This window comes from Amblyomma mixtum, chromosome 9 (assembly GCF_055824585.1).
Source record: "Amblyomma mixtum isolate Tamu chromosome 9, ASM5582458v1, whole genome shotgun sequence".
NCBI classification, from domain to species: domain Eukaryota; kingdom Metazoa; phylum Arthropoda; class Arachnida; order Ixodida; family Ixodidae; genus Amblyomma; species Amblyomma mixtum.
Genome location: NC_143020.1, coordinates 74,323,839 through 74,395,927, shown reverse-complemented (window position 1 = coordinate 74,395,927; position 72,089 = coordinate 74,323,839). Strand labels below are relative to the sequence as shown.

Here is a 72,089-nt window from a genome sequence, read left to right as displayed (position 1 = left end):
AAAATCACTTTTTTTTCTCTTCAAAATCTGCTTTTGAATTGCATGTATGCAGACCATGTATGCTTGTGGACGACGCTTTGTCTGCACGGCATAGCGCAACTCAAGTAGACGTGGACACTGTGGCGGCATCTAGCGACAAGACTTCAAAGCACCGCCACCCAGGATTTAAAAAAAAATTATTCCGAATTATTGCTTCATTTCCAGGCTTTATTTTTCGGTGTTGTTGTTGCAGGGTGAAAAGCTGTACAACAAGAAGAACATGTAAAGTTGAAGTACTCCATCGTTGGGTGTCTTTAGTTTTGCTACGTTAAGTTCCTGGATTCTTAGACATTAATTTTGAATATTGCATTGCGGTAGGGTAATTTTAGGGCAATATTGAACGTAAAAGTCCAATGATTCGATGCGGATAAAAATATTCCTTTTGAAATTTCTCCATCGCTCGCATTGAGTAGTGAAGGCTGGCATGAACGTATTGGGAAAGCACTTAAGCTGCTGCGCCCTAAAGGGAAACTGCATAGGTTTTAGAAATCAATGAGCTCTGGAGGGTCGAATGTGTGAAAGGCGTGACAGCGAACATAAAGCATAATAACATCCGATAATTCGACGCACACGCGAGGTCCCTACAATTATACAATCGAACAAATTTTGCCGTGGGTGTTTATTCGACTTCGCTCCGCAGCCTGCCAAGCTGGTGCGCCGAGAGCAAAAAGAATAAAAGCACGCTACGAGCGGCGCTACTGTACGGCTGATAGGCCATCCGTATGGTCATCGTCATCAGCAGCCTGAGAGAGGGCGAAGGAAGGGAGGTTGTTCTGTCGCTGTGGTCGTGTTGATGTCGTCCGCTTAACCCTATCGACAGCAAGTCTCATTTTGGAGTGTGTCGTAGTTTCCGCGCGTTCTTGCTGCTACGATCGCAGATATTTAACCGTAATACGGCGTTTCTTGGGGCAGTTGCGCGCTTTGTCCGCGTGTTTACTGCGCTACTTTCGTGTTTACTGCGCGCCTCGCCTTTGTGTCCTGACAGCTGACCGAGGATGAAATAATTGAAGAAGTGAGAGGCGCTGACCACGACGATTCGTCAGAAGGTGACGATTGTGAGCAGTTGCCCCAAATGCTGAAGTACACGGTGAAAGAAGCCGCAGAAGCCTTGAACGTACGGGAGGACTTCTGTGAACAAGTTCCTGACGATGGGTGTACTACGGAGCACCTGGCAGCTGTTAAACCTATCGTACTCGTTCAAATTCGCTTGAAAAAGCAGACCATGATAACAGATTTCTTTGCCAAATAAATGTACGTCCTGTTGCGGCAAACATTGTTTTGTGTTGTTCATTCCATATTTCGACATTCGGATAATTCGACAATTTTTCGCGGTCTCGTCAGTGTCGAATTTACGAGCTTTTATTGTACCGAACAGAAACAATGAAGAAAGGGAATGAAACCAAGAAGGACCTATCACAGGAAACTACAATAAAAAACAAATCTAAACCCAAACCAATATGAAATCTCTAAAATACTAGCTAGAATACAATCATTTACAATAAAGAAATATAATAAGTGAACGCCTTACACATAATCAGACGTGAGTCACGGTTTTAAAGTAAAAATATTAATGAAAACAAGTACAGTTGGCGAATACATTACGGCCAGCTCAAACTGGAAAGTTAAGGACATCAAATAAAAACGAAGAGAGTTTTTATAATGATTATTATATTGTTGGAGGTTGCTGCGGTCACCACCGTTCCCCCTCATCGTGGAACTTCGCAGTCGCACCATCCCGATGTCCAAGGCCGGTCAGCAGCCCCCCAGTCAACAGCCAGCCCCTCCGCCGGAGCCAGTCATCTGCTCCGGTGCCGTCCGGCAGCGGGACCCCGCTGTTTTCAGCGGCCACAGCGATCAAGATGTGGAAGATTGGCTCCAGTCGTATGAACGGGTGAGCCGCCATAACAACTGGGACGACCGCGTCAAACTCACAAATGTGATATTCTACCTGAGCGACGTTGCAAACCTGTGGTTCCGAAACCACGAGGCCGACATTCCCACCTGGGCCGTTCTAAAGACCACAATCGCGGAGGTTTTCGGTCTTCCCGCCGAAAGGAAATTAATACAGCAAAACAGGCCCGTCTAAGCCAAGGGTTGCTTTTGAGACTTAGCCCGGCATCGTCAGCTAAGCGATATGGTTACAATACACATCTGCACTTTAGATACCAACAATGAAGAAGAAACAGCAACAGCTTAAGTAATAAACAGTAACAGTAATGCATGCAAAAAAGGTTATAAAAAACATCGAAACGATCAAGTAGTAGAACAAGTAACTATAAAATTATAATCCAAGTCTGACAAATGAGAGTAAAAGCCGCTTTTTGTTTTACTTGTATCCGACTATGGAGCGTAGAAGCAGCGATCCGCTTATAGAAGGTACAGCAATTATTTCTTAGGTAATGAATGTCACGGAAAGTGCTGGCACTCAAGCTCCCCAGCAGAGGTGCACGAAATAGAAAGACGGAAGCGCCGGACACGCAGGAAGGCAACTATGCGATGATTGTACTTTATTTCTCCCGCGGCACACGACTCCAGAGCTGCGGACAAAGCTTGCTCGCGTCTTTACACGCAACCAACCTTTGAGCAACGCTCATAGTTTTCCTTTGGATGCCGCGATGTCAGTGAGGAAAGTGATACGTAGGAAATAACCTTGCTATTCTGTGCGAAAGCCCAAATTTCATTTTTTAGGTGTGCGCCTATGTCGACAGCCAGCCCCAAAGCAGGAATCCTTAAGGGAGCTCTAGGTAACCTGCTATGAACTTTACCGAGTCGATCGTCGCGCCGTAACATGCAGTCTAGCGAGAGGAGCCGGCATTTTTAGTTTATTCCGTAGTGCTTTTCACACACCCCCTGCCTGCACTTAAGGCATGAGCGTCCACGCTCTGTCAAAGCCACGCGCGGCGTGTGTCAGCTTTCTGTCTCGCCGAGCGAACCTGAGCAAGTAGTGTCATCACTCAAAGTTCAAAATTTCTTCTCGCCTCTTTTGTAGCCATGCGGCTGACTGCAGCAGTTTTGAGGCGCGCATTGGAACAATTGCAGCGCCGCGTGGAAACTGTAGATTGCCTATGGCGTTATGGTCAAACGACGAAGGATGGGGACACTGATGCTAAATACCTATGAGCATGCTTGCACGCGAAGGAAGCTATCTGTGCGCCGGATTCGGGCAGAAGCATCTCTGACTCCTTCTGGGCGTCATCAGTGGCATGACAAACGGTTCGAAGTGACTGACAAGTGTCCCCATTGTGGTGCTGCGCCCGACCAGTGTGACGAAAAACACTTGCTGTGGATTTGCCCGGCTACAACTTCCGTGAGACGACGCTTCCTAAAAAAGGTAGGCCTGCGATGGGACGTTACAGGCGACTATCGCAAGTGGACTCACGATAATCGCTTTATCGTGAACTTTTGCCACTTTTTAAGCGAGGCTTATTTACACTCCTTTTTATAACTTTCTTTTCCTTTTTCATTATGCCTAATGACAAACAGCTCGAATAAAAAAAAGATTGAAAAAAAAGGCTCGCCACCGTACTTGGGCGGATTCTGCCTCTTCTGTTAAAGTTCTCTGCTTTTTTTTATTTGAGTACCACAAAAAGCAAAACACGATGCCTTCCGATTCTTACGAAGCGTTTTTGAAGCGCATATTGCCTCAAGAGATAACATCAATTTGTCCTGCAAGTTGTGACAAGCAGAAGCTTTTTTTTTTTTTGCTTGATACAAACCGCGCCAATCTATGTTATCTCTATGAGCGCAGCAAGGAGAGGCACGGCACTTTAGCGTACTGCTACCGGCTTGCCTTGACATGTTAATTTCGGCGAAAAATGGCACACGTGCCGAAGACCACAGGAATATTAGCCTTGATAACGATGGATGTTAAGAAACATACGGCATACATTCTTCCGCAGCTCCGTAGCTGTTCGAGCAGCCCTTGGTGAGGCAACGGAACGCGGTCAACGATGCCTCCAAGTGGAAGGCGGTATACACTTGACGGGTTCTCGCCAATGCTCGACTGGAAGCCCCTGGACTTTGTCGAGCTTCTTCCAGAATACAGGGTATGCAGCGCTTGCGGCCTGGTACGCAAGAGGACAGCTTTGCTGCCCTGCAAGCACGCGCTGTGCGACGCTTGCTACGAGCGGAGTGCTAAGGACGGCGTACACACCTGCCCACGTGACGGACGCCACTTTGAAGAAGAGGACGTAGGCTGGGAGGACTTCCAACCATACGAACTGCTGAGAAGAATGGTGAGCAATGCCTGGAGGAAAGCAGATGGCTCCTGCGTTTAACTTAAGGGAAAAAATGCAGCGAGTAAAAGACGGCCTCATACACACAACGCTAACTAACAACAATGATTTGTTGCGTAAAGGAAGGGTGGTATCTGTACCACTGTATCACAGTTCTACCATCAGTACACTGCGCTAGAAAAGTATGTCACCCGCATACGCAAGCTCCTTTGGCAACACCGTCACGGAAGGGCTACTTACATTGTGATTTTTTAAAAGTGTACTCCATTTAGCCTCAATTACTGCACGTGTAAACTGATTTTTGTACAATTTTGAAACCGCGAATTTTTTGGGAAGGGGTATGCAATGACAGACGCGGCAGTGGGCTGACAGAAGTTAGAGCTGTGTGTCTTTCTGAGTGTTTGCCTTTTTTGCGGTTCCTTTTTTTCCCTGAATCATGAACCAACCTGTACAATCATCCACCCGTCTGGTTTGACTTGAGTTTTCGCTTTTCCCACAGAAAGGTAACAAACCTTGCTTGTGCTGTCTTACCACTTTTTGCTTCATTTCTTAATTGCTCGTCACTAAGGATGAATTCTGTGAGATCGGATGGAGGATTTTGCTCCTGACGTGACTTCTGATGCTCTCGCTGCAAAACTGAAGGAATAGCGACTATGGAGCGACGAAGTGGGCGCTGACCATTGATTTGATGCAGGAACCAAGGTTTAATTTCTTGCTGAATCTACACCTGAAAACACTGTTGCCGACGATAATGCGCTTTCAGGCGTGTTCTACGCGTTCCCTATAGCTAACTCGCTAACAGCTATTTAACTATATTACATCGAATGATCGAGCGATAGCTATTATTGCTGATCTATCACGTGAAGGTTTTTAAACGACATGCTCTAGATTCCGTTGAAATGTCAGGTCCTCTCAATGGCCAAACCAACGGAACGATTATGGTCAGATTAGGCTGGACATAGTTTGATCGAAATTGACGGAGGTCAGATTTCGGGGGCTGGCTGGACCAAATTTTGGGAATGACCTTGGTCAAATTTGGAGATTACCATCGTAATGTCCACAGTGAAATTGTATGGGCATCGATTTTGGTCCGAATCGAAGAAGGTTTAAATTTTGGGGTGGGCCAAACTTGGAATAGCATCGTATCTAGCGCATTCAAATTACCCTGGACATCGATTTTGGACCAAATTGATAAAGGTCAAATATTGTAACGTGGAGGCCAGCCGAAGAATGAGGCATGATGAACTATGAACAAGAGATGATTTAATGGCCGCTGGCCTAGCGCGAGCGCTCCGTCCCGCGCCACTGCCAGCTTCGTCGTCTTCGTCACACTACCCGGGGCCACCGAGCGATCGTCCCGATCGCTGACGAATAGACGCGCGAAATGGTGACGGGCTCCGGAGCATGTTGGGACAGGAAGGAGAAAGTGGTGAGGTGCTGGCCGCCACTGTGGATGAGATGATCGAAGGATGACTCCCGGTCCACGAAGCATCCGGGCCGGAGGGTGCCAGGAGCTGACGGCCGAGGTCCATGGACGCACCGGACGGCAGGGGCAGGGGGGCGGTGTCTTCACGTGTGGGTCTTGGGTCGGTCGGGTCTCGGGTCGGTCGGTTCTTGGGTCATCGTGTCTTGTGGTCCGGGCGGGGGTCGGGGCTGGGGTGAGCGGCAAGGTCGGTTCAGGTCGGGCGGGCTGGGGCATGGCCGGGCGGCGCGTACCAGGCACTCACGGCCGACGTCCACGGCAGGCACAGGACACCGAAGCTCCAGGACCAGGATGGCGATGAAGGGACCCCAGCACCTCACACCAAATGTAACGCGGCGGCCAGCCGAAGAATGAGGCGTGATGAACTATGAACCAGAGATGATTTAATGGCCGCTGGCCTAGCGCGAGCGCTCCGTCCCGCGCCACTGCCAGCTTTGTCGTCTTCGTCACAATATCAGGGATGGGGTCAGCTAAATTTGGGTTTAAGGACGGGCAATATTTTGGAAACGACCGGGGTTTAATTTGTAGTCAACATCGCACTAGGCATAGCCAAAGTTTGCTTTGGCATATAAAAGAAGGCTGTTGCTGTGAGACCACTAAGCCCAAAGGTCACTTCAGTGTTAAACATACGCACACCGGACTGAAACTCTAGTTTTGAACTGAGTATAGCCATAGCTGTAATGTTTGCCGACTTCCGCCACTCTGCCATTCGGCAGAACTTATGCTTCGGCCTAGAAGGTCAGGTAGTCCATCGCCACGATGTTGCAGTTGTGTCCGGAGGTCGATTGCGGGAAAAAGCCAGGAAGATCCCCCCCTATCAGCTAGAACAACCTTGACGCCGGATCAGTGTTGTTCAGTAGTCCTACTGGCCCGATCGGTGGCGTCCTTTGTTGCGCACGGCCTCGACAAGCTTCATGATAACTAGCTACTTACGTTGATAAACAGGACGGATAATATTTCCCGTGAATTTCGTTTTTTTCTTTTGAAGAACCAGTTCAATGGGTTGCGAATACTTGGTAGCAGCGATCGTTTTCGGTGTTTTTCATGCGCTACGCACGGCACGGCACTGAGTAATCGTGCAGATTGCTTCCCGTCATATCTACTCCGACTATGCGCATGTGCACATGGGTCATATAAGAAGGCGGATTACCATGTCTGCAAAATCTCCCAATAGTTTAGTTACTTTATTTTATGGGCTTTAACGTCCCAAAGACCGCAGCGGTGGTCTATTCGTTTGAGCATCCGCCTCGCATGCGGGAGGTGCGGGGTTCGATCCCCAGTGCCGCCGGGTACCCACAGTTTATACAAAGGGTACAAGCTTCCCTGTCGCCTGGTGCTTGTCTTATTTAGGGTGAAATACTTGGGCAATGGGTCTTTGGCCGCACCTCGAATAGAAGCAAATACCTTGTTCCATGCGCTTTTTGGCCACGAGTGCCCTTGGGCCAATCCATCATCATCATTAACGTCCCAGAGTAACTCAGGTTGTGAGGGACTCTGCAGTGGAGGGCTTCTGAAAATTTTGACCACATGGGATCTTTTACGTGCACTAAACCGTACAGCTCCCAGTAGGAGATCTTTCGTTTCAGTCAAGATTTCCTTTCTGTAACCTGTACTGTGTAGAGAGAGGCATTCTTGAGCATGTTGACGTCTTGCTAAAGACTGTACTCGAAAAAGCTCACCAGCGTCCAAAGCTCGTATCCCTGATTTCAGCCGCGATTAAGAGATGAAATTATGTCGCTTTCATGAACTATAAGTTTGCGTATGTTCTTTCAGGTGAAGTGCTGGAATGAAGAAAACGGTTGCCCTGAGGTGATGATGGCTGCACATATATACACGCACATGCAGCGTGAATGCAAACACCACTCAACTTGCTGCCCCGTGTGCTCAGCCAGGGTACTTTGCGAGGACCTCTGCGCGCACCTGAAGTGCTGCTGTGGCGCCACGGCAATGCCTCCTGCATCGAAATTGGATGCCCAGTCGCGCTGCATGGACGATGCAGTTACTTTGACGTCGTTGCAAGGGGTGTTGGAGAGCGTGGCGGAAGAAATGAAGACGTTTGTTGGACGTTTAAGTAGCGATGCAAAGGTTCATTGTGAACGACTCGGCGAACTCTCTCGTAGCATATATGTCTTAACAGAATCAGTAGAAGAAAAACTTAGCCATAGAGAAGGCGTTTTGGGCGAAGCGCTTCAAGCAGCATCCAATACTATAAATCAGGAAAACGTTACTGATAGTCCTTCACAGGAAATCCCGGGGATGATGAAGGAAGCCAAAAAGCAGTTGGCAGAGCCGTTTGAAGAAAGCCGTGATAGCTTGACGAAAGGCATGCGGGAGATTGCAGTGGCTACTGAAAAAGCTAGAGAATGTTTATTTTCGAACCTTGATCAACTATCTAAGCTCTCGGAGAGTGCAAGCAGGTCATTTGAAGATATTGCATCTCGGTGGAGAAACATCGCTAGTCAGCTCAGCAACATTCTCGCACAATTGTTTCCGTGTAATGAAGAATCCAAAAACGAAAGTGCTCAGAAAATGATGAAAGGATCACACCAAACTCGGAGACTGCCTAATTTAGATGTGTCCTTTCACGAGTTTAGTGTAAAAGGTATCAGATCCCTTGCAGAGAACGCGCGCAAGGCTGGCTTTGTATCCTACGGCAATCAGCCAATCTACCTACGCGGCTACTGCGTCACCCCTCGTTTCTGTATCATTCAAACCGATGACGTTGCAGCACTGCACATTGGGATTCAGTTACACAAGGGTGAAAAGGACGACTATGTTCAGTGGCCTTTTCGGCAAACGATTAAGATGACTGCCTTACATCCAAACGGATACAATGAAGTTGCAATAGTGGTGAAAGAATTCAGCAATTCATCGGTTATGCAGAAGCCTTCAGAGTCAAACGTTCCGTGCTACTACCTCAGCCTTTCCTTCAACCTAAAAAATTTGTTCAGTGATGGATATGTAAAGGGTAACCAGCTTCGGCTAAGGTTTGAACTGCTTCCATGATTTGATCTCGGCGGCGATAGTCGTCCTCCCAGGTTATGCATGCGTACTCAGCGACAGTGTTTAACGCATTTATCATGTCCCGCAATATTTTTTTATATCCTGCTTGCTTTTTATTAACTTTTTTATGAACAGTACATTTTCTTTTCTTTTGCTGCACTGAGGAAAATGTATTTCGAGTACTTTCAGTATACGCGTAGGCGCTGCAATTTTAAACGCTGCTTTAGTGACTGACAAATGAGAAAATGTTTGTACAATAAAGATCATTTTGTTCTCCAGCAAAAGCTTTGAGAGGAATTTCTGCAGCACCATCCGCCTTGCAGTTGATGTCGATTCTGACGAATAAAATGAGGCACTCTCGTCGCCAGTGGTAGAAAAGGTAAACTGCTATGGTAGAATTGCTTCGAAGCACATACGTTCAAAACATGGCAGTTTGTGGAGCAGAGCCAGCGTAATCTTCGTCTTGAGTTGACAACCAAACAATGTCGTCATAACTAAAAGAAAAAGCATGCCACCGAAATGTAAGCGAAATAAAATGATGGAACGCATCGACATTCAGCGGGACACACGGCACAAATACGAAGAAGGAAGACGGTTGTGCTGACTACCAAAGCAATTTTTAGATAGCGATGAATTTCAATGTGCTTACAAATAAAGAGGCGCACCCATTTCCTCCTAATTACTGACAGTTACAGCCTCATGAGACTAACTCTTGTTTGAGGGCTTGTTTCGAACACCCGGGAAGAATGAACACGACAAAATACGAAGAAGCAATACTGCAGTTGGCAGGAGATAATTTAATAACTAAAAACCACCACACACAATTGACTCTGAATAGCGCAACAAAGGTTTGCTGAACTAGCCTTCAAGACAAGTTTTATGACGTAGACGTGTGCTTTGTGAAACGCTGGTTTCTTGCTGTAAATAAATGGTACAAATGAGCTGTTAAAAATTTGTCCTACCTTTTAGAGCATGAGGAGGACATATATTTTCAATAATGTGATCAAATGCCAGGCAAACCACATGGAACATTATCAAGCGTTCATATAATGAGGAATCAAGATAAGTTAAGCAAGGTAAGATAAGCAAAATAAGCAAGTAAGATCTTTTCGAATATTTTATTTTTTGCCACTGCATTACTAACTGTATATGGGTGCTGAGGCCTTCGTCAGGCAAGTCAGCCTTTTTGTCTCAGCTCCTCTTTCCATAGAAAGGAATAAATTGAATTGAATTGATATAAAATTGCGAAATGCCGATAGCATGAATGACACCAGAAAATGCGTACTTTCAAACAAACGCTTGCTTCAAGAAAACACCCAGGAACAACTGATCGAAGCGCCTGATGTCATCAATTACTGCTCTGTGTCTAACGCACAAGAATCGCGCCTCATCGTCGAAATTCTGCAATGGGAGTAGACCATGACACGTGACGTACAACACACTTTTCTCTGATCTAGGCTAATAAACCAGTGAAAATGGCAGTATGACGTCTAAAATATAGGTAGGAAATTGGGCTTGTACAAATATTTTGGCAGTCAAGTTTCCCGAGCTAAGTAGCATGAACGCTGATTTGGTTTGGTTTATTGGGGTTTAACGTCCCAAAGCGACTGAGGCTATGAGAGACGCCGTAGTGAAGGGCTCCGGAAATTTCGACCACCTGGGGTTCTTTAACGTGCACTGACATCGCACAGCACACGGGCCTCCAGAATTTCGCCTTCAAGGAATTCAGACGCCGCGGCCGGGATCGAACCCGCGTCTTTCGGGTCAGCAGCCGAGCGCCGTAAACACTGAGCCACTGTGGCGGGGCATGAACGCTGCTGACAGCGTTTACATCGCAGTTTCTGGACACATATAGGGTAATGGACTTCTCCAAAGCGTTTCCCAACATTTGTAGCGAGATGAAGCATGCCTACGTTTCAATCCAACTAAATGCCGCGACATGCAAGAAGTTCGCATCATATTTAAGACATTAGAGCACATAGCAGACATTAGAGCAGACATTAGAGCCGCTTCGTCACGAGTAGGAATAATTCTCGTGCTTTGCGTCACCCGGACAAGTCAAGACAATGCATAATCATTCGATACTGTTCAAGTGCAGTAAAGGAAGAGAATTCACAATGGAACGCACTTTGTCCGGCAAACTACGAAGCGATCATTCGATGGTAACATCTGACACTTACCATACAGAAAACCGTACAGCAAAGGTAGGAGAAGAAACTGGCAATGTACATTAAAAATCTACTTACAGCAGATAAACATGACATTGACCAACAATATCTCATTTCAAGTTCAGCCTATGATTTCCGATGCCACAGTTACCAAGCCTGTTAGCCTCGTGCGAGTTACGGTTTTCAGAAGCTAAGCGATAAGATACCAAACTTATTGAACATACACCGCAGAATTCTAGATTTAGCCCTCGAAAACCATACACTAAACAACTTTAAAAAGGTAGTTCATGCAGTACTGGCTTCTTGTATAGGTGAACTGCACAGGTGTGTGATTTTTTTACATCTACTTTTTCCTACCGTGCTCTATATCTTGTTTGCTTCATAAGAGCGTATGTTTGTATTGAGTTGCCTTCAAGGCTGTGTGCTTGTTCACTGCACAGGACTTCTGCGCAGAATTCAGGAATGAATGCCGTTTGTAGCTTTTGTTGAATGCCTTTGTCCAGGACGACAGGCCCTCGTCAGGGGTTTGTAACATCTTTAGCCCGTACGCCCTCGGTTACTGTATTTTGATAAACCAAAATAAATTTTATATTATTATTAATATTTTTATTAGTAGTAGTAGTATTAAAAAGTTTAAAATTAACAGTGATAAACGCACCAGCTTTTCTACATAGCCGCAATTGTTATCCCTGTCGATCCACACTGGTCGCCTACACGAACTCGGTGAAATACCTGGGAGTATTCTTCGATAATGATATGTCTTGGCACAATCACATATTTGCAATAAGCTTGGGAGCGCCGCTTTGTTATGTTTCCACATTAAATCTATCGTTCCGTTTCAAATAAAAAAAAAACTATTTCGCATGCTCTAGTCTACAGCACCCTCAGATATGGGATCAATGTTCTTGCTAAACACCCCCCCCCCCCCCCCCCCCCATAGCGGTGCGCTAGTGGGCGAACTCTGTACGCTCACTTTGGGATTATTTTCGCAAAAATTGCAGGGCGCCGTTTATTGTTTTCTAGTTAGGTTTTATTCGGATCTCTTGTGTAGATGCAATGAAAATGTGACCTGCAAGCCCTGGAATTCAGTATTGCATTATGAATTATTTGCCAACTGAAGCTACAAATCTTACTCGAAGCCAATATATATATAGCCCTCGTGTTCCTGCATTCTCTTGCATTCAGCATTCGATTTGCACTGAATAAAATTCAGTGCAATACAATGCAGTACGTTCCACAGGTAATTTTAGTGCTTAAGCCGTTGGCTACAGGTAAACTCCGCCAGGACAGCGGACAAAGCCTTTCGGCGTCTTTCTTTTCAAAAGCATTTACAGCGAGGATGTACAATCTCAGGGGCAGGGACGGCTGTGACTCGCTTTGTCCGTCATCGGTGGCGTGATAAAGATCTGTCAGGAAATCACAGGTGCCCTCACTGCGGCGCTGCCGCGGACATTTGTAATGTGCGGCACCTGTTGTGGACTTGCCCAGCGACGACCCCTATTAGAAAACGGCTCCTCAGGGAGGTGGGCTTGCGGTGGAACCACGAAGGAGACTATGTGAAGTGGACTGTGGACTATCAGTTCACCAGCAGCCTATGCAACTACCTCGCCGAAACGGGTCTCCGCCCCTTCTTTTACCTTCTATATCCTGCATTCCACTCTCCCTTTCTACACTTATGCCTCATGGCAGACTTGTCGAAAAAACAAAGTACAATCGAGAAGGTATTCTTTTGAACGAGGACTCGATCTAGTGCGCGCCGGCAGCAAGCGATCAGGCCATATTGCTGTCCCGATCAAACTGCACCGATAAGGCGAAAAGGCGAGTAGCTCCTAACACGATCAAACACGAGCGGCCACAACGAGGATAGTGAACAGCCTGCAACACAGCGCGTCGATGACCAACCTTTGTGAGTCTTGTGGCGAAATAGAATCCCTAGATTACTTTTTCACCCCTTGCCGGGGGTTCGCTGCTCGCCGTAGAATTTACTTGGGGATCCACCTCGTTCGCCTAGAGCTTCTTCTATCTATTCCAATTCTTCTCTCCTTCGTGGCAAGGGCCAAGGGGTATGCGCTGAAACCAGTGTGCTATTAAATTCATTATATAATTAAATTAGGTAGATTCCTCTGCTGGAATGAGAATTCACTGCTTTTTATTTTGCGTTTCTTTTTCATTTTTTTGTAGAACTTCTAGTCTAAGACAAAATTATCCAAAAAGTTACAAGATTGCACTTAAGTCTGCTTAAGGGTGGAAATGCGAAAGCCTTTCCCTGTCCTCTCTTTCTCCCTCCAATTTTTTCTCCTTTTTGCTCATTTCTGTTTTTACTTTATTGTTTTTTTTTGAAATTGTTTGCTTAATATTTATTACTTTTCCTTTTTTTCCCCTCTTTCTTAAATTTTTTGTTTCTATTCGAGTTTTTCTTTTTGCCAAGAAAGGAGTGGTCAGCCAGTGTAGCCATTGTACGGATTGTTATGTGGCTTGTGCTGGATTCGCTATGGATTTTTCTCGTCGGACGAACGCGTCTGCTGAGCCAATATATATATATATATATATATATATATATATATATATATATATATATATATATATATATATATATATATATATATATATATATATATATATATATTCGCGCTGCCGTTGGCAACATTGCATACTCCGTTGGTTTTAAAGTAAAAGCGCAGAACTGGCTTCCTTGGTAAGTGGACACCTCAATCATGCATTGAGGATTGCGGCGGTGTCCACTTTAAAGAAAGCGTGGTTTCCACCACTGTTTTACGACTAAAAATGCAAAACCACCAACCAATATTTTTTCAACATTTCATTCTGCTGAGCCAATCTCTCGAAAGGCACAGACCTCCTCTCTCCCGCGGCTCCCTCATTTTGCATGTGCCACTCGTCCTTATGTCCGCAATAAGTAACGGGGCATCAGCCACCATGACCGCTCGTTTTCACCTTACGGTAACGTGTTACGGGACAGAAGCTATGCTAAACGTCTATGGGCGTTTTTCAGCGCTAAACAGAAAGTCCAGTAACACGGCAAACGTAACGTAAGCTCGGACACGGTATGCTGGAACTCTGTAATAGCGATCCATTACATTAAAAAGGTGAATTTTATTCAATGGAGTTTGACATGTACTCCATTGAAGTTAAAAAACAACAACTAATAGGGCACTTTGGCAGCGTAAGGTACGCTAGGCTAAAGCCTTGGCTTGACGCTGCTCACGCATTCCGTCAGCCTCCCTCTCCCTGTCTTTGCTGTCCGGCGACGCGTTCAGCCGCCGCTGACGCATGCGTTCGTTGATCTTTCGCCGTTTCGTGTTCGGAGCGTAGCCCTTCTTTTGCCGTGCCCAACCACCTGGCGTGGAATTGCTGCACCACCTGGGAGCCATCCTCCTCCACTAGCTGCCGCACACCGACTGACGACAGAGAAGCTTGGCGCCGCAGCGCCGACAGCGCCACCTGTCGACGAAGATTAGCAGCTGTGCTCGTTGATGAGTCACCGCAGGCGTTGCATGTAACGTGGGACGGACTGGAGAATTAGACATTAAAGGCTTTCACCTTAAAAATGCCGCCTATTGAAGATAAGGTAGACCTATTTTGGGTCACGGCTATGCGCGGTGGACAACTTCCCATGAGATGCTCAATGAGCTCATGAAAAAAACTCCATGCTGTACGCCCAGATCCATTTGATGACAATGTAGCTTTAAGGCCAACTTAGTGTCTTTAACAGTGACCTCAATTAGGAACTGCTTCCCTTCCAGCGAGGAAAACATGGTCTTAAACTCTGATCCGGAACATTTCACAGACACCTGCGTAAGAGGGTCTCCCGTGTTTCCAGGCCTACAACAAACGGTGATCAAATTCGCGAATATCGTGCCAGAAATGGCACTTACGCGAACGCTTTTTTTTTTCGATTTGATTTGAGAATGGAATCGATTGGTTGAAACAAAAGCATGCTCAGAGAAATGGAGATGAAAGCGAATGGCATCTTGTCATCGTTCAGAACCGGGGCGGAGTTTCTCGTAGAGGGCATGGCGCTCGCTCCTTGTCTTGTTCGGGGCTGAGGACACGCTTGTAACGGTATTCGTCGCGAATGTGGTCGAAGAGATCCTCTGCTGCCATCACAACGTTGCAGCCTCGGCTCGCGTTCGAGCAAATCACCTGCAAACGGATCAGGGTGAAGATTAGGCAACAAGCGTAGTTATCAATACTGTGTGCTGCATTCCAAACACAGTGTGACGAATGTAATAATACCGTCCCAAGCACCACATGTAATGGGCCCAATATTGGAAATGGATGGCCTCACTCTCTTTCCTTTCCAGGACCCGCTATTGCCAACATTCAAATTCAAATTCAAATTATTTATTTCTGCCTTGTAAAGATACAGAAAGCGGAGGCGCAGAAAAAGCTGAGAGACAGCTTGACTAAGCCGCAGCCCCCTTTCGCTTGGCAGCAGCTTGACAGCAAGGCTTTTAATACAAAAGGCAGTTGCAAAGCGTGATAACAAGTATACAATAATGAGCAGGTACAAGAGAAAACGATCTGCACGAAAACATATCTGCAATAATCTGCCGATTACCTGTGTTGCTGAGGAAAAGAATGAAGTCTTTGTAACACAACATGCTTCACAAGTAACGAAAAAAGCAAGACTTCTGAACTCTTCGTAGTCATTGCTGCGACTGATGGTGCAATCATAATCCAAATATTAAAAAAACAGGTAAAAAAACATTGAGAGGATCATATATGCAGAAAAACATATAGTCAAAAGTATCACAAGATTTCGTATCAAGAACTCTCGACCATGCACGAAGCAAACTAATTTGAACTTATAACTCATTAAGTGCTGAAAAGTACTTCGGATTATAATAAAGAGAGATGTGCAAAATACCCGCAATAATGAATTAAAACTAGTAATGTACACAAAAACACAACAAACAACGCTGAATAAAATACTCAGTAAATGCACATAATACAACAAAAATACCAAATCTGTTAGTCCATGGTTTGCTTTAACGAATGCTGAAAAGATAGTAGGTTAACCTCAGTAGCTATGTGTGATGGCAAGTTATTCCAATCTATTATAGTGCGAGGAATGAATGATTTCGCGTAGAGCAATGAACGGCATGTGATGCGTTTTATTTTGTTAACGTGGTCGCGGCGAGGAAAGACTGCAGGGTGTGGCAAAAACAAGTCGTCGTGGAGGGTGGGATGGTGATACAGTTTGTGAAGTAAGGTTAGGCGAGCGAAATGGCGTCGACATGATAGCGGTTTCAACTCGGCACGTTGTTTTAACTCTGTGACACTGGTGAAGCGTGAATTATCTGAAAAGATGAAGCGAACAGCACGGTTTTGCAGGGATTCAAGGTTGTTTATGATGTAAGCTTGTTGAGGGTCCCATATGGCAGAAGCGTACTCAACTTTCGGGCGGATTAGCGTGATGTAAGCAAGTTTTTTTAAGTGTGAAGGCGCGTGTTTGAGATTACGCCTAAGAAGGCCGAGTGCGCGATTTGCTGATGCTAAGATTGTGTTAATATGGTAATTCCAAGTCAGGTCAGACTCAAAGTGAACTCTTATGTACTTGTAAGTTGTTGTATGTTCAACTCTATCGTTATTGAGGAAGTAGGCTGAAGCAATTCGAGTGGAACGGTTAGTAAACGAGATTAACTTTGTTTTAGATGAATTTAGAGACATTAGCCAGGAAGAACACCAAGCCGTTACAGCGTCAAGATCAGTTTTTAGTGAATGGCGGTAGGTTTCGTTAGTAATATTACGATATATTACACAATCATCCGCGAATAACCTAATTTGAGACGATACACACTTGGGTAGATCGTTAATAAAAATTTAAAAAAGCAGAGGGCCAAGTACACTTCCCTGGGGGAATCCAGATGTTACGGGGACAGAAGACGAGTTAAAGCCGTTGAGAGAGGTGAATTGTTTTCTGTTAACGAGGAATTGTTTTATCCATGAAATAATGTTTGGATGGAGATTTAAGTTTGTGAATTTGGTTAGGAGCCTGTGATGAGGAACGTGATCAAAATCTTTAGAATAGTCTAAAAATACTATTCTACGAAAGGCACTCCACGCGTTACTTGAGTCCACCTACCTTATTTTCAAAAAAAGGCGGGAGCCGGGATGTTTAATCCCATTTAAATTAGGGTAATCGGCCGCAGAGGACTCTAATCCGAAGTTTGTAAGTATACTCGGAACGTGTAGATCGAGTTCCCGCGGTAAAAATACGAGTTCAGACTCCTCTTTAGTGCACCTTTAACACCAGCTCACCAGCTAGTGCTCCTTTAAATGCATCTCTGTGCTAAAGCTTCTCTGCTCCAGCTTCTCCAGCTTCCAGCTCCAGTTTCTCGCCCCTGCCCCTGCTGAGATCCAGGAGATCCCTGTCGACGACTGAGGACATGGCTGTGACCGCGCTGCGCCTTGGATCCCCGTCAACCTTGTGACAGGTGCTAATAAACGTCAATTTTCTCCCTCTCTATATATAATTAATAAAACGAGAGATGTTTTAAAACGCATGTGGCACTTCTCGGGCACTTTTCAGAATAGCTATAAGCACATTCGCCTTTCCGCAGCGCAGAAAACATGGCAGACCACGCGCAGGCGTGGTTCTTCACATGGTACGACTTGCATGCAGGCGCGTCGGCCTGATCTTGTACAAACAAAGAAACTGACACAGGGCAAACTGAGAGTGCCCGCAGCCAGCACAAAGTAGCGCATTCCATTGCTTAAGTGAAAAAGAATCCGCCTCACCGGTCATCACCAAGCAGTAAATAGCGCGAATGCCATTGAGAGCTACCGGCTCTCGACTTGCGAAATACAACTGCATGCCACAAGCAGCCTGAGCCCCAAAATGGAAGAAAGATTCACTGCACCTTCGTTTCCGTCTAGCCATTTTCTACGTCGTCTGTATCGAGCAGTTTTAATAATGTGACGCTTCTCAATACTGGTCCCGCTCGCACTCTGCTTCCCTCGTATTTCGACAGTAATTGCCTCCTGGCGGCAAAATAGCGCGCCTCGAGGGGGAGCGTAAATACGCCACCAACAGCGATTGCATGAATTCATGAGGAAGGGCACCACGTGTTCCTTGATTTTACGCAGTTTTAGGAGGGAAAGCGCCGGGGTGCTTGCCAACGCTGTGACCATGTTCGAGACCCAGTGACATGCCCGTGGTCACAGCAGAAGTGACACAACAAGAAAAAAACACCATACTCAGGACTTCAGGGCACTTCATATTGCCGACGATTCTTCTCTCCTGCCGCCCCCCTTGCAGACTTTTTATTATTCCACGTTGTGCCGCTATGCTATGCAACTCCTGCTGCAATTTCTCAGAAACCCTTGGCTTCTCCACTCTATCCACGCCCCCCCCCCCCCCCCCCCCCCCCTTGCCATTCACCTTTCTCCCCTCCATCTGCACCCCCAATTATGTATTTTTGGTGTCTCTCTTTATTCGCTTCCCAGTATTCCGTTCTGCCGTGCTGCTTCAATTTTTATCCTAGTTTTTTCCCGACCAGCTAAGTGAGTCATAGCAAGCCACCTGTCTTAGCTGGGCACACAGCCTGTCAAGCCCGCGTTCACTATTTCCCCGCCAGCCACACCCCAAATTCCTTTCTGCTGAGCTGTGGTATTTCAAAACAATCTTGCAGGTCAACATCTTAACCGTCTAGCAGCCATCCTGTCTGAACAAGATTTTTAGCTTTCCAAAAATTCCTGGCCCACCCGAAGCCTTCCTTCTAGGAATGAAAGTCTTCGGAAGACAAGTCAAGTCGTCTAGACGAAATGACAACGTGGCGCTGAAGCTAAATGCTCAAATAGAGTTTTGGAACTGAGGGCCCCAACGATACGGGCACGTAATTAAACCTTGGACTTTCAGAGTAGGGGCATTTTCTACGCAGCGGTGATGGGCTTTAGACAGTGGATTGCAGCACCTTACAGGCCAAGAAGAGAAATCCCAAAAATAAAAATAAGCAATGCAAAACAGTTTTTTCTATAAATTTGGTTAATTTTATGCAGCACAAAATTCGTATAAATTAACTTAAATAAAGATGGAATGATTCTGGCACTTTTTTAGATTGTTTGCCTCTTTCACTGTCATCTCGGGCGCAACACACAATGGTAACACTAGCAGATGTCATTTTTTTTTGCAGTTCTGTTTATGCAGCGAGAATAAATATTACTCCATGAAAAAAAAAACACTGTGTTAACGAAGTGCTAATTTATTGTGAACAATTCTTGCAAAGAACTTTCTAATCTGATTGAACCTTCCGTGCGTTTTGGTGTCATTCGGCCCGTATTTGCTAAGCCTAGAAAGTTTCTAGACAGCTAAGAAATCTTAAAACTGAGTGAGTTTTGAGCAAAAACTTTGTCGTGCGGGCACGATGAGGCAGAGCGTAAGCTGCGGGTGTCTTTCGTTTGCTGCGGACATGACGTGAGACGCAGTGTGCAGGCAACGACAAATCGGTGGTGAACCGCGAGGCTCCGCTTCAACTTACGCCGCCATATTGCCTGAACATAGAGCGCGCCGCTAACGTTAACCCAAGACGGAAAGCATACTATCCGTTTCGCGCATGTGCATTTGGACGCAACAAACTATATGGGGATCACATGGCTTCGGGCCCCTATTCTAAAAAGCCCTAGGTTAGCGTATTGGTTTTCAGTTGTCATTACTTTGTTCAGTTCAGAGTGAAAGAAAAGCAGTATGCTCTCCGAGAAATAGATACATTTTTCTTCAAATCGAATAATGCTCAAACTTGTTTACAAGCTAGCATCATCGACCTGCCAAGTATTCCGCTCTTTTTCACATTGCATCTCCATGGCAACTAATCAGTGCACACACACTAAGCCTCTCCATTGTTATTTCGGTGGAAAGTGAATGCCTTGCGACTTCCTTCTGCCTGCAAGAAATGCGCCATACCGATCCCTTTCCAAAGCTGCAATCAAGAGTGTAAGCAAGAAACACAGATACGCTCACCTTTCTTTCCATGAGATCGTCAAGGGCGAACTCAGCTTCTTGATTCCACCACTTCGTCTCATCCTTGGGACACTTGACAATCCAGTCGTTTGAATTCTGCTTGAAAGAAACCTCACACAGGGCGTGCAAGCATGGAAGCAGCGCCGTCTTGTTATCAAGCTTTTCGCACTCTATGCATATCTTGAGTGGCGAAATGGGCTCGACGAAGCGCACCGTACGGTAACCGAGTTTGGGGTCGAAGCCACGCAGTTCGACAGTAGATATCTCACTCAGAGGTCACTTGCCAAGAGTGAACAGCCTTCCGACTTCTTGTGGCTGCTGCTAAGCCTGGTGTGAACGAAATACCCCTCACTAAACCTGCAGCCATGAAGGAAAAGCTGCTGCTTTCCCATTGGTTGATCCGTACAGGGCACAGAGGAAAGAGAATGACCAGTAGATACCTTTATCCATACTGCTGTTGCCCTTTCTCTTCTGGCGTGCTGTCCCCTCAGGCCCTTTTTGTATAGAGCAGGAGTGGCAACCTAGTACGAGAACGAAGAGCAAGTCCAGGCAACTGGTGGTGAAGGGAACGCACCATTGTCCCGCTTTCCCCATTGCATTTACATGTGATCTCGAGCACTGTGGCCAGTGCCAGAAGACAGTTCGCATGCTGAAACCATTCACTTTCTTGGAAATGCTGCAGAGGTTACAGGCTTATACAACTTAAAACGCAGGGGCTTTTCCGGGCCTAAGGAACCCCTTCCAGCTAATAGTGTTGGCCGATTCTTTTGACCCTGCTAAGATGACAAAGCAGGGAGTGGTAGATGAAAGGGTACAGTCCCTTCACTCTGTGATCGGGTTAGACCTTTCACTCCCTTGTGGCGCCGCTCCCTGCATTGTTACACTAGCATGATCATAGCATCCGTCGACCCCATTCCATAGAACGCAGCCATTTGACAGGGAAAGCCGAAGGGGTCTTGAGCTGCATCCGATACTATAGGCAGGAAATCCGGTGCCCGCATACCCTGGGAGGGTGGATAGTTCATTGTTTGGGCTAGTGGCCCGGAGGAGTGAAAGGGGAACAGCCTAGCACAGCAATGAACAACGTGTTTGTCTCCTTCCCTTTTTTGCATATCCCTGTCCACGATTTCGAAGGAAACACACAATAGGATCTAGGCCCAGTCAGAACACAGTCGTCAGAATCAAGGCGCGCAGCGAAACGCCATTTGGCTACCATAGCTGCATTGCTAGTAGTGCATGTGAACGAAGGTGATAATGGTGATGTCATCAACGTGAATAGCAGAAACTGGCAAAAAAACTGCACCGCCAGGAAACAAAATTCAGTGTCGAAAAACATCACGAAGAGCACAGGGCTACCAGATGGGTCCTAGGGCAAATCATGTTGAACAAGTAGCCCACATGAAATCGAATTTGGAATTCCTTTATATCGACAAATACGTTTCGCTTTGCAAGGCAATATTGCGTACTTCGAAACTAAAGGGGACAAGTTCACCGCATGTTTATGGCATGTTTTTTTTTGCTTTATCTCTTTTTCAGGTATTCCGCGTTACCACTCTTTTCGTTGGTGGCCTCATCAATGTATAGTTTCTGAATGCGCGCTGAAAGCGTTAGGTCCTCAAGCGCACTAACCGTACGCCATACCAATGAGTGTGGTGCTTGAAAGAAGCCAATGCCAGAAGCCCCTTGTCAAACGCCGCGCGCCTAATGCTCTGATGCGTATGTCCTGTTTTCACAATTCTTAAGCCCCTCACATGACTACCCCGTTTCAAATGCGCTGCTCCAAATACCTCGCGCCAGATGCTACCACGGTTCTGTCCTCAGCGTTTGCCCAATTTTGGAGGCAGTAGAGGGCACTGTCCTATTCTGGGAAGGCATTTTGGTGTTCTTTCTCCATCGAAGAAGTGGGGTTTGAAGGAAAGTTTATTTTCGCATCTACAGAGGAGAGCGAAGATGGTAAGGACAGGGGAGGTGCTCCCCTACCACATTTCTTCTCCCGATTAGACGGTTCGGTAAGCCTTGCAGCCATGTTTCTACCGATTAGAACCACCTTGGTACTTTTGGCACCTTATCGACCACGCTTCAACGATGTGCGTGACCACGCTGCCAGTCGTCACTGTATTTTTCCCGGGTTCCAGAAAAAACGTCCCCGCAAAAGCCACGCGGTCCTATGGGGGGGTTCGGAGTGGGCGGTCGCCGCCCCTCCACCCCAAAACCCTTCGCACATCTTCCCGAACGTCCGTTTTCGGGCTTTCACAGGGCGAGTTGTGATTTTTGACGTAGAAATGGAAAGCTTTTTCGTCTGTGATGATTCAAGCAGTACCCCGCTTTGTACGTTCACCGTGTTCCCGGCTGTCTTATTTCACACAATTCTACATTCTATGGTTTGGTATTTATACAATTCGTAGTAATTGTCGAGGTATCATGGTCCTGCCGTGCCCCCACCGCTGTCTTGCCTTGGCTCTGGTGCGGCGACCACAGCTGCGGCGGTGCCATTCAGCTGCGGTTGCGGTGGCCAGTAACCTCGTCGGGGCCGCAAGGAGCCACCTATTCGTGTCGTTACCCCATCATGGGACACGGCGACGTCAGCGAGGGGATAATCCCTTTTTGGCCTGACAAGGAACGCTCACCAGCCGCCTGGTCGGACGGTACTGTCAGCATGCTGCCAACGGGCACATTTCTTGTCCAGCCCAAGGAAGTTCCAAGAATTCGCTAACTGCTATGACCTTCGGGCAGAACGCACTTTCTAGAAATTTATGGCCGGAAGGAAGTGGACCTCGCGACGTCTCCCGTACTCCGAAGGGAACAGGAGAGATATCACGCGCGAGCGGGCGGGGTGGAAGAAACGGACCGAAGGACACGCGGGGAGACGAGCGCACGAGAGGGAACAGGAGAGTCGACACAGAATGCGGCGAGAGCAGCGCAGTTCGCGAAAGCGTGGACTGGCATCCCTCTAAATTTTCTTAAGCGACATCAATAAATAGTTTTTAAACATGCACTGAGTGTCCGCTAACAGTACCAAGGGCGGAACAAAACCACCTCCCAGGACTGAGTTATGAAGGCCGCTATCCCAGCTCATGAAATGTCAGGGCAGGTGCTTTGACCTTCCTGGACTCGCCGTGGCAGGATATCTCAGCCGTCGACCTCTATTTCCCCGGTATCAAAATGAATATTGCCCACGTGACTGTTAAGATTCAAAGCATGACTTATGGTATATCTATATCATTCGCCATTTATTTTTCAGCAACAAAGCGCACAAAAGCTGTTGTACAAATAAAATGTGAGGAGAACAATCGTTGTTTCTGTTTCTTGTCATTTCTTTTTTTGTTTTTTATTGATTTATTTACTTATTTTTGTTATTTTCTTTTTTCATTTTATTTTTTGGTATAAGGAAGTCCGTCCGCCCCACTAAAACCAGTCTTTGGGACCGCCACTGGCAGTGATTTGAGCATCCGCCACGCATGTGGGAGGTGGAACTAGGGGACTTTTACACCACGATTTGTTTCACCGTCGAACGAATCACTGACACGTAAGCTCAACGCATTGGTCAACGAAACGCTGACCTGGCAGTGGTTTATTGCTCAAGGCTGTGAAGATTGGCAACAAAACACTAGATGTGAAGGAAATATTGATACACAGACAAGGTACAAGCTAAATATGCTTAATGCGGGCATCATATATATATGTATATATATATATATATATATATATATAGGATAGTATGTAACCAGCCGGAGGAACGACGCTTACAGCAGCATGGTCAGTGCAAGAATGAACCACTGTTTATTGAAGGCACAGCTTTTATATGCACGAGCGAGAGCGCTGTACCTACTGCGCATTACTGTTGCGCATCGGCGCGATGCAATCACTGATGTGCGGCACTGATACAAACACGACACGTGTCCGTTACATCCTCCCTCGGGAAAGAACAAAATGAGACTTCAATATAGCAGTCACAGTTAGGGCACTTGATTCAAGTGTTCGTCATAGCGTAGCCTCTGTGGGGGCCGGGAGGTCCGAGTTGATCTTCTCACGGTGGGCGACGATGGGATGCTCGACGGAGAATTGTATCCACTTGCTGGTCGAGACGATTCCTCACCGTTTGTAGCAGAGGTCACTCTAGAGGATTGTGCACCTGATTCAGCTGGTGTCGTAGGTTGTTGTGTACGGGGGTGGGAACCCGAACAAGTGTCGGCGTCGCTGTCACTGGTGTACTGCTCCGCCGTCCTAAGCAGATGCCGGCGGTTCCGCCGCAGCATACGTTGATGTTTGGTTTGTACCAAGTAGGATCGTGGAGCGCTTTCAGCAACTACCTTCGCTTTACGCGACCAACCAGCAGCATCCTGAAGTCGCACCGTTGAGCCTCTGTGTAGTGCTGCCAACGGCTTTCCAGCCCTGGCTTGGTGGCGTTTCCTTACTTTAGTACGAGCCGCCCCGCCGAAGTCGGGAAGGTTAGAACGAAGTCGCCTTCTCTGAAGAAGCTCACCCGGAGAATGCCCATCTTCCAGTGGTGTAGAGCGATATGCAAGAAGACTAAGCCAGAAGTCCTCCCGGGCCTCGAGGGTCTTTTTCAGGATCCGCTTCACGATCTGCATTCCTTTTTCCGCCAAGACGTTCGACTGCGGATAACGGGGGCTCGATGTTATATGATGAAAGTCATATGCTCTGGCAAACGTGGCAAATTCATGGCTCGAGAACTGGGGTCCGTTATCCGTGCATACTTCCACTGGTATACCATACCGGGCGAACATGGCGCTAAGGGCTGCGATCGTGGTGGTTTTCGCAGTTGTGTTGTCGAGCGTGTCGACCTCGGGGAAATTTGAAAATGCATCATACGCAACCACGTACGACTTGCCCGCATAGGAAAAGATATCTACTCCAACCCTGTACCAAGCACATTTTGGAACGGGTCGCATTAGCAAGGGTTCTTGTGGCTGCTTGTACGCATATTTTCTGCACGTCGCACAGCTTTCCACACGGGCAGTGATGTCGCCAGTCAGACCAGGCCAAAAAATAAGTTTGCGCGCCCTCACCTTACATTTTTGCATCCCAAGGTGGCCCGCATGAATTCTTTCCAGCATGACTCGTCGCATACTTTTCGGTATGACGACTTTGGTGCCTTTCAGCAGTACTCCATTAACGACAGAGTTCGTGCGAAAATGGCCTGAGTTCACCTGTTACTGGCTTCCCGCCCAACAAGCATGCCATCACAGTCTGGAGGTAGCAGTCCCGTGTAGTTTCCAGCTGTAGCGACCGCAGCGTTTCGGAGGTGACCATTTAGCCCAAGGACTGGACGGCGTGAACCTCAACGTCGTGTGTTGTGCCACCTTTCTCTTCGCCCTGATCCTTTGTTGACCGTGACAACATGTCAGCGAGAACCAGATGTTTTCCTGGAATGTACTGCAAGACAAAGTCGTACTTCAGCAAACGCAAAAAAAATCGTTGCACTCGTGGTGGCATGTCAGCAATTTCTTTTCGTGCTATCGCTACCAGTGGTTTGTGGTCAGTTTCGATAAGCACGTTTCTGCCGTACACGAACTCGTGAAACCTTTCGCAGCCAAAACATATCCCAAGTGCCTCTTTCTCAATTTGGGCATAATTCTTCTCGGCTTGCGTTAAAACACGAGATGCGTATGCTACGGGCCTCCACTCACCACTGTAGTCTTGCAGTAATGCTGCACCAACGCCGTCTTTTGATGCGTCACAGGTAAACTTGGTTTTTCGCTGCGGATCAAAGATTGCGAGAAGGGGGGCGGTGGTCAGGATTTTGCGTTAGTTTTTTCCGCTCCTGCGCATAGTTATCTGTCCATTGAAATTCTGAGCGCGTCTTGATAAGCTCACGTAGAAGCGTTGTTCGCTCGGACAGTCGTTGGACAAATTTACCAAAGTAAGTGAGCACACCCAGCATTCGCTGGACGTCGCTCTTGGACGTTGGTGTTGGTATATTCACCAAGTTCTTGATCAGCTTAGGGTCAGGCGATATGCCCGTTCGGCCTATGATATCGCCAAGAAATCTGACTTCTTTCACCCTAAACTTGCACTTCTGGATGTTGAAAGTCAAGCCGGCTTTCTCGGCGGCTTTTAGCGCTGCTATCAACCGCTCATCGTGTTCTTGCCTACTGGAACCCCATACTAAAATATCGTCAACATATACCAGTACGCCGGGTAGGCCATCAAAGACTTGGCTCATACTTTGTTGAAGTACCTCTGGTGCGGAAGAAATGCCAAAGGGCAGCCGGAGAAAACGGTATCTCCCGAACGGCGAAGAAAAAGGGCAGATCCTCGAAGTCCGCTCATCAAGCGGTATCTGATGATAGCCCGAATTTGCATCAAGGCAGCTGAAGTACTGGGCATTTGTTAAACGGGCTTCCAAATCTTCTCGCCTAGGAAGCGGGAAATGCTGCCTCTTTATGTACTTGTTGATAGCCCTGGGATCCATGCACACCCTTAGCGTGCCATCTTTCTTCTTTGCTAATACTAAAGGGCTGACCCAGTCGGTAGGCTCGTTCACCCTAACAATGATTCCAGCACGTACCATTCTGTCGAGTTCTTTTTAAGGGGTTCTTCTAGCGCCATCGGAACTCGTCGCGCTGGTTGCACTACTGGTATCGCTCCAGGTGACAGGACCATGCTGTACGCCTGCTGCAAACAACCGAGGCCCTGGAAGATGTGCCCGAAATTCTTCAGAATGTCATCAATTGCGGTCTTGTCTACGGCACATACCCTACGCTGGACTAGCCCCAGAGCTTCACTTGCTTCTAGCCCAAGTATGGCTGGACACCCATTTTTCACCACAAAGAACTTCACTGTGGCAGAAGTGTTCCCAAGACGGACTTCAAGCGTACACGTTCCAAAACACGTTATGATGACTCAGTTATACGCCCGCAGGACCGAATTAGTCGGCTTCAGTTCTGCTCCCCGCAGTTTTTGGTAAATAGACATAGGAAACAAGCTTGCTTGCGATCCGGTGTCCACTTTAAAACGGATCGCACAGTTGCGAACTTGAGCCTTGACCATCCAATCCCTCTCGCGCTTTGCCGTGGTGACTTCTAGGATGTCAAAGTCCGCGTCTTGCTGTTCTCGCACTTCACTGACCCCGGCTGACGCACAGGCACTTGCGAAATGGTTCAGCTAGTGACACAAACGACACTTCTTTCCAAAAGCTGGGCATTGCTTAGGTTTGTGCCAGCGGTTGCACTTACGACAACGAAACTGTTTTTTTTGCTTCTTTCCCCTCTTTCGAAGGAGCCGCGCGCCTCGAAATCGCGTCGACACTGTCGTCCCCTCTGTGCCAAACTTCATTCCGCTGTGCTAGCGTCTCTGCTGCTCTGCACATTTCCTCTGCTTTTTTCAACGTCAGCTGGTTGTCCCGCAGCATCTTCTCACGTAGTCGAGGATTACACGTGCCAAATACAATCTGGTCCCTTATCATCGATTCTTGCAGCGTGCCAAATTTGCACTGTGCCGCTTGCTTTTTCAAGTCACGAACAAATTTTTCAAAAGGTTCTCCCTCCGCTTGCTTTCTTGATCGGAATACGTATCTTTCATGTACTTCATTGCTAACTTCGGCACAATAAGCATCAAACTTGCTCACCAAGGTGCTGTAGTTCGTCTTGTCTTCATTGTCGCCAAACTGGAAGTTGTCGAAGGCGTCCAAAGCGTCGTCGCCAGCGATGCTCAACAGCAGTGCCGCCTTGGATGCTTGCGATTTGGGCTGGTCCTTAGTCTCTGTCGCCTGCAGAAATAATTCGAATTTCTGCTTAAAACGCTCCCAGTTTTCTATTACGTTACCAGTCAGCCGCAATGGCTCTGGTGTCTTCAGCAGGTCTATAGCACGCCGGACGCAGGGTCGATTTCCATAGGCCTCAAAGGGCCACTTCTGACACCATGTAACCAGCCGGAGGGACGCCGCTTACAGCAGCATGGTCAGTGCAAGAATGAACCACTGTTTATTGAAGGCACAGCTTTTATAGGCACGAGCGAGAGCGCTGTACCTACTGCGCATTACTGTTGCGCATCGGCGCGATGCAATCACTGATGTGCGGCACTGATACAAACACGACACGTGTCCGTTACAAGTAATAGCGTTACACAAGCACTATGCATGTCCTCTAGGCAATAAACGTGCTATCACATGAGCTAAATGCAATAATTACAGTGTAGTATTTCAGCTGCCATGAACTGCACCTGGAGAAAGCAGCATCGCACATTCAATAGCCCTTGAAGGGTAAGTACATGGGTTATCAGATGTGGTGTAATGGTATGGAGATGGCTAAATGTTCAATACTTCTCGCAGTATTGATTAAGACGCTGTGCTGTTTACATGACTGTGAAGTGGTCTGGTAGTGGAAAATAATTCATGCATACATCTACTCTCTAACTGGAGGATGTTTCCAATGTATCAATTTTTTTTTCTATTTAGATCCGAGCCAATTCATTATTTTGGTAATTTCTCACTTGGTGACATTTCTTTCTGGTGGGCGCTTCCTGCGGGGACCTTTTTTCCATGCACTGTTTTTCTTACACCAATTCCGTTTCGCCCAACAGGACGATTTTCACAGCTTTGCTTGCACTCGCTATCCGCTGTCTTCGGCAGGATTTTCTTTTTTTTTTGCCGTGGGGGGGGGGGGGGGGGGGGCGATCCTCTGCGCCTGTAGCGATTCTCCTCGAGATTTTAAGGAAGTGGCTCTCTGGAAATGTGTCCGTGGGTGGCTTTGTGCCAGGGAAGAAGCTGGTTCCGGGTGCCTGTTCTCTTTCTTGGTCACTCTGTACTCTGTAACCCTTACTGAGAAAGAGCACTATAGTTGATAAACTGAGGCGTCGTGGGCTCCCATTACTAAATTTCTCGACGTCGTTATTTCTCGGAATAAAAAAAAATGTTTGGTTCCCTGAATGAAATTTTTGTTAATCGCCTCTTTGAGACAAGGTGCAATGAACGAATGTAAAATGTACAGTGTACCTCTTCCAACACTTCATTTCTTCTTTGCGAGTACAGTCAACAAATATTTTCTGGCCTCCTAAGTCATCTCAAGAGAGGAATACTATAACGGCCTAGTCGAATTCATTGCGTGCTGGTGGCAACGACGTCAGAAGTATAGTGCGAGATATTGGCAGTTATACCCGTTAGATGTCCGACTATCGATTATGGCGACGGCGTTGTCTGTCGATTGAAGTGGTCAACGAAGCACATCTGTTCGCGCCGCTGCGGGCTCGAAACCCAGTCGTTTCCATAGAGTTTCTGTTCACATATTAATTACGTTCTCCGTCCACCTGACAACCTGAGTCCCCTGCTACGCTCGCCCACACCGGTATCGTTGTCGTTACTGCAGCAGGCTCCTAGCTCCGCCTGTCGTGATGGGTTTTCAAAATGGCGCCTCTTGGGATTGGCCCCCTGATGTCGCGTGACCTTGTCTACGTCCACCTAACTTGATCAATCACTGAATTTCGTGGCAGACAACCCGTGGTTCTGTCTGGACGACATCTTATATTATGTAGCATTAAAACGGAGTGAGCTAGCGCTTTATTACAGTTCGCAGTTAGCGTACCGGTATGGGCATATTTTCTAAGCAGCGACTTGCTGGACGTGCACTTTTGTCTGTTTGGGTCTGGACCCATGAAATGTTGATGTTGAGAGCTAAGCATCTTTAGATATTTCTTCCGTTTCTTCGAAGAGGATAGCCGTATAGCAAACGCTGGAAAATTACGTTCCGCGAATGACCGAAAGCGGTAGGGTCCAATTCTGGCAACGAAGAATATCATGAGTAAGAGAAGAAACGGAAATTCTCGGTATCCACTTTGCTTTCGGTGCCTTTGTGCCTGCCGCCTTCCATGTCGGGGATAGAGCTGCTTCGGTACGCATCACACTGCCTCTCCCTGCCTGTTTTGCATACCAGACCAATCATGTATGCTTCAGGTGCATTCTATCCCTCCTGCGATACGTTCCCACAGAAGGCTTTTGCAGTAATTATCTGCAAACAATTCGGACAACAATTCTAAAAATTGCAGATTACTTTTAGGGTCATATTGAAGGCAGTATATTCCATTCATCTAATATGTAGGAAAATCTTTCTTTAAAGTGTTTCCATCGCCAGCATAGAAGAGTTAAGGCCCCCATAAAAAAACTAAGGGGTTCGCTTTTGACGAAAGCAAGAAACCTTAATAGAAAAAAAAATTCAGGACTACCATAGGGAGAACCGTAGTAATATTGGTTTTTGTAGTGAAATCTTAAATTATATAAAAAAAATGGCGTTCGTAAAAGGTTTCCCGCTCAAAAATAATTTTGTCCATACTTGTCGCGTACGAGACGATACTGTGAGTATCCTAGCACCACAGCAGACAACAAGGCTTGCATTGAGAACTTCAGAGGCGCACAGGACAAAGGACCAGTACCACCGCTGACACTGCCTTCACCAGTGCCTGGAAATACCTGTGGTAAAAGAGGAATTCCGAGAAGATGAGATATTGTTCTCGCATTCCATGCACACTGACTCTTAGCTGTGTGCGTTAAAAAGCTTTTCGGGCACCTCGCATTCTCTGGGTTCAAGCTAAAAATGCTGTGAAAGAGAGAGAATACACCAAAAAAATCCTGAACGTCGCTGGGAAAAACGATGCAGGAACCAAACCAGATGAGGGTGTGCCAGAGATCATTCTTGTGGGGGTGGTAAGTTCTTTGTATTGAGATACAAAGGACACCCTCCGGAAAATCCTTATGGTATGAGGGAATAAGGGGATCTGTACGGTTCCAGGAAAACGGATGAGGTATTGGCATAGGGGTCTTCAGGGGTTGCCAACAATCGTGGGACGGCGAAAGGTATAAGAGGTCACGCCTAAGGAGAACACACTCAGTACTCCGCCTGCCGCGCGCCGCTACTTCTTTCTCCTCTCGAGAAACCAGGGACACCAGCGGACGTTTCATCATGGTTGTGTATATAAAGGTATGTGCTCTTACTACCTCTGTCCGTGGAGGAATAGTCAACAACAGCGATTTTTCTAGTTTTTTCAGGTGCGACATTAGATCTAGATTATTTCAGTTTAATGAACCACCCATGAAAACAACACGACGCTATATATTCACCACGTTTTCCCTTTGTTCGCAGTGCACGATTTGTCCCGCCCGTCTGGAGTGCTACACTGAACGTGGAGAGCATCACGCTTTCTTTCTAAAACGGGTGGCGCAACTGAACGCGCAGGTAGGTAACACCCACATTTTGTTATTTCTTTCTCTCCTATTGGTACTTGCTTAAGGCCTAGAAGAGCTAATGATACGAATGACCTAAGATTCGCAGAAATCAAGATGCCCTGAAAGGACCATTCTTGTATACTACGTCCAAATGTTAGCTTGTGCGTGTGCTTTTTCGTTTGTTGTAGTCTGCCCTTACCGCAGAAGGATGGAGACATTTAGCATAGCGCGTACCGCGAGCGGCGCCAAAGGCACGTGACGCCGTCTGGCGTCTTCTGCGTATGTGCCCTCACAGCGCGAGTTACGCGCTATGTGAAGTCGTGTTTTGCTTCTCCATTTTGATGGGCTTAATTTGTACATTTTGCTCTTGCTGATGTATTAACCCCTCTTTAGACAACTTTGCGGCGGTATACTGTATTACTTCTGAGTAATTCCTTCAACGATTACCTCAGCCGCGATAAGTCCTGTGTCCACGTTTTGATTATGCAAAATGCAGTGCAGATATAAAATTGGCATATGTGGTAGCGTGGAAATGCTATGCTCGCTTACCTACTCTTTTTCCTTTGTTTAGCAGTAGCGTAGCAGAAAAACCGGGTTCGCACTGTATTCGTAGCTCTAACTGCCGCCTTCAGTATTTCAATTTTAATCTGTATTCATTCAAAGGAGAATTAGCGGTGTGTTGCTGCGTCTGCTCTCCCCTATATTATAGTGTATGAGGGATTACTTTGCTTTATTACAGTGATAATTCAGCAGCGTTAAGGCCTAAAGAAGAGCGTCACTGTGTTCACAAATTTGGTTTTCTTTCTAACATTCATCTGGCGCTCTAGAGCTGAGCTTATCAATCTGAGCGAGATGAATCTGCAGCAGGATTGGTGGCTGAAGAGAAGACAGTTGACATCAAGTTAGAAGTGTAGGAAACCATAGTGGAAAAAGATGGCGAATCTTAATGCCAATAAACAACACAGATGAAGAAAAATGAAGGGAAGAAAGCTGAGCAAGGTAGCAATTGCGACCACCCCGTTTCATAGGAGGCGCTCCTATCCATCCATTTTATCGTCAGGTGGCCATCTGCTTACTGTGGCATCGGAGTGTGAATTGACGTTCTTATCATACCGGAATCGTAATAACGGAGACGTAGAGCGGTTTACTGCACGCCTCTCCTGACCAGGTACTGTCATGGGTGTGGCTCTGCGGGGCCACTGCGCAGTATCTTCCATTGTTACAGGAATTGTGTCCGCTAATACGTCCTCAGTATGCTGAAAATGACCATTGTGACAAATGGCTTTGCGCATCGCAAAATGCCCGCAATTAGCGAATAAGTAGGAGAGCACACGCTAAAAGTGCGCTGACCGCGTAAGTATATACACTTTCGTTCCCAAATCTGCCTGCGCTGCGGGCAGTCAACACTCGGATAGGCGGAATGTGTTTAACGCGCGATTCTGAGTGGCTGAGGGGGTCTCTGGTTTCTTAAGTGCTGCAAGCAAATTATGAAATGGCGCAAAGATAATGCGCTTTGAATGTTTGCATCACTTTTCCTTGGCTTTAGGCCTGCTTTTTAGCTAAATGAGACACGATATTCTATACTGATTATAGCGGAATTGCCAAGGATTTTTTTTTATTCACTCATTTGCTTTCAGGATTCCTCGCTAAATCCGAATGCGGAACGTTTCAGGCCAGGAGAGCGTTACAGGCTGCAGCCTGGCTCTGGCGTCTTGCATCCTCGAACACGGACACCTCTATCATCTTCTACGCGAGCTGATGAGGTGAGTTTGCACATCTCTCTAGGCGTTGTCATTTCGCCAGTGCAATTTTCTATGTTAATTTTTCAAATGTGCACCTCTCGTAACCAGTAGTGGTTCGCAATGTGCTAAAAGTCCCACTTGATTCTAAATGCTTTTCAGTGTGCACTGATGTTTCATTAAATTCGAATTAAAGCCGTTAGTCTGTGTAAATGCTGCATGGTTTGTTCTCATATCCTCTTACTTGCCTAAATCACGGAGATTGATTTTTTTATGTTTTTGAGTCTCGCGTGTTGTTGCAAATTTTGGCTAATGTTCAGGAGGTTTTATAACACTATTGCGATTCTTTCTTTTTTTTTGCACTCGGACACAAGGCGGCACACCGCCGGGAAGGACTGCCGCTTCAGAACTGTTGAGCACCATCCCTCGGACCAGCCTGACCCGTTTAAAAGCGTACAAATGGCGGACCTAGAGAATCTTTTCAAGCGATTTCACCTGGATAAGAGCTACCTGGAAACGCCGTGGTCCCGGGAAACGTAGTGAAGCGTCGTGTGGCCGTTTCAGCAGTGTTTTCCGCCTGAAGCATTATCCATATTCCTCTCGTGTTAATTATGTCAAAATAAAGTCACATATTTTTTTCTCTTCAAAATCTGCTTTTGAATTACATGTCTGCAGACAATGTATGCTTGTGGACGACGCTTTGTCTGCATGGCATAGCGCAACTCAAGTAGACGGGGACACTGTGGCGGCATCTAGCGACAAGACTTCAAAGCACCGCCGTCCAGAATTAAAAAAAAATTATTCCGAAGTACTCTTCATTTCCAGGCTTTATTTTTTTTTTGTTGTCGTTCGAAGGTGAAAAACTGTACACTAAGAACATGTAAAGTTGGAGAACTCCTTCGTTGGGTGTTGTTACATTTTCTGCGTTAGTTCCAGGATTCTTCGACATCAATTTTTATTACTGCAATACCATACGGTAATTTTGGGCTAATATTGAAGATAAAATTCCAATGATTCGATGCGGATAAAAATATTTCTTTTCAAATTACTCCATCGCTCGCATTGAGTAGCTAAGGCTCGAATGAAAACTCGAGCTCTCCCGGGAAACTGCATATGTTTTAAAAATCAATCAGCTTAAGAGGGTCGCATGTGTGAAACTTTCAGATAAAGCATGCGAAGTCTTTTTGGGCTAGCACTTGAAATAGTGAAGTAATAGCCGATTAAAAACCGGACGCCCTTCAAGCTTCTCCACAACGCCAAGTGGTGGGCGCATGATGACGTCATCGAAGGTATCGGTACATTTCCATTGCACAAACGCATACTTTGAAGGAACAAAACCAACGCCGCTGAATGGGAATTCTTCTGAGCGTTGTTTGGCAGCGTCTAACGCGTCAGGGCAGGGTGTGGCTGAGGACAGCGGTAATTTGAAATCACACTTTCCGTGACGTCACGCTCAGTTTTCCTGCACTCCTCCTGTGCAGTGAGGAGAAGCGCAAAATTCAATCGTCTATTACGTCATTATTTTAAATGCTAGTGCAAAAACTCTTGGTATGCTTTTACCTACAGCCTACATAGCTCTGAATCCTTGAAAATCGCGAGATTCTCAGAAAAGTGCTGCAGTGTCCGTTTAAGGGTATGAAGTGATAGCCTTATGGACTAATTTCCATAATGCAGAAGGTCATTCTCTACTTTACATGCCCAATATAAAGTAGAGGGTGGGGCAGGCACTTTTCCATTGAGCGGTAGCCAGCAGTCGCAGCACGCTCGCGCACCTTCGCTAACCAGGGATAACCGCCGTGTTGGGGAACTGTCGAAGAAATGATGCGGTCAATAACAGTTATAATCAATCTTTATTTTCGGTGCCCAGGAAAAACCCCAAACTCTTGGTGCTTGTACACCATGCGCACTCACAAAAATATTCATTAATTTTTCCACAAAGCAAAATAATCAGGGGAGGCAATACAACAGTCTAGGCAAGGAAAAAAAAGGACGCATCAACTAGACCTCTGCTTTAGACAAAGGAGTGACAGCGAACATCAAACATAAAAAAAGCGAAAACATGCAAACAGCGGGAAATCAAAAACAGCTAGAACAGCAACAGAGATAAATAACGAGCAGAAACGATAAAGAATGGGAAAAAAACAAGAAACAGCTATCACAGAAAAATAAAATAAAAATAAACAAATCCAAACGAGGACGAATATGAAGTCTCTAAAACACTAGCTAGAATACGATCATTCACAATAAAAAATATAATAAGCGATTGCCTTACAGATAATCACACGCGTGTCACGGTTTTATTGTAAAAATATCAATGAAAACAATTACAATTGACGAAAAAATTATGGGGGCGGAAAGAAAACAAAAATTATACACGTGGAAATGCGCAAGCGAAATAACAAAATTGCTTTAAAGGGGAAGTTATATGTGAAAAAAGATCAACTCATAGTGGAAAGTTAAGGACATCAAATAAAAACTAAGGAAGTTTTTATAATGATCATAACATCTTTATATAGCACAAAGGAAATTAATACAGCAAAACAGGCCCGTCTAAGCCAATGGATGCTTTTGAGACGTATCCCGGCATCGTCAGCTAAGCTATATGCTTACAATACAAATCTGCAGTTTAGATACCAACAATCAACAAACAGTAACAGCATAAGTAATAAATAGTAACAGAAATGCATGCAAAAAAGGGTATACAAGGCATCGAAACGATCAAGAAGTAGAACGACTAACTATAAAATTATAATCCAAGTGTGACAAATCAAAGATGAGAGTAAAAGCCGATTTTTTTCACTTGTATCCGACTGTAAAGCGTAGGAGCAGCGATCCGCTCATAAAAGGTACAGCAATTATTTCTTAGGTAATGAATGTCGTGGAAAGTGCTGGCACTCAACCTCCCCAGCAGAGGTGCACGAAATAGAAAGACGGAAGCCCCGGACACGCAGGAAGGCAACTATGCGATGATTGTACTCTATTTCTCCCGCGGCACACGACTCCAGAGCTGCGGACAAAGCTTGCTCGCGTCTTTACACGCAGCCAGCCTTTGAGCAACGCTTATAGTTTCCCTTTGGACGAAAGTGATACGCAGGAAATAACCTTGCTATTCTGTGCTAAAGCCAGAATGGCATTTTTGAGGTGTGCGCCTACGCCGACAGCCGGCCCCAAAATAGCAATCCTGAAGGGAGCTATAGGTAACCCGCTATGAACTTTACCGAATCGATTTTCGCGCCGTAACATGCAGTCTAGCAAGAGGAGCCGGCATTTCTAAGCATGAAATGCTTTTAGGTCCCGTTGTTGGCAATGTGGTGACGTCACACCGATACCGAGAGCCGACATCCGGGAACTCAATTCCAAACATCCGGGATCTGAAACGAGAGCATCCCGGCACGGTACGAGATTTAACGAGACTCTCTAAGAGAGAGGGCCGCTTAGAGCATGAGGGGAGCTCCAGGGCGAGAAGGGCTTTGGGGAAAAAACTCCTTCCGCGACGTCCCCAAGGATGGCGCCGCGGTCCCACACTCACGCATGTAAAAGACCGGCCGCTGGGCCTTCAGCTCATGACGTTTCCCCCTTTGGCAGGCAGATGTATACGCGCTCGCGGAGTATTCGAACGAGCTGCATATACATTCTTGTCAGGCCTTCGTCTCGTTGTGTCCACGGACGCTTCTGCATCGTCCTGCATTTCAATGTCACCACCGTCACAGCTGCTTAAGCCGAGCAATGGCGCCTGACAGAAACCGCATACAGCTGACGAGGCAGGGCGGAAGCGATTCCCCAGACACTCACAGGAAACGATTGCGTCCACATGGACCAGTGCACAGTACGTGTGGTGTGGTGTGTTGAACACTAGACCCATTTCAAGAAGTTGACTAGACTAGTATACCATCTACAACCATTGTGTTATGCACGTAAACATTTCATGCTTACTCTGCTCTCGGTTACGGGAGAGGCAGAGATTTTTATTAGTTTCTTCCGTAGTGCATTTCCACACCCACTGCCTGCACTCATAGGCATAAACTTCCGCGCTCTGTCAAAGCCACGCTTGGCGTGCGTCAGCTTTCTGCTTCGTCGAGAGAGCAAGGAGTGTAATCAACCAAAGTTCAAAACTTGTTCTCGCCTCTTGACGGCAGCTGACGGCAGCAGTTTGTAGGCGCGCATTGGAACAATTGCAGCGCCGCCTGGAAACTGTAGGTTGCCTATGGTAGTGTGGTCGCACTACCAAGGATGGCGACACTGATGCTAAATCCTTATGAGCAAGCTTGCACGCAAAGGCATTGAAAAGAAAAAAAAAAGCTGGTCACCGTATTTGGGCGGATTCTGTCTCTTCGGTTAAAGTTCCCTGCTTTTTTTTTTATTTGAGTACCACAAAAAGCAAGACACGATACCTACCGGTTCTTACGTAGCGTTTTTGACGCACATGTTGCCTCAAAAGATAACACGAATTTCTCCTGCAAGTTGAGTCAAGCAGCAGCCTTTTTTTTTGCTTGCTACAACCAGCGCCAATCCATGTTATCTGTAAATGAGCGCAGCAAGGAGAGCCACGGCGCTTGAGCGTACTGCTACCGGTTTGTCCTGAAATGTTGATTTCGGCGAGAAACGGCATACGTGCCGAAGACCACAGCAATATTAGCCTTGATAACGATGGATGTTAAGAAACATACGGCCTACATTCTTCCGCAGCTGCGTAGCTGTTCGAGCAGACCTTGGTGAGGCAACGGAACGCGGTCAACGATGCCTCCGAGTGGAAGGCGGTATACGCTTGACGGGTTCTCGCCAATGCTCGACTGGAAGCCCCTGGACTTCGTCGAGCCACTTCCAGAATACAGGGTATGCAGCGCTTGCGGACTGGTACGCAACTTGACAGCTTTGCTGCCCTGCATGCACGCGCTTTGCGACGCTTGCTACCAGCGGAGTGCTAAGGACGGCGTACACACCTGCCCACGTGACGGACGCCGCTTTGAAGACCAGGACGTTGGCTGGGAGGACTTCCCACCTGAAGAGCTGCTGAGAAGAATGGTGAGCAATGCATGCAGGAAAGCAGATGGCTCCTGCGTTTAACTTGAGGGAAAAAAAAGAAGCGTGGAAAAGACGGCCTGACACACACAGCGCTAACTTCCAACAATGATTTATTGCATAAAGGAAGGGTGGTTTTTGTACCATTGTATCACAGTTCTACCATCAGTACACTGCGCTAGAAAAGTATGTCACCCGCATACGCAAGCTCCTTTGGCAACACCGTCACGGAAGGGCCACTTACCTTGTGATTTTTTAAAAGTGTACTCCATGTAGGCTCAATTACTTCACGTGAAAACCGATTTTTGTACAATTTTGAAACCGCGCATTTTTTTTAGAAGGGGTATGCAATGACAGACGCGGCAGTGGGCTGACAGAAGTTAGAGCTGTGTGTCTTTCTGAGTGTTTGCCTTTTTTGCGGTTCCTTTTTTTCCCTGAATCACGAACCAACATATACAAGCATCTTCCCGTCTGGTTTGACTTAAGTTTTCGCTTTTCCCACAGAAAGGTAACAAACCTTGCTTGTGCTGTCTTACCACTTTTTCTTCATTTCTTAATTGCTCGTCACTTAGGAAGAATTCTGTGAGATCGGATGGAGGATTTTGCTCTTGTCGTGACGTCTGAGGCACTCGCTGTAAAAGTGAAGGAACAGCGACTATGGAACGCCGAAGTGGGCGCTGACCATTGATTTCATGCAGGAACCAAGGTTTAATTTGTTGCTGAATCTACACCTGAAAACACTTTTACCGACGATAATGCGCTTTCAGGCGTGTTCTACGCGTTCCCTACAGCTAACGCGCTAACAACTATTTAACTATGTTACATCGAATGATCGAGCGATAGCTATTCTTGCTGATCTATCACGTGAATGTTTTTAAACGATATGCTCTGGATTCGGTTGAAATGTCAGGTCCTCTCAATGGCCAAACCAACGGAACGATTATGGTCAGATTAGGCTGGACATGGTTTGATCGAAATTGAAGGAGGTCAGATTTCGGGGGCTGGCTGGGCCAAATTTTGGGAGTGACCTTGGTCAAATTTGGAGATTACCATCGTAATAACCATAGTGAAATTGTATGGGCATCGATTTTGGTCCGAATCGAAGAAGGTTTAAATTTTGGGGTGGGCCAAACTTGGAATAGCATCGTATCGAGCGCATTCAAAGTACCCTGGAACGATTTTGGTCCAAATTGATAAAAGTCAAAATATCAGGGATGGGGTCAGCTAAATTTGGGGTTTGGGATGGGCAATATTTTGGAAACGACCGGGGTTTAATTTGTAGTGAACATCGCATTGGCCATAGCCAAAGTTTGCTTTGGCATCTGACAAAAGGCTGTTGCTGTGAGATCACTAAGCCCGAAGGTCCCTTCGGTGTTACATACGCACACCGGACTGAAATTCTAGTTTTGAACTCAGTACACCTATAGCTCTAATGTTCGCGACTTCGGCTGCCATGCCATTCGGCAGATCTCATGCTTCGGCATAGAAGGTCAGGTAGTCCATCGCCACGATGTTGCAGCTCTTTACGGAGAACGATTGCGGTAAAAAGCCAGGAAGATCCACCGCTGTCAGCTAGAACAACGTTGACGACGGATCAGTCTTGTTCAGTAGTCCTACTGGCCCGATCGGTGGCGGCGTTTGTTGCTGACAGTCTCGACAAGCTTCAGCATAACTAGCTACATACGTTGATAAGCAGGACGGATAATATTTACCTTGAATTTCGTTTTTTTCTTTTGAATAATCAGTTCAATGGGTTTCGAATACTTGGTAGCAGCGATCGTTTTCGGTGTTTTTCATGCGCTACGCACGGCACGGCACTGAGTAACTGTGCATATTGCTTCCCGTCCTATCTACTAGGACTATGCGCATGTGCACATGGGTCATATAAGAAGGCGGATTGCCATGTCTGCAAAATCTCCCGATAGTTAAGTTACTTTAATTTATGGGCTTTAACGTCCCAAAGACCGCAGCGGTGGTCTATTCCTTTGAGCATCCGCCTCGCATGCGGGGGGGTGCGGGGTTCGATCCCCAGTGCCGCCGGGTACCCACCGTTTATACAATGGGTACAAGCTTCCCTGTCGCCTGGTGCTTGGCTTATTTAGGGTGAAATACTTGGGCAATGGGTCTTTGACCGCACCTCGAATAGAAGCAAATACCTTGTGTCATGCGCTTTTTGGTCACGAGTGCCCTTGGGGCAATCCATCATCATCATTAACGTCCCAGAGTAACTCAGGTTGTGAGGGACTCTGCAGTGGAGGGCTTCTGAAAATTACGACCACATGGGATCTTTTAACGTGCACTATATCGTACAGCTCCCAGTAGGAGATCTTTCCTTTCAGTCAAGATTTCCTTTCTGTAACCTGTACTGTGTAGAGAGAGGCATTCTTCACCATGTTGACGTCTTGCTGAAGACTGTACTCGAAGAAGCTCACCAGCGTCCAAAGCTCGTATCCCAGATTTCAGCCGCGATTAAGAGATGAAATTATGTCGCTTTCATGAACTATAAGTTTGCGTATGTTCTTTCAGGTGAAGTGCTGGAATGAAGAAAACGGTTGCCCTGAGGTGATGATGGCTGCACATATATACACGCACTTGCAGCGTGAATGCAAGCACCACTCAACCTGCTGCCCCGTGTGCTCAGCCAGGGTACTTTGCGAGGACCTCTGCGCGCACCTGAAGTACTGCTGTGGAGCCACGGCAATGCCTCCGGCATCGAAACTGGATGCGCAGTCGCGCTGCATGGACGATGCAGTTACTTTGACGTCGTTGCAAGGGGTGTTGGAGAGCGTGGCGGAAGAAATGAAGACGTTTGCTGGACGTTTAAGCAGCGATGCAAAGGTTCAATGTGAGCGACTCGGCGAACTCTGTCGTAGCATATATGTCTTAAAAGAATCAGTAGAAGAAAAACTTAGCCATAGAGAAGGCGTTTTGGGCGAAGCACTTCAAGCAGCATCCAATACTATAAATCAGGACAACGTTACTGATAGTCCTTCTCAGGAAATCCCGGGGATGATGAAGAAAGCCAAAATGCAGTTGGCAGATCCGTTTGAAGAAAGCCATGATAGCTTGATGAAAGGCATGCGGGAGATTGCAGTGGCTACTGAAAAAGCTAGAGAAGTTTCATTTTGGATCTTTGATCGACTATCTAAGGTCTCGGAGAGTGCAAGCAGGTCATTTCAAGATATTGCAACTCGGTGGAGAAACATCTCTAGTCAGCACAGCAACATTCTTGCACAAGTGTTTCCGTGTAATGAAGAATCCAAAAACGAAAGTGCTCAGGAAATGATGAAAGGATCACACCAACCTCAGGGACTACCTAACTTTTATGTGTACTTTCACGAGTTTAGTGTAAAAGGTATCAGATCCCTTGCAGAGAACGCGCGCAAAGCTGGCTTTGTATGCTACGGCAATGAGCGAATCTACCTTCGCGGCTACTGCGTCACCCCTCGTTTCTGTATCATTCAAACCGATGACGTAGCAGAACTCCACATTGGGATTCAGTTACACAAGGGTCAAAAGGACGACTATGTTCAGTGGCCTTTTCGGGAAACGATTAAGATGACTGCCTTACATCCAAGTGGGTACAATGAAGCTGCAATAGAGGTGAAAGAATTCGACAATTCATCCGCTATGCAGAGGCCTTCACAGTCAAACATTCCGTGCTACTACCTCAGCCTCTCCTTCAACCTAAAAAATTTGGTCAATGATGAATATGTAAAGGATAACCAGCTTCGGCTAAGGTTTGAACTGCTTCCATGATTTGATCTCGGCGGCGATAGTCGTCCTCCCAGGTTCTGCATGCGTACTCAGCGACAGTGTTTAATGCTTTTTATCATGTCCCGCAAATTTTTTATGTCCTGCTTTCTTTGTTATGAACTTTTTTGTGAACAGTACATTTTCTTTTCTTTCCTGCACTGCAGAAAATGTATTTCGAGTACTTTCAGTATACGCGTTGGCGCTACAATTTTAAACGCTGCTTTAGTGACTGACAAATCAGAAAATGTTTTGTACAATAAAGATCCTTTTGTTCTCCAGCAAAAGCTTTGAGAGGAATTTCTGCAGCACCATCCGCCTTGCAGTTTATGTCGATTCAGACGAATAAAATGAGGCACTCTCGTCGCCAGTGGTAGAAAAGGTAAACTGCTATGGTAGAATTGCTTCGAAGCCCATACGTTCAAAACATGGCAGTTTGTGGAGCAGAGCCAGCGTAATCTTCGACTTGAGTTGACAACCAAACAATGTCGTCATAACTAAAGGAAAAAGCATGCCACCGAAATGTAAGCGAAATAAAATGATGGAACGCATCGACATTCAGCGGGACACACGGCACAAATACGAAGAAGGAAGACGGTTGTGCTGACTACCAAAGCAATTTATAGATAGCGATAAATTTCACTGTACTTACAAATAAAGAGGCGCACCCATTTCCTCCTAATTACCGACAGCTACAGCCTCATGAGACTAACTCTTGTTTGAGGGCTTGTTTCGAACACCCGGGAAGAATGAACACGACAAAATATTAAGAAGCAATACTGCAGATGGCAGGAGATAATTTAATAACTAAAAACCACAACACACAATTGACTCTGAATAGCGCAACAAAGGGTTGCTGAACTAGCCTTCAAAACAAGTTTTATGACGTAGATGTGTTCATTGTGAAACGCTGGTTTTTTGCTGTAAATAAATGGTACAAATGAGCTGTTAAAAATTTGGCCTACCTTTTAGAGCATGCGGAGGACATATATTTTCAATAATGTGATGAAATGCCAGGCAAACCACATGGAACATTATCAAGCGTTCATATAATGAGGAAGCAAGATAAGTTAAGCAAGGTAAGATAAGCAAGTAAGCTTTTTTCGAATGTTTTATTTTTTGCCACTGCATTACCAACTGTATATGGGTGCTGAGGCCTTCGTCAGGCAAGTCAGCGTTTTGTCTCAGCTCCTATTTCCATAGAAAGGAATAAATTGAATTGAAATAAAATTGCGAAATGCCGATAGCATGAATGACATCAGAAAATGCGTACTTTCAAACAAACGCTTTCTCCAAGAAAACACCCAGGAACAACTGATCGAAACGCCTGATGTCATCAATTACTGTTCTGTGTCTAACGCACAAGAATCGCGCCTCATCGTCGAAATTCTGGAATGGGAGTAGACCATGACACGTGACGTACAACACACTTTTCTCTGATCTAGGCTAATAAACCAGTGAAAATGGCAGTATGACGTCTAAAATATAGGTAGGAAATATAGTTCATGTAGTGCTGGCTTCTTGTAGGTGAACTGCACAGGTGTGTGATTTTTTTTACATCTACGTTGTCCTACCATGCTCTATATCTTCTTTGCTTCATAAGAGCGTATGTTTGTTTTGAGTTGCCTTCAAGGCTTTGTGCTTGTTCACTGCACGAGACTTCTGCGCAGCATTCTGGAAATAATGCTGTTTGTGCTGATGTTGAACGCCTGTGTCCAGGCCGACAGGCCCTCGTCAGGGGTTTGTAAAATATTTAGCCTGTACGCCCTCGATTCCTGTGTTTCATAAACCGAAATAAATTTTTATATTATTATTATTTTTATTATTATTAAGAGTATTAAAATTTAAAAGTAACAGTGATAAACGCACCAGTTTTTCTACATAGCCGCAATTGTTATCCCTGTCGATGCACACTGGTCGCCTACACGAACTCGGTGAAATACCTGGGAGTATTCTTCGATAATGATATGTCATGGCACAATCTCCTATCACATATCTGCAATAAACTTGGGAGCGCCCATTCGTTATGTTTCCACATTAAATCTATCGTTCGGTTTCAAATACAAAAACTATTTCGCATGCTGTAGTTTACAGCACCCTCAGATATGGGATCACTGTTCTTGTTAACCCTCCCCCCCACATAGCGGTGCGCTAGTGGGCGAACTCTGTACACTCACTTCGGGATTATTTTCGCAAAAATTGCAGAGTGCCGTTTATCGTTTTATAGTTAGGTTTTATTCGGATCTCTTGTGGATATGCAACGAAAATGTGACGAGCAAGCCCTAGATTTCAATCTTGCATTATAAATTATCTGGCAACTCAAGCGACAAATCTGACTGTAATTAAATATACATAGCTCTCGCGTGCCTGCATTCTTTCGCATTCTGCATTCTATTTGCTTTTAAGAGAATTCAATGCAATACAATAAAGTAAGTTCGACAGGTAGTTTTATTGCTGAAGCCGTTGGCTACAGTTCATCTCCGCCATGGCGGCGGGCAAAGCCTTTCGTCTTCTTTTTCAAAAGCATTTGCAGCGAGGATGTACAATCTCAGGGGCAGGGGCGGCTGTGACCAACGTTGGCTGTGACCAGCTTTGTCCGTCATAGGTGGCGTGGTAAAGGTCTGCCAGCAACTGACAGGTGCCCTCACTGCGGCGCTGCAGCGGACATTTGTGATGTGCGGCACCTGTTGTGGACTTGCCCAGCGACGACCCCTATTAGAAAACGGCTGCTCAGGGAGGTGGGCCTGCGGTGGAACCGCGAAGGAGACTATGTGAAGTTGACTTTAAACAATCAGTTCACCAGCGGCCTATGCGACTACCTTACCGAAACCGGTCTGCATCCCTTATTTTAACTTTCTATATCCTACATTCCCCACCCCCTTTTTACCCTTATGCCTCATGGCAGACTTGTCGAAAAAAAATGTACAAACTAGAAGGTATTATTTTCAACGAGGACTGCGATCATGTGTGCACCGGCCGCAAGCGATCAGGCCACATTGCCATCGAGATCAAATTGCACGATATGGCGAACAGGCGAGTAGCTCCGTACAAGGTCAAACATGAGCGACGACAACGAGGATAGTAGATATGGACAGCCTACAACACAAGGCGTATATGACCAACCTTTGTGAGTCTTGTAGCGAAACTGAGTCCATAGATCCCTTTTTCCTCTCCTGCCGGCGGTTCGCTGCCCTCCGTAGAATTTACTTGGGGATCCCCCTCGTTCGACTGGGGCTTCCTCTATAATTAGATTAGGTAGATTCCTCTGCTGGAATGAGCTTTCACTGCTTTCTCTTTCCCGTTTCTTCTTCATTTTTTTGTAGAAATTCTAGTACAAGACAAAATTATCAAAAAAATTACAGGATTGCACTCAAGTCTGCTTAAGAGTGGATATGCGAAAGCCTTTCCCTGTCCTCTCTTTCTCCCTCCAATTTTTTCTCCTTTGGCTCATTTCTGTTTCTATTTTATTATTTGCTATTTTTAATCATTTTGCTTAATATTTAGTACTTTTCCTTTTTCTCCCTCTTTCTTAAATTTTTGTTTCTATTCGAGTTTTTCTTTTTGCCAAGAAAGGAGTGGTCAGCCAGTCTAGCTATTGTACGGATTGTTATGTGGCTAGTGTTGGATCGGCTATGGATCTGTCTCGTCGGACGAACGCCACTGATGACCCAAGAAATGTTTTCGCATTAATGCTCCACTTCTTTTACATGAATGCGTTTGTAGCCGCTATGCACCTTGGCCAATCCCCAACAGTGGGTATGCACCATTAATCCTGAGCACATCATCATCATCATGACAGTGCGTGTCAGTCACAGGTGGTGCGCTTCTGTAGGGCAGCGGGCGGATTTTCGAAACCGCCTGCTCGGTTTCTCCGCTGTGCTGGGCGCCGTTGGCGGACGGTCGCTCGGCGTGTTGGGCCCCGGAGCTCTGAGGCACTGCCACTCGAGATGTGCGCCGCCGTGGCTGCCGTGGACGCTGATCCGATGGAAACCATGGCCGCAATATCGTCGGAGGGGAAGCTGCTTTTCAACGACGAAGGCGGGCAGCTGGCGTTCTCTCTCGAGGTGATGGCGGGTGCCACGGCTGGCCTCAGAGAACAGAGGCGGGCTCAGGAGGACTGCGACGTCGTCTTCGAGGCTGCAGATGGCACGGAGATCTGGGCCCACCGATTCGTCCTCTCGGCTAAGTGAGTCTCGCCGTTGATTCCAGGATCTTCTGTAGGGTGAAGTCGCGTTCAAAGCGACACCGTTGAATGTGCGCTTTACAGATTCGTTAAATGGAACATTCAGTGCCAACAACAGGAACTGTCGCACACGCTCCCATGAGTGTTAAAAATCAAGAGAAATTTCTGCTCAGTTTTCTTTCTAAGTAAAAATCGAATGTACGACTCGTACCAGCCATGTGGATGTCCGGGAGCAGAAAAAGGCGGATTAGTTTTTCAGAAATTCATATTTGACTGTGGAATTTTGCTTTCCAGCTTTATTATTGAAACTCCTGACAAACAGTGAACAAGACTCCGTGATCGCCGCTGGGAAATGAGGGTGGTGTGGCCTAGATTCAGAGATCCGGGTTCAAAGCGTTACTGACGTTGCTACAGTTTTCTTCAGAAAACGCCGGGTGGGCGATAATTTTACTTCAAATTTCGGTGTTTTCTTGCTTTAAAAGATTCTCTAGCAATGGAAGCGGCCTCGTTGCCATTAAAACTCTGCAACCTATCGGTTCACGTCAGATTTAATTTCTCCAGACTCGCTATTATTTCGCGCGTTTAGTTAGCCTGGCAGGAGAATGAGTTCCTATTCCGCTCCGCTACTCTCGTTTTTCTCGGTTGTACTAAGTATAGCTTTAAAAGATGAGACTGGTTAATTCAAAAGCATTTCCTGGCCTGAGTAATCCCGTTGAAACAAGTCTCCCTTACAAAAATTTTTTTTTTGCCGCCGCGGTGGCTCAGCGGTTATGGTGCTCGGCTGCTGACCCAAAAGACGCGGGTTCGATCCCGGCCGCGGCGGCTGGAATTTCTTTGGAGGAGAAATTCTAGAGGCCCGTGTACTGTGCGATGTCAGTGCACGTTAAAGAACCCCAGGTGGTCGAAATTTCCGGAGCCCTCCACTACGGCGTCTATCATAGCCTCAGTCGCTTTGGGACGTTAAACCCCATAAACCAAACCAAACCAAAAATTTTTTTTGAAAGCCTGTAGAGTGCCCATAGACTTGTGTCTATAAAGTCTATAGACTCTGCATGGAGAAATCTTATAGAACAGTCTATAGGCACTACAAATGCTGTAGACAATCTATAGACAGTCTATATTTTTATAGCCATACACATTTAGCGGACTTTTGTCTATGCCTTGACCCTAGCAAGTGCCGCAGCTGGCGGACGCCGTACGCCGGAGCAACAGCAGATTTCCTTCTTGCATTACAGGCATGTCATCAGAGAGATAACTTGCATGATCCCGGCCATTTCTTATCTTTCGCCGATTACAACCCCACAGGTACACTGGCTGCCGCACTCTCTATACCGCTGCCAACGAGACGCTGACCCCCGAGCAGAAGCAGGAGCTGCAGGGATGGATCCCACCTATCCGGGTGGCCGTCCCGGACCTGACCAGCGATATGCTGGAGCTCCTATTTGAATTTGCCTACTACACTCCCCTCCACGAATTCATCGGGCTGCAAAATGTCAGCAAGGTGCTCGACTTGTCCAAGGACTACAACGTGAGTTCGTAGAAATTAACAAAGCAGATCTTCAGGAGAAGAGTAAAACGCGTGCTGAATAGGCACGACGCCGACAGTTCTGACTGAGCGTACGCGTTCAGACCGAACAGAGAAAATGAAATCAGGACAGGAGTATCCCAGTGACGTGACTAGCTGTGATCCGCTGCTGGGAAAACACGAAGTTGTAAAGACATAGTTGACCACAAGACTATTGCTGTCCGTTTGGCTAGTCTAAACGCCGCTTCTGAAAGTTTATGGAATTGAGGACAAGCAGACTTTAATCAGGAGGGTTACTAGAGGAACGGCCACCACGCCAGCGCCCTTATAATAGCTTAGCGCGAGAGCAAAGACCGCAGATGGATACAATAAGAGAACATCGCTTAAAGACAACCGATATGCAAGGTATTTGCTATCTATTAACTCTCGGCGCTGAAAAGGAAGAAAAGCACCGCCCTACACTCTACACCTACCTTCATCCAGGCTAGCTCGGTTCCCTTACCTCTAAACACCGTGGAGGGCCGGCGGGATGGATCAGTGGTTATGGTGCTCGGCTGCTCAACCGATACACGTGGGTTCGATCCAGTCCACAGCATTCGCATTTCGACGGAGGCTAAATGTTAGTGCCTTTAAAGAATCCCAGATGGTTAAAATTATCGCGAACCTTCAACTATGAAGCCTTATAGCTTGAGTTACTCTGGGACGTTAAAGCTCATAAAATCAATACAATCTAAACATCTTGGCGTCATGAGAGCAAAGTGGACTGCAACAGAACAGAAGCGAAACAACCTAGACTGGAAGCGAGCTTGCAAAGCAATAGAAGAAGGTGGGCAATTCATAGATATTGCTGACAAAATCAATGCAGAAAGACGATGGCTGATGGGTTGAGAGGTTGAGAGGTTATTCCCGAAGCTGCATGTAGTCTATGAGGGTTGCTTTAGTGAAACGCTGCAGATTTCTTCCACATGAGTTTTCTTTTGGTGTGACATTGCAAAGCATTCAACTCTGTTTCTTCTGAATCAAAATTTGGTCCCCGCAGCCCGAGTCTATTCCCGCGACGTTGTGCTTAGCAGCCGAACGTTAGAGCCACAGTTTTGGGTGGTATAGAAAGCTGAAGTTGACGTGCGCTTCTGTAAACAATAAGTGTACGTATTTCCGCACCGTAAGTTTAAATATAGGCTCGTCCACTCACCAGGCGTCCAACATGGTGTTTTCTATACCGATACTGTGATTCTAGGAAAGATGAAAAGCGTCTCACTGCTGAAAGTGTGCGTATGTGGAATACGCTGTATGCATGGAATGTATTAGCCATGATCATGCACGGATATAAGTACAGGAGAAGCTGCAGCTATGTGCAGTTGTAAATGAAAGGGGGCAGCAAGGAAGCGTTGTGTGAAAGGCGCTTAGCGGGTCCCGGTGTCACTTAGCGCCAGCTGACGTGGCACTAAATTAGGTGGGCGGAGGAGATTCAGAAATTTGCGGGAATATGGTGGCCGCAGCTGGCGAAGGACAGGGTTAATTGGAGAGACATGGGAGAGGCCTTTGTCCTGCAGTGGGCGTAGTCGGGCTGATGATGATGATGATGATGATGATGTGTAAGCATATATTGCACGGCACTGTCAAGGTTCTGTTTTCAGCATACGCAGCCTGTGGCCATATAAAAGGCAACTTTGGATTCCGCTATGTCACCCCTGGCACGGTAACTTCTAGTAGAGCCCGCATTTTACATATTGCTTACCGATATCAAAGAGTCGGCTTTCCTCGATCATGGTTAAAGCATTTCTTTGTTGGGCGACCTGTGTGTTGTTCCAACCAGAAAACCATTCTTCTCAGTTCATGAGGTTGCGGTGCCACATAATACGAATCGATCCCTTTTGATTTCAACACGACCTTTATATTGGTCCCACACCAGCCTCAGATGTAAGTCCTGTATGAGATACGCATTCATTATTGTCCTTAACGTGTTGGTTTTCTTTTTCTCTATTAGGAAATGCGTTCTGACTGAACAAAGCTTCAGACCAGATTCATAGGAGCTACTTTTAACGCGAACCCTACAGTTGTAATCCCGACAAGATTTTCCGACGAGTCACCGTTGCTTGATTAGAGCGCGGAAAAGAAAACAAACATATATACACAATGGTTAGTACTTAGCAAATTTTCGCACTGGGCATTCAGTATCGTCTACAAACGGAAGATTCACGAGAAAATTACTAAAAGTTACGATTAGCAAAAAGTGAAGTTTTCTTACCTGCGGTATTTACAGCGTGACTGAACACATTTTTCACTCCTAATTTAAGGAATTCTTGATTATAAAAGTGGACCCTCACTGCCCACTTCTTTCTCTTAGTTACGGTAAGTAAACATCTATGTGGTGAGCTAAGCCTTGTTTCTAAGTTGCACCGCCCAATGTGGAGCTAAGCAATGGGTCGGTGATTAAAATTATGTCAAAGAAGAAACGGAAACACAGAGGCGACATCTAGTTAAGGAATTGATATTTAATACCACTCAAACACAAATACTTTCCTTGACATGACATGTAACACTTGAAATATCTTAAAATTCAATATAAATTGCCCTGTCGAATTGTTAAACACAGGGAGAGCTAGAAACCCGTTTATCTTGCGTTCCGAGGTGCGCCAAAATAGCGAGTGTATCTTGACACTGCGTGGAATTACTGCTAGTATTTTGTTGTCGAAGCAAGGTTAGTCATAGCGGATGGCAACAACACAACTAGTTACTATTATACTTGCCGACCAATGCCGCAACGACCGCTTGTTCGGCTAAGCCGGAATGTTCTCGTTTGGATGGACACTGCCATGTTTTCATGCTAAATTAAATGCGGAAAGACCAAAGCCAACTTCGGAAAATTCCGTGCGTACGCTAACTTTATTTACGTGTTAGTAATCTGCGCATGCGCACTCTGGACGAGTAATTCCGCTAAGCACCCAGTCAGGCAAAGCCGCTACGTGAGAAAAAAAAAATGGCTGTGGCTTAGCTAAGGTTAAGCCTGGATATCTCGAAGCGAAAAGCTGCGCCGACCTCCGCGATAAACACGCGCTTGGGGCGAACATCAAACGATGACTAATATCGCGCGGCAGCGTGCGCCTGTTCTATGGCCAAAAGACCAGAATTTTGAGCCTCTCCCGGGCGCGGCCATTTTGCACCGACTGGCGCGCCGCGGTGCGGGCGTTTCTTTGGGGACTGCGGGGCTGCGGCAGTTCCGCGGCCGCGCCTGCATATAGCCTCGCTTCGGGCGCTAAAAAAACATTGTCGAGCATACTTCCGCTGCGTGGCTGTGTTCCAGGAAGTATTTACGTTTTCAAAGCGATAACACTGACGCGTTTTAATGACATTTAGTTTGACATTCAGGTCAATTGTGCCGGCGCTTAGAACGCGCTCGTGCTTATATCGAATTCGGTCTTGGTGCTCCACCGCAAAGAAACTTTCTTCAATATCAAGCATTAGGTGTGCGGCTAGCATGCAGTTCCAATTCCCATGCACTCTTATTCCTTCCTGCCGGCCGGCCATGAAGCCCTCCCCCCCCCCCCCCCCCCGCCCTTCCACAAACAGGGCTTTCTTTCACCGCGCCAGTTTATCAACAAATTACCGCTGTGAGCTCAACTGAGTCGCAGCGCCAACAGAAAACAAATTTTGTCATGGTGCATAAAAACCTGGTGCATAAAAACGTACTTTTGCTTAATTTATGAAAGCTTGAATAGATATGAGCACCTAATCCAGCTTTCACTAATTCTTGGGTCCGAAATCGCGTTATTTTATTCAGGAGCTCTCGCCGCGTGTGAGAGCGTTGCGTAGCCGTTTGGCTAAGTGTGGAAAATGTAAGGAAATCGCGCATAGTAGTTTCCTATGAATAAGGTAGATACCGCACCGGTGCGGTGGCTCAGTGGTTACGGCTCTCGGCTCTGGCCCAAAAGACGCGGGTTCGATCCCGGCCGCGGCGGCCGAATTTCGGTGGAGGCGAAATTCTAGAGGCCCGTGTACTGTGCCATGTCAGTGCATGTTAAAGAACCCCAGGTGGTCGAAATTTCCGGAGCCCTTCACTACGGCGTCCCTCATAGCCTGAGTCGCTTTGGGACGTAAAACCTTAATAAACCAAACCGAACTAGTGTAGATACCAACAGCAGAAAGATACTATAGATAAACCTTTACCCCCCAGATCCCTCTGACATGCGTGCGGAAAAAGCAGCTGGAATCGGTAGCGGTCGTGCTTACAATCATGTGCATGAAATGTGATTAATGGGAACAAGAGCAAGCTCAGCGCAAGGATGCCGAACAAGTACTGGTGGTCGAAAACACGCGCTCAGTAGGGACAACCTTCAGTCTGCAGCTCGCCTATCCAGTTACTACTCCACTGAGTCAAATCAATAGATTTACATTCTGATGCATAAAATTATAATAGATGATATCGCACGTAAAAGGCGACAACAAACGACACGACAGCGCAGAAATCTGCCTAGAAGTGCCGGTTTCCAGTCCGTACACTACCCTCGGATGACGCGTTAACAAGTAACTGCGCACAAGATAACCGCAGTACTGTCTGGAAGAGGGAAAATTTGAGTAGTGACGCACAGCACACACCCTCATACGTTAGCTGATGGAGCACAACAACGGCAGAAGCGGACACGTAAACATGCGTTCTACGCGCGGCGCCGGCGCGACCCGCAGTCCCTCGGGCCGCGCGCGCCGACAGATGGCGACTGGTGTCGAGAGTAGGAGCGCGCCCGCAGCCTACGTGCGAGGGTAAAAAAATCTGGTCTATACCCGTCCTTCAACTGCGCACGGCTGCGGCGAAAGGTCAAAAGGTGGCGAGGAGGAGAAGCGGCGGAGCACCTGCGCAGTAGCCTGCGCCGTGCGTGATGTCACTCGTGCTCCGACATACGCCGGCTCACGCGAAGCGCGGTGTTGACTAGCGTAGTGAAGCTTTTCGCTTCAAAAATTGCGATGACACTTCGGCATCTAAAGTGTTGAGAGGCGAAAGCCGAGGACACTATGCCGTGACGACTTCCCGCGGATGTGACGTCACACCGTTCCCGTGGCTATATCGATACCCAAATTATACATCTTTCAGGGATCTTAAGCGTTAATTACGCTTAATTACACATTTTTTCATCTATTTGACACAAATCCGACTGTTTTCTCACCATTCTGTGACAATTTTCACTATGCTGTGAAGACTTCCGGTAGATGGGACGTGACACCGTTCCTGTGGTATGTGTCCTCTATATTTTCCTTCTTGCACTGTAACTTCCGTCAACTTCTATCTTCGAAGCACAATGAAAGAAACCCAGTTTTGAGGTTATATACTATTTATCGCCGCATTATTGTACAAAAGAAATGCCTTTCATAGTTTGGCTATAGTTTGATTAGGCCCTGCTCTTAAAGCTTCCTTTTCCTCTTAACTCTTTCAAGTTGTACTGTCTTCATACCTTGTATGGCGTATGCTGATTATACTTCTGAGGTTGGTTTCTGAAGGTTTTTTTTTTCCCGTTGAAATGAGCGGAGGGAGGAGAGCATACACTTGTGCTAAGTTTCTGCAGCACCGGTGATTACTTCACACTTCTGTGCTATGCTTGGCTTCGTGGCAACATTGAGACAAGTACTAAAAATGTGGCCTTAATGGGGTATACACAGTTCAGTCCTCCCAACCAGGTTTGTTCTTCTTCATTCTGGTCCGCGCTATTTGCACGCAATTTCGACACTTTTGTCTATCATTAATTAACTAATTAATCTACAGTCATCAAACTTAGCATCTGGGTTCATTCTTTCCTCGCCTATCTGAAGCAATCATTCGTTTTCTCCTATCTTTTTTAGTTCCCGAGTTAACACGCTGCCAAAGGTGTGACACCCTCTACTAACGGACGACAGTATGAGCCATTAACGGCTTTCGCCTTAATTAAAGCTTTCTTATTTCCCATGCGGAATCGTAGCAAAGTTTCACTCGTGGACCGCCCGCCCCGTTAAGTGACGCGGAGAGGCGTTCGTAGGCCGTGCAAATCTGGAGCCGCCTTTTAGCGAGTGCGAAATAACTTGAGACTCGATTCTCGTTTTGCTTCGCTGGGCATGCCGTTACGGTCGTCGGCGCCGCAGCGTTCCCAAGGCTGGGGATGTTTAGAGGCGAACCCGAGTCCTTCCTGGATAATTTTTTCGCCAGTAGCCTGCAACTTTAGCTTGACTGCCGCAAAACGAGGGTGCAAAACAGTATTTCGATTGCGAAAGCGCCCATTCTGGCATTGCTTGGGAAGGGGAAGTTCAAGATAATCAGATAATCTTTGTCACAGCAGAGATCATTGATTTACTTGGAAAGTAGCAAAGGTCTCTCGTGCAAAGTTATCTTCGCATCATTGTGTGAGTACACGCATTCGCTCTTTTACGTACCCTAAAATGTAATACTGTACTCGACTGACACAGCAGAGATAATTAATTTATTTGTAAAGAAAGAAAGGTCTTTCGCGCAAAGTTATCTTCGCAACATTGTGTGAGTACAGACATTCGCTCCTTTACGTGCCCTAAAATGTGACACTGTACTCGACTGATCCGTCAAGGATGCCGACGTAAATAACTCTGTGTTATTGTAGCCAAGCCACAAAAATTAATGAACGAAATCGTAAATCCCTGTGACTAAGGCAAAAAAGAATGGTTACTTATCTTCTCGACTGATTCTAGAAAACACGCATTTCGCATTATAGTTTCGCCTTAAAACATCGCCTATGAAGCCGAGAATATGCAAAATAGATTAGGGCGCTGTTTACTTGTCCATTGTTAGAAACGCCCTTCGATGAAAAGATTTTACATTAAACGCGTGTCCTCCCACCGCAGAAAACAGCGTTCAAAAGATTTACAGTGAATGTTTGCCATTTAACGGCCACAACAAACGCGTTTATCTAAAATGACCTCATTATAGGAGTAATAACTGGTTATCAAGGACATTCAGACACTCAATTTGTTTCACTTTCCATGGACATCCGAGGTGCGCCTTTGCGAGAGGAATTGAGGAGAAAAATAGGGAACAGAGGAAACGAAGCCGCAGCCGAACCCACTGGCTTAATTTCGGCCAACTGGGGTTCTTTGCACGCGCAGACCGCACAGGAAACGGGCGTGTTTTCAAGCTAAAAGCTTCACTACGAGGGTCGGGGCCGAGCTTCACCTGAGCCGGTGCACAGATTTGCCAGTTCTGCGCATGCGCGAAACCGAGTGACGTCACACGCGGCGCAGGTGGCCGCAGCCGTCGCCGCCGACTCCGTCGTCTGACCTTTCGCCGCAGCCGCGTGCTACTTCCACCGTTTGGCCATTCGATGCAGCCGCGCGCTAGTGGGCTATAATTGCGCTTGTCAGAGAATAGGCGCTCGCACTCGCCAAGGAAGAAGAAGCACCCAGACGTGGCTGTAGAAAATCTACCGATCCAGAAGTGCTAGCTTGGGAGTTGGCCGAAAAGCAGCGAAGAAATGTAAAGCGCAAAGCTAAACGTATGGCCGAAACGCCAGAAAAACCGGGCGGAACGCTTCGCAGTACGACGTCAAAAGGAAGCTGAACAGCGTCTCTTCGGCGCGTCAATTGAGAGTAGCCAGATGAGGGAAGGCGGCGAAACAACCTCTCAATTGGGATTTGCTTTTCGCTTCTGATATCCAGGCTTAACTTTGCTAAGCCAGCCACGCCTAATTTTTCTGCGTTCCGGCTGCATCTACGTGCGGCACCGCGGCGTTAGTCCACTCATCTTAAAAACGCATTTATTTGGAGAGATAAGACACTCGAAATTCAAAAAAAAGGTGAAGAGGAATAGCCTCGAAGCTAATCCGCGGTAGTTGTAAGTGTGGCGTACCCATTCACGTACCTACATTGGTTTTGCAGCAACGCCCACTACTCAGGGGAATTCTTTTTTAACACGAGAAATACGACTCGAACGAATTATCTCGAAACACAGTGATCTATACCAACGAAAATTGTTTTCACTTGCTGCAGCCGACCATGCTAACACTTCCCTTGGTAGAATGTGTGTATTTGTGGATAAACGAAAAAATATTAAAGACTACTCACCTAGGAAGCCTGTTTCAATTGCTTTTTGCACACATACAACGTGCGCAAAAGAATTTCAGAAGCTCATCATGTGACATACTGTTGAAATGTGCCGCGTTATTGTTTTTCTTCGATGAATTCTGATGGCGCAGTTACCCAAGCTTCGTCAGTACTGCATCAACATGCTAAGGCGGAACCTGGATCCGGACACCTGCATCGGGATCTACCACCTGGCAGTCAGCAAGGGATGCGATCTCCTCGCTGCAGACGCCTACAACTACCTTCTTCTAAACTTCAATGAGGTGCAGCCTTTTTGATGCACCTTCAATGATCAACGCCGAGTGGCACCGAACCGATCCATTCCTTCAGGCTTTCAGGGGAAATTTTTTATTTTCATCGAAAGCTAATATCCTCCAACCCCCCCGCCCCCCCCAATTAGTATATTCAGCCATGAAGAAGGAGAAATGGCTTGTTTTTGAGCGGAAAACGCCAGCGGGTAATTATTAACAGCTTATATTTATGTACACGCTACCCGTGAATCTCAAATGTCTCGCAAGTATCCGGTCCCTCTCTTGGCTCCCGATGGACAGCCAGTTAAGGCTTTCTGACATTCTTTCTTGTCTGCGACGCATTACGTGAGGTTACGTAGACTGCGTTCACGCACAAACTTGTTCCTGGTTCGTCCTTGGCTCAGAATCCGAGTAATGAAATCCAGAGCTTGGTTCGTGAGGTGGGAGACGTTTTTTTTCTGTCGCCTTGGAAATCACTTTTTTGTAGCGAAAGCTACATTGACCATTAACTTGCGATTTCGCTGTGTCAGTGCTCCGAGGAGGCACAGAGACCGACCTTGAGCCATTGCCTAGCAACCACTGGCGGACTCCGCACGCTCGCCGCACCATCTGGCATGACGTCACACCGCGCGCCTCGCCGCGGAGCCGCCATGTGGTATGACGTCACACCGCTTGCCTCGTCGTTGTGCTCGCCTCCACTCGCTTCGCCAGCTGTGTCACATGCCTGCTTTCGCTGCGTATATCTTGGCATAGCCGAGCTAAGCCATTGCCAATTTTTTTCTCATGGCGACCTTATCCGCCATGCAAAGTTCTGTGCGCGCAGCGAAGCTGTGCGTGTGTCAAAAGATTTGTTTGGTTCTCTTTAACAGAACGAAGAACGTAGCGTTCAGACCACACAAAGAGAAGATTAAGACAGGACGGGCGCTACACATCCTGTACTCGCTCATATATTTGTGGTATATCAGTGCCACTCGCTTCGTTTATACCGTACATGTGACCCACTGGCCCAACGCCATACTTTGTCAACGCTCATTTCTCAGTCAGGCCCGTTTCCCGAGGATATTCATTGGCGTCCTTTCGGACCATCGAGTTCTCGAAGCTTAAGGCATTGCTGCATCTACAACACTAGCGATGTCTGCTGTTTGACTGTAGGAACTTCAGTTTTGTTTACCATGAGCGGGAAAGTTGCGTGCATTATAAGATATGTTCTGCTGTCCCGGGAGTATAACCTAAGTAACAGTTATGAACACACTTATGGCAGTCGGCGCCTTTTGGTGTCGTGTGCGTACCATTCTTCGTAGGCGTCGGTGTTTACACATTTAACACGATATAACGTTAACGCTCCTGTTTTGCATGAAATCCGGCCTCGTCATCGTTATGAACGAAAAATACCCGGAGAAGCAACCTAGGTGGTAACATAGGTCACGTGACCTTGTGGAGTCATCGCAACTTGCCCGCCGGATTGTGAAAGAACTGACCTCCCTGGCAAGTGGGAATTAAATTAAAATTGGCCTCGAGAGGTCAGCCTGGGTCGCATTAAGCCCCAGAGGTGACAGCACCTGTTATAGAGTGAAGCGCTTTCCTCTCTATTTGCGCCGCGTCTCTGTCTTTTATTGGATTAAAGCCATGGATTTCGAAAGGCAGTACGAACCAGCCTAGCACAACACGTTATAAAAGAACTGGTCATAATTTGTTCTTACTTAACCGGAGAGTGGTGTGAGCGCCCCCAGGGATCTACGAATAAAATTCGGGAGTGACTAATTCCGCGTTATAGGCATTCAACTCATTAACGTTATCGCATAATACACTTAAGGCGGAGCTTGAATGCCCCCTTCGATTTTCGAACTAGCGTTTTGTAGGCCACGACATCCCCGGGTACTGACCCACGCTTAATTTCCTCAGAGATGCCCACACGAGGAGCTTGTTGTCTCACACATGATGGCGATCTTGGAGGCACCGAGCATTGGTCCGAGTCCCGTATTGACAAGGAGGCTGCTTTTTCGCCTTGCCACGCATGGGAAACTTAGGTCCATTATCGCCAAAAAGATCGAAAAGATTAGCACAAGGCTAGGAGGTGGACGAAAGCGACGGGAATTCAAAAACTAAAAGTGCGTTAAAAGATCTTCAAATTCCACAACCATCACAAGAACGCCGGAAAAGATGTACAAACGGGCGCTTCGTGTACTGTCCCTCTTACGACTTGGTTGAGCTATTTTAAGATGATCTTCCACAAACTCCCCCAAGCTTCTACACTTATGTTAAAACACCCAAAACACCCGAAAATAAGGAACAAGAAAACAAAACCAGCGGTAATAGCCGCAGTACACAATGATAGAGTTATTATTTACCTTAAAAGAAATTCCTCGTCCGCTCAGGGCATTGGGCGGAAAAATAATGCGCCTGCCCGGTAATTATGGACGTGGCAGGCATCCAGCATTTTTCTAGTTATATGGGCAGGATGTCAAACAAGAGCACTTTTCTTAATCAAAGTCGCGAGATGGCGACTTGTCTCGGCGGAGTAATGCTATGCTCGCTGAGCGAGATATCCAGGCACGAGGCAGTCTTTGTAGGTGCAGCCACATGACAGAGCTATTTTTCACAGTTCACACAGAGTGCATGGTGCAACCGACTACTTGCTTTTAGCGGCTGCATAGCTGTGGTCATGGAAAAAGTCCACCGCCGGATTTTTCTTGCCTTCAAGCGCAACAAAAAAAGAATGAAGCCAGTGCATATGAAGTCCAAAGAAAGAAAACCGTAGTAAAGCTCTTCAATCGCGAAGATTGCAGGCCATAGTTGCCTCCTCGATAACTTAGACACACCGCATATAGCTGACCATAGTCGTCGCGGTGGAAAAGTGGTTATGGCACTCGGCTGTTGACCCGGAAGACGCGGGTTCGATGCCAGCCGCGGAGGTCGAATTTCGATGGAGTCGAAATTTCAGAGGCCCGTGTACTATGCGATGTCAGTGCACGTTAAAGAACGCCAGGTGGTCGGAATTTCCGGAGCCCTTCACTACGGCGTCCCTCATAGCCTGAGTCACTTTGGGATGTTGAACACTATAAAGCAAACCATATAGCTGACCACACATGCTTTCGGCCCATCTGTGCTATTGAGTAGAAAAAGCTGTCTCTTCCCCAGCAGCATGTCTAATCGGCCCAGTATCGGGAATGTATTGGCAAATGCAGGTCCAACATAGGGCCTCAGTGAAACCATCCATTTCCAATACTGGGCCGATTAATTGTACTGCTGGAATCTCTTGCTGCCTTCCACAGATATGTGTGAGCAGCGCCGAGTTCCCGTCGCTGACGCCCGAGGAGATGCGTGCTATCCTGGAAAACAACCGGCTGTACGCTCCCAGTGAAGTGGATGACACCTTCTCCGCCATCCTGAAGTGGATCTGTGCGGATGCGGACGAGAGGAGGAAATACCTGGCCCAGTTCCTGCCCCTCGTGCGATTCATTCAATGCTCCATCAGGTAAGTTCTGTGATCTGGTGGCGTTTTTCTTTCGAAAAGTCTTGGAGATTGGCCTCTTACAATGTAATCATGCATCAAGAACCTAAAAAAAAATAAGGCAGTATTACGACGTTTTGCTGCCGAAATACCTGCCTGTGCTCGTGAAACTAAGTGTGATTGCTATTACGAGTTCTGCATGATGTAATGTGAGTTAAAGAAGAAAACCACGAACCGACAAAGTCATAGGCTGCGATGAAAGCGGGAATACCAGTGGATCCCACCAGCGCGACCTTATTTCGTAATAACTTGCTTAGATCTTTCTAAATGTACGTTTTCATGAACTAAAGATGTTTTTCTTATAGTGCCATTCTCTTCCCACATAAATCTAATACAAGGAAACTGTGTGTTGAAAGCGACACTGCCTTTGTTTCTACGCAGGAAACAGTAAATAATTGGAGCCCTGCTTTTTATGGTAGTGCGCATCATAGTTGTCGAATGCATGCCCGAGCGTGTGTTCGCACGAGCGGAGGTCTCAGAGTTTGTTGATCCTCGCAGCACACTTTTGTGCTTGCGATTTCTTTCTTGTCAGCCTTTTGGGGGATTTTCTGTGTCGTTTTAGTGTTATAAATCCTTCGCGGTGCTTTTCTAGAGAAGCATGCTAACTGAATTTAAAAACAAAAGTAGATTTGCTGCAAGCAAAACCGTTATGAAAGTTATGAAAAGAGCAAGAAAGAACAGTTAGGCTGTACCATTTTCATTGTGGTCGCCGCCCTAACCTGATGATCCGAGCTTCAACGCCATCATAGAAATGAAGATTGATTTAGGAGCATTTTTATCGAATGGTTTCAGCGATTTCAGAGCAGACACCATGAGAGCACAAATGAAGAAATCAGTGGGCGCCCTTGATCATCAATCAGCGACGCAGAATTTATTGCCTTTAAGAAATTCGTGCGAGGAAAACCTTTTGAACGTGTGAAATGCCTTGTGGATAGTTCGATTATTCCTATAGCGCTACATTTAAGCGTCCAGCTTCACAAACTGCTACAACTTAGGAAATAAGGTGGCATACCCCAAGGTGGCATACACGGATCGTCGGGCAATTAACATGCGTTCAACATGAATCATTTGGGAACCAATTGAAGCCCTAACAATTATTTCTCTAATCTTTTTCTTTATGACATTTGCTAGATGCTGCTCCAGAAATGGGGCGATGGCCGCCGGTAGTAGAGGAAAGCTTAAGCTAGAAAAGCGTGATTTCGCAGCTGGTTATGAAAACCTGTAACTTGAAGAAATGCACTGATATAAGTGGTGAGCATGTCTAGTCATGTTGAATGAATAGACTTTACTTTGGAGCCATTCAAATTTCTGTCTATATAACAACGAAGGTCTACGAACGTTTTCACTTCCTCCCGTATATCAGGATTGAAGTAACAGAACAGTCTAGCTTCTTCCTCAAAAGTGAACAGATAAAGTTGTTTGCTTCTCATTCGTATAGCGAAGCCCTATACGGCAGCCCTAAACACCAGAACGCCTCGAATAGCGAACGCAAATGTTCTCCTTACACAACATTTTAGATTAAGGAAAGCTTCAGTATAGCTGTGAGAAACAAACCACGCTCCTTGGTTTGTTGTGTCAAAGACGATGCTAGCCATCCAAGAAGACTACAATAGCATTGTCCAAAGCAAGTTTACTGTCTAGCGGCTTTTATTTTTCAAACTTAGTGGCAACGGATCGTTATCCTACAAGCGTTTCGTTGTTTGCCGTATCAGGATGCAGTAAAACGAGTGTGTGACCCGATCGCAGAGCTCTCAGCAACTTTTTACGGAGTTTCTAGTCAAATTGTTGTCAGATCGGACAAGTTCCTTAATGTGAAAGAAGAATTGAGCCCTTAAAAACAGTTGTCAAGATAGCGGTGACTGCCGGCTTCCTTGACGCTCTTTGCTCGAATGAAATGCGGCTCTGCATTTACTCATCCATCCTTGTACTGACACGGTGTAAACAAGGTGTTTGGAGGGAAAGTAGTTTGCCGAAAATCGTCGATTGAGAGGCAGAAATGGGTGGTTTCCGTAGGAACACGCCCCAAATTGTCTTTTTTTTTTTCATTTAAAACATGCCTGTTACCGAACATTTACTCGAGGGTATTCAAAATCCAACCCGGATATTTTGCACCCAGACCACTGTGATCGGAATGCTGGAGTGGTCCGCCTGTGAAGTCAGCAAGAAAATAACAACCAGAACTTTCAGGCTTTCAGCGGTCTTAATATGCAGCAAAAATTGTTTCTACGCGAAAGAAATATCGATCAAATTTAAGAAATGAAGAAATTTAAAGACTGAAGCATGTAAGCTTTTGAAAGATTGTACACGTCACACTTTTCTAAAGTTTTTAGACCAGTGGGCTTACTGTCGGCTCTAGCGAATTGGCCTAGTGGAAGAGAATGTATACGTGTCAGAGTTAGAGGGCTGACATAATAGCCGCACTGCTCGGCTCAGAAGCAAAGCTGCTGGCGGCGGACTTAAACTACAGATCATTCGATGAGGCAACCTCGATTTAGGCTGGCTTTTTCGTTGTTAGTCAACCAATTACAGCTCTAAAAAGAAAAGGTGTCACTGGTATGATTGTCAACTCCTCATGCATCCTGGGCCCTGCTTCTCCGCACTCTACTCGACGGCTTTTACCGGCGACCCTAGGGGAGTTCAGAGCTTCGTGTCGTGATTTCTGTGCCTGCGATCATTTTTTTTTCGCACAAATGTGCTTTATTAGTCGCAACGTGACCGACTATTTGTTTATATTTATTTGTTTTGTGCTTTGAACAGCGACTGCGAGAAGGTGGTCACCAATCCACAAGTGCAAGCTGACAAAAACTGCGTGGCGGTTCTGGATGTTATCCACCAGGTAGGCTGCAGTTCTTACCGAGACGGTATTGCCTGTGTAAAAGCCGACCCTGAGTAAATATGCGCATATTTGTGCCCGAGAGGTGCTGCACATAGACCTTTTGATTTGGTTTGGTTTGGTTTGGTTTGTTGGGGTCCAAAGTCCCAAAGCGACTGAGGCTATGAGAGACGCCGTAGTGAAGGGCTCCGGAAATTTCGACCACCTGGGGTTCTTTAACGTGCACTGACATCGCGCAGCACACGGGCCTCTAGAATTTCGCCTTCATCGAAATTCAGCCACCGCAGCCGGGATCGAACCCGCGTCTTTCGGGTCAGCAGCCGAGCGCCGTAACCACTGAGCCACCGCGGCGGGGTGCACATAGACCTTTCCGTGAAGCTATTAAAAGTAATGGTCGATTCTTTGTCACCTTCCCATAAGAAAATCACAGCGTTGTGGCCTTCTTCTCTGTTAGCTTAACAAGGGACACCGCGTTCAAACACAGCTAATTAACATCTCGAAAGCGCATGCAAAGCCAAGAGCTACGCTCAATCTTTGTGCCGCGAATAGCTGGCGGCTAACGCTGTCGTTGTCCTGAGAATCCGCTTAGGGAGAAAGCCCATGGAAGAAATTCCACCCCTCGTAAAATCTATGAGGTAGTACGAAGTATCTCGTCACTGCTTTATATTTTAAGCAGCCATTATTTTGGACATCATGAGGCGTGTACGTGCAGTCTTTGTCAAAAGTACATAGCCGAAGGGGTTTGATTCCAGGCCGTGTTGCAGGGCTCTTTAGGACATTTGGAAGTCCTAAGCTTAAGTTGGTTGAGGACTTAATTTCTTGCTGCCTTCGTGAGATTAGGGTCCCTAAGTAAGCAAGAAGAGCCGCACTGGAGGGCTCAGAAGCAGACCCCTTCGGCTGTATACTTTTGACGAAGACTGTACCAATGTAACTTTGCAGATCTGAATAGACTTCAATTGTAAGCTGGCGAACCAGTGCTTGGTGTTCCCCAACGTTGCCTTTTCGGCGCAGACGCTGTGCCGGCCGTCTGTGGAGGTTGGCGTGTGCTCCGGCGTGGACCTTTCGCCGAAGACGTGGCTCACCCACCGCATCCCCAAGAACATCATCTTCCTGTTCGGCGGCACGTGGGAGCTCCCCGCCAGCAACAACATGCTTACGTACAACTGCCGCACCGGAAGATGGCGCCAGTTGGGCGACCAGAAGACCAAACCCAGGTATGTACGGCTGTCTGAAACGTATACGGCCCAAAATGTTTTCTTCTAAGCCGTTTAGCGGGGCTCCCTACCACATCTAGATGCCGAAAGCCGTAGAGGATTGAGGACACGAAGCCATTCCCCTCTCGAGCGGTTACGGTCGCTGAGGAAGCATAACGAGGCATTCAGCAGGCCTCGCAAGCAAGCCCTTTGGGCCTTATACATTTGACGGAGGGTGTCAGTCGATGTTGAAAGTCTCTGAGTACCCTCGAAGTTCCCAACCACGCCGTTGGTGGTGGCGAAAAACATTTATTTAAGCTGTTTACAGGAGAGAGTGGGGACTGACCTGAAGGGCCAGCCCCTTACAAATCCTAGAAGAGGTCCCTTGTCCGGAACCCCTGTGGCTTCCTTCGAAGCTCGGGCCCTAGCGACAAGGGCTCTTTGGCTCTCTAACGTAGAGAAGCCGAGCAGGGCAGCCTCTACGCCGCGCTACGGTGATTTCAGCGATGAAACTTCGGGACAACATAAAAAACAAGCAGACACAACAGTTTTCAAGAAGTCAATTTGAGGCCATTTTTCGGGATTTTAAATCCACGTCCCCCGTTCAAAGGTCCGGTGTACCCCAGCTATCATCTCATATCACTTGTCGCCATGCATTCACGTGTTAGTTACAGTGCCGATTTTGGATTTGATGACAGGTAACAGAATATATTTTACTGCGTTAGCAGCATGAGAGACATGCTGCTGACAAACCACCCCCCACCACCAGTTGATGCCCCTCCCCCTAAGACTCCCTGGTGAGGCCTCCTCGAGAGGAACTTGCACTTCCAGAATCGCCTCCCATCTCCCAAGTCGTATTAATGCGCTAGGACACTTCGTTTTGTGAGCTCAGCCCCTTGAAACGGAGTGTTCTATATGCGATGCGCTGTTGACGTAGGCGCCCGAGAAAATTCCCGATTACCTTTTTTTTTCGGCCTCGCGTCTGGCCTTTTTTCCCGCTCTGAAGGGGATTCAGCACAATCTTCCGTCTCCTCTGGCTGATTCATGCGAAGTGCTATGAATACAGATGAACAGTGGCAGTCTGCAGACAAAAGAAAAAGGAATCATTCTCTAAAGCATGTCTTGCAGAGAACACAGCTCGCACAGCCGCCATATGTTCCCACTTTTCTGTGTAACGCGTTGAGCTTTGTGTCTGAAAGAGATAATTTTTCTCCAAGCACTCCAGGATTTTCGATTCCTCCCAAATTTTCGTGTTCTTTTGAGACAATCCACATACCTAGAGGACTGAATCTTTCACTTGAATACAAAGAAATGAATAATATTTGATTTTTATTCACACTTGTCAAATATTGATGATGATTACATTTTTTGTACATCAATGCCTCTTTTGCTAATGGCTACATGGGTAACGTTTTCTCGTGTGTTTGAGGGAGAAAGGATGGGGACACCGATTATCCCTATAATTCACCGCTGAGAAGCCCAGCTCGAAGCCCTTATCAAAATTGACAATAGATTTTCTACACACTTCTTATAGACTCTATTGCCTTCATATAGACATTTCCTTTTGTCTATTCGTGGCCTGTAGACTTAAGTCTTCTAAAAGTGTATGACCATAAATCTCTAATCGTCTATAAACTGTCTATAGAATTTCTATTGCCTATATAGTAGTCTGTTGTGTTTATCCATAGAAAATCAATCGAGTTTATAGCCAAAGGTTGTAGACAGTATATCGACCATCTTAAAATATTTTTATGGGGGATATGGCAAAGTTTTGATCATTGAAAGACAAGTGGGTACACTTCGTCATGATGTATCGAACCCCTTCAGTTCTCGCACATGAGGCCAACACTTAGCCCACAGTTCTGCCGCTGCTGCATATTTTTATATATTTCCCCACCCGAATTCAAAGCACAGAGGACCTCCAATGCCTGGCAAATACTGAAACAAATCGCCACGCCTCTGAAATACTTTTCATTGCAACCAAATTGTCTTTGAGGTCTTCTGATATCACGAAATGTATGAATATTTTCAATGGAATCAAGTGCAAACCCTTTTAAACAAAACGCTTTTTTTATGCTTTCGTACGTGCCGCATATGAAATGTTGTGTTGTACTTAAATCTAACACCTGTGAGTCTATTCAATCCTATAGGTATCTTTATATTGCACTCAGCCTCCCTTTTCCTACGAAATAAAGCGGCACGTTCTCAATGGCAAATTCCATCTCTCCTCTAGGCTGCTTTTACGATGGGGGCACCGTATTACCGCCTGTCCACGGCGCGTACCTTGCTTAACTATTAATATTATCACAGTGCCTTGTTTAGCTAACGCTATTATAACAAGGAATAATCACTCATTAGCGTTACCATATTGTAGCTGTATTTCTCCGTCTGGGTGGATGCTGATGAGAAATTACTCCCTTATTACAATTCTATTGCAATTTGGGCGATCCCCCAAAACATTAGGCCAACGCTCTTACAATATTCAATTATGCCTCAGCACTCCGCGTTAGTTAAGGGCAACGCCTGCAGCGAGCTATGGAAAGAAAAATTATAGGTGCAACGTAAACAGACCGGAAGCGGATGGAGTGGGTGAGGGAACAAACTCTGGTTAATGACATCCTAGTCGAAATCAAGAGGAAGAAATGGGCTTGGGCTGTTCATGTAATGCAAAGGCAACATAACCGCTGGCGCTTAAGGGTAACGGAGTGGATTCCAAGAAAAGGCAAGCATAGCAGGGAGCGGCAGAAAGTTAGCTGAGCGGATCAGATTAATAAGTCTGCGGGGATACGGTGGTCGCAGCTGGTAAATTACAGGGAGTCATCCCTTATAAAAACGGTCTATATACAGTCTATAGACTTCTTATTGACTCTATTGACATCCTATAGATAGTGTTTTTTGTCTATTCATAACCTATAGAGGAGAGTGTACTAAAAGAGTATGGCCACAAATCTCTCTATTGTCTATAGACTGTCTACGGAATTTGTATTGCCTATAGACTGTTGTCTAGGATTTGTCTATAGACAATATATGAACTTTATAGACAGTAGTCTATACAGAAACTCTATAAACACTCTAAAGACTGTCTAAAACTATTTTGTAAGGGATGGGAGAGGCTTTGCCCTGCAGCTGTAGTAGTCAGGCTGATGATGATGATGACTCCGTGTTCTTCCTCATGTCGCAGGGCGTACTATGCCATTGCGGTGCTGGACTCGTGCATCTACTGCATAGGAGGCATGGAAGCCCACATAGCCTTCAACTCGGTCGTCTGCTTCGATGTCAACCGGAACAGGTGGAGCCAGAAAGCAAACATGACCACTATGCGCGGTTATGCCGCCGCTGCCGTCGCCGAGGCAAGCTTGAAGGACAGAGTGGACGACATTTTATTGTTGTTCGTTTTCTAGCACTAGCCAGGCATGTGTTTTAACGAAATCCATCATGTGAGCAGCCTCGAAGGAGTCATTCAACGAGTATCCATTTATAAGCAATGTCATTTTGCAGCGTGGGACGGCAACATCGTCAGTGTCTTTACTATGACCGTTCTCGCTAAGGCATTTCACATGCGGGGATCGAGGGAAATAAGGTAGCGGACACTACCGCCCGCGCGCTTAACACCGGCCATCGCCTCTCTCACAGCCTGATCCGGCTACTGATTTTAATCCGGCTATTATTTTTCGGGAGATCTCTCTCCTGTATCAAAGCGCTCACGGCCGATACCCACCCCCCTGTAAAGGCCTCAAGAAGGCAGAGGAGCGTTGGCTTCTTCGCCTCTACACCAACACGGTACTGTGCCCGGCAGTGCTCAAACATTTCAATTCGGCCTTTTCGGGCGAGTGTCCACACTGTGGGGAAGTATTTGCGGACACGTATCACATGGTCTGGGCATGCCCGGCGAATCCTGCTTTCCCACCCCACCCCCACCGCACCCCCACCCCACCCGAGAGGACTGGGAGGCTGCCCTGCTCAGCTGCTCAACTCTCCAGGACCAACGAGCCCTGGTGACAAGATCCCGGGCCGCCGCGGAGGCCACAGGGGTCCCGGACTAGGGATCCCTCCTAGTGATTGTGAGGGCCGGGCCCTTCAGGCACGGTCCAAGCAATACCTCCCTTGTACATAGTATAAATAAATGTTTTACACCACCACCACCACCTATGGCATATTAAATTCGAACTTCAGGCGTCCTAAACTACAAAGAAAAAAAACCAATGCGGGACACCCAAATCAATTATTCATTGGCAATGCGATCAGTTTGGGAGCTGTGGCCTTGCTCGGATGTGACTGCTACAGTTTGTGAGACTGAGGTTGCTCATCCCTAGCAATGCGCTTTCCGAGCTCTTCCCGACCACCACGGGCCTCCTGCCAGAGTTGGCAGGAGCCTTCCCACGGACGTACTGGTCTGATGACGTCACTTTCTCCATCCAATAAGATATCTCTTGGCCGTAGACGTCACTGGTGACGTGAATTCCCGCCAGCCAGTGGGATTTCTCCGGTATGAAGTCACTGACTTCGTCACTACCCACCTGCTAATCGCGATTTTTCTGGCCAATACTCTTCTCCACCTCCCCCCTCGGGGTGCTCGTTTATTTGGTTTTGGACTAGAAGTATCCAGCCAGACGATGGACGGACGACGACAGAGGAACTGGACTGTTAGAAAACAACAAAACCGTACAGAAACAAACACCCACAGAAAACCAAGAGGTTTGCACTCAGCTACAAAAGCTGACGCAGAAGTTTCACTCAAGCTCAATGCTCCCTATGCACGGCTTTCCGAAAGACGGGGCCTGTCTACATCGCTGCGCGAAGACTGACCAAGAACCTCATAACAGTATGCAACACTGTCTTCAAAAATCCTTTCAGAAACTTCTAGAAGCAGACGACGGCGCTGAGAGAGGGAGGAGAGGGAGGAGGCACCGAAGCACACGTTTTAAGCTACGTCTGTCTACCCTTGCCTTCTGGACAGGTCTCATACTCTCAGGAATGTTTGTTGTTTGTCCACGTGTGCCCTGCTTCGCCAAGATGGCGTATAGGAAAAGGGGGGGGGGGGGGGGGGGGGGTGCTCTGGGCCTTGCATTCCGACGAGTCTATGGGGCACGCGCTTTTAAGAATGCCCTAGAAATCTCTTCTCTTTATTTTTCTTCGCCGCGTGCACCGCAACCGCCAAGCATTAACTATATCTGTCTAACACCAGTCTTCGAATTTACTAGATATCGTGGTTCGCAAGGCAAGATGAAAAAAGCGCGTTTTAAAAGCTTCTTAACTTCGCTTTCCCGCGTTGCACATTGATAAATTGGCATCATTCAAATTTATACTGCAGCAGGTACCGACGCAGTTAGTGCATCCTATGAAGTAGAAGTAGCTTACGTGATAATGGTTGCAATAGAGAGATTTAACGTAGAGGAGCAGTATTAGCGGATGCGTATACCGTTTTTAGGTACGTCTGTTCCTCATGCGCAGTTGCACGGGTATTGCCAGGCAGGGCCAATACACGTGAGCAGCTGGCGTCAGGTAAGCCGGCATACGTCTCCGCTAGTGCGTCTCTGCTACGCCAAATCTCCCTAATATTACGTTCAGCGACGGCATTTGAAGATGAGCAACGCGTGAAAGCGAACTCAGCTTTCAGAACCGTATTTTTTGGAACTAGATATTTCGAACCACGATATTTATTGACAAGTTTAAAATACGGCTTGCCTTCAGGTTTGAGGGTCATCAATATCGCGATACAATTTTATATCCTAAGCTATAAGGTAGTTGATTATTTAATTTCGGTGGACTAGCTTTTTTCATTGAACTTTATCACGTACGTAAGGCCCGCCGGCTGCAAAATACACGTGCACAGACTGCACCGACGCATCTTTCTCGTATTTAAAAGTAAAATATGCGTGCAGTAATAAAAAGAACAGAATTTATTCAAAAGGCTCGAAAGCATTTACTGAATGCAGTTCACACATATTAATGGGGCACTTATAAGTGCAGCGCTTTTCTCCACTAAACTGAATTAAGTGTTTATTTTAAGCCTGAAGGAAACCTATATGAATGATAAGATATCGCTATAAATTTACAGGTTATTCGACCGGCTCATTACCACCCTTCATTTTTTCTTAGCATTTCGACTGCAAACGTACCCACATCCAGTACGTTAAAGTCCGTTTCACTTTTTATTAACATTTTGTAGCTGCACCGGTGTCACACTAAAACCAGGCACAAAACTTTCATTTCTACAAGCGAAGAAAAAAAACATGGCGGCGGCCAAAGCATCTAAACAGTGGTTGGTCGCTTTGTGCTTATTTGACTAGGAACAACGCAGATAACGGCACAACTAAAGAAGGCCGCAGTATCGCGAAGTCGTATCGGCCAATGTTAGCGAATATCTCTAAAAGCAAAGCCCCAGTATCTTGTAAGGTTCATCAAAGCTTCATACTTATTTTGTTATTTTTCATGCCTCACCCAGCCAACAAGTGTTCGAGTACATAGTGCTTTCGCGAAAAATATCCTCCGCTTCTATGCGTACTCTTTTTAATTATTTAAAATTTTAATTTTAATTATTTTAATTTATGCGTACTCTTTTTAACAATCCCACACTTTGAAATAAGTTTTAAAATTAAAGACCCCAAAAGCAGTATATGAACATTCAAGTCGTCGTAACTTTTTACAAACTGCAGTTTGCTTTCCTCTTACCTCTAAGTGTAGAATAACTGTACAAACATAGTTTGCAAAGCGGAAAATTTCTCTATACTGGTCAATCCTAAGCACTCATCTCGTTTTCTTTGTTTACACTTGCGCATCACTTTATGCGTAATCTCAGTGTTTGAGTGCTCTGCGGAGTACTAGAGCGTAAAAGCATTTATTAAATAAATTTTCGAATCAGTTTCAAGCTAAACAGATGGTATTAAATCGCAACGAAGCTTCCGGCATGACCGATCAGTAAATGATCTATGAGTGGTTATTAGGTTTAAGTTTAGGCTTATGGAATTTAACGTCCCAAATCACTCAGGCTATGAGCGACGCCGTAGCGAAGGGCTCCGGAAATTTCGGCCAGCTTGGGTTCTGCAACGGGTACTGGCATCGCACAGTACACGGGCCTCTAGAATTTCGCCTCCATCGAAAGTCGTCCGCCGCGGCCGGGACAGAACCCGCGCCTTTCGGGTCAGCAGCCGAGCACCATAACCACTGAGCCACCGCGGCGGCTTAGATGATCGTTAATTCGCAGGGCACTTTGCCAGACACGCGATGTTCCTGGCGAAATTAGTCTTCCTGTCCAGCTCCAACTTTGCCCAGGGATAAAGCCATATACAAAGTGAACCAACAATTTGGTGACGGGTTTGTTTCCTCCATGGCTAGCTCTCGGCTAGGTGTCCAGTTTGAGACCATCTGCAGAGGGAACTGGTGGCTTCCTTGGCAAGAACTTCCTTCATTATTCAGTATGCTTGTGAAAATCAAGCATGCGAACTTATTGAAACTACGCCCCGCCGCGGTGGCATAGTTGTGACAGCGCTCGGCTGCCGGCCCGAAAGACGCGGGTTCGATCCCGGCCGCAGCGGCTGAATTTCGATGGAGGCGAAATTCTTGAGGCCCGTGTACTGTGCGATGTCAGTGCACGTTAAAGAACACCAGGTGGCCTAAATTTTCGGAGCCCTTCATTGCGGCGCCCCCCATAGCCTGAGTCGTTTTGGGACGTTAAACCCCAAGCCAAACCTTATTGAAACTACATATCCCCTCAAGAAAGTTTGAGTTTCATGTTGAATTGCCTGTGTCTGGTTGGTTTTCCTGACGCAGGGCCGGATCTACGCCATCGGTGGCTGGGAAGGCTGGAGAACTACCGAAAGCGTCGAGCGCTACGACCCCAAGACGAATTTCTGGTCTCCGGTGGCCCCTATGCTTATCCGACGGAGCCGCGCCTGTGCCGCGACGGTCAGAGGGCGGATCTACGTGTGAGAAACTATATGCTTTTAAGGCGAAAGCCTTTAATGGCTCATATTGTCGTCCGTTAATAAAGCGTGTCATCACGCGTTTAACTCGGGAACTAAGAAAGATAGAAGAAAACAATAGTTGCTTCAGATATAAGAGGAAAAAATGAACCTAGAAGCCAAGTTTGATGAATTGCGGACGTCGATATAGCCACGGGAACGGTGTGACGTCACATTCACCGGAAGTCGACGCGGCATAGTAAACATTGTCACAGATTGGTCGGAGAAACGTCGGATTTGAGTCAAATGAATGGAAAATGTGTAATTAGGCGTAATTAACACTTAAGATGCCCGAAAGATGTATAACTTGGGTATCGATATAGCGACAGGAACGGTGTGACGGCACATCCACCGGAAGTTGTCACGGTATAGTGTCCACGGCCCTCACCTCTCAACACTTTAGTTGCCAAAGTGTCCTCGCAATTTTGCGTGGGATGCCAGAGGGCTTGGTGAGGATAAGAGGGCAGAGGAAGCATAGAAAGCGTTAAAAAATGAGCATGTACTGCGCTGTCGTGGTTAAGGGGATCGGCTTGAGCTTCATGTGGGATTCCTGGTCGATTAGCACACCACTGGAAACTTCGAGGTATTCCACACCATTAACGAGAGGGTGGAGATTATCGTAATTGAACCTAATAAGAGGTAAAAACTAAAGACGGCGCAGGCCTGCGCACGCACATCCAATCATGATCACGAGATAACAGATCTATGAAGACGTGGAATCGGGACTGAGCACAGTGAAAACGTAGCACACTGTTGTGATGGGCAACTTCAAGGTCGAGATAGGCAGGACGCACGCAGGTAAGCAGGCACTAGGTGACTACGGCATGGGTTAAAAGTTTTGTGCACAGATCTCTGCAGTAGCCGACATAATAAGGATACTAATTGTGAGGCCAGTGGTGTGTGGAAATAGGGCAATGCGTCGGTTACAAAAGAGGAAGTAAATAAATTATTTAATGCATCCCCCGCCGCT

At 46.5% G+C, this 72,089-nt stretch overlaps 1 protein-coding gene across 1 annotated transcript; it reads left to right on the top strand.

Moving 5' to 3' along the window:
* Positions 1–45,542: 45,542 nt before the first annotated feature.
* Positions 45,543–71,087, top strand: LOC149329750 (kelch-like protein 10). The gene is made up of 8 exons (XM_089559288.1): positions 45,543–45,781; positions 47,084–47,306; positions 55,484–55,633; positions 58,894–59,096; positions 61,890–61,968; positions 62,977–63,179; positions 66,340–66,508; positions 70,929–71,087. Exons 1-8 carry the CDS (start codon positions 45,543–45,545, stop codon positions 71,085–71,087), a joined length of 1,425 nt encoding a protein of 474 aa, XP_089415414.1.
* Positions 71,088–72,089: the final 1,002 nt, after the last annotated feature.

Bases quoted from the DNA above. Each gene is read 5' to 3' on its own strand.
- LOC149329750 (XM_089559288.1), top strand. From the start codon at position 45,543: ATGTGCGCCGCCGTGGCTGCCGTGGACGCTGATCCGATGGAAACCATG. The intron at 59,097-61,889 runs GTAAGTTCTGTG...TGCTTTGAACAG, and splicing joins TTCATTCAATGCTCCATCAG to CGACTGCGAGAAGGTGGTCA. The intron at 61,969-62,976 runs GTAGGCTGCAGT...TTTTCGGCGCAG, and splicing joins TTCTGGATGTTATCCACCAG to ACGCTGTGCCGGCCGTCTGT.